The following is a 72089-nucleotide window of genomic DNA, read 5'->3' on the forward strand; positions in this document are numbered from 1 at the left end:
AATAGCCTCCTCTTCGTAGGCCATGCCTAACTGGTAGCCAACTTTCATACTTGGCGGTGCGCCTTTGCCGGCCATTACAAGTGTGAAAATGTGGGCTCAAGGTGAAGGGGGAAGGGTGGAAGAAAGATTGGTGAGCGGGTTGTTGTTGCCCGAGGACGTGGATTTTTGGTCTAGAGGCTCTGAGGACTTCATTATACGGTGGTTACAGTGGCATTCCATCACGGTAAGCATTTTTGCTTCGCTTTTCATTTATCTCCTCCTCACACTTAGCTAACTTGGATTTGGTGATGTTGCTAGGCCACGCAACTTACCCATATACTCGGTGAGAGGGCTGGTGAGAGGGCTAGTGGGCTTGTCGAAGATGCCGAGCGGGAGAGGGCGCTCAAGGAAGTTGCTATCGACATGGCCTGGGATAAGGTTAAGGAGGTTGAGGCAGCCGGACAGAAGGCACAATCTTCGGAGATTGCGCGGCAGCATGCTGAACAAAGGCTGGCTGAGATGGAAGGGAGATTGAGGGAGGCCAAACTGAAATTGGCTACGACCGAGAGTTTGAACTCGGTTCGTGATAAAGAAGTTACTGAACTTAAGACTGCCTTGGAGGCCTGTGAGACCAAATGGTATGACGAGGGGTTTGCGGACTCGGAGAACTCTGTGGAGCCTGTCGTTCTTCAAGCTCGGGCTCAGGGGTTTGAGGAGGGCTGGTTAGCTGCTCTTCAAGTAGTGAGGATTCCCGGGGACTCGCAATTGTGGAATCTAGAAAAGATCCCCCACCCCATTGTTGCTTTCCCGGTCCAGAGTCAGGCTGAGGCTGCCGATGATGAGGATACTCCCAGCATGAGGGCATTGGTAGAAGCCATTGATACTCATGTAGAGAACCCTGATATGGAGGCCACGAGCAACCTCAATGCCCAGGCGATGTTGAGAACCGAAGGCCAACCACTGAGGATGCTGCGGGACAAGTCTCAGATGACATAATTCAGATTTTTTAAACTAACCTGGCCATTTGATACCTGTTAAACTTAGTTTTTCTTCTACATTTAACTTTTATTTTCTTGGTATTGCCTAGTCACCGGGTTGTGGTAACCAAACATCTTTTATTTTCCTGTTGTCTTTTATCTTCTTGGTGTTGCTTTGTTACCGGATCATAGTGACTGAACAATTTACAGTTTGTCTTATGACTTTGACGTTAAGTTTATCTTCCCTGAAGTTACCGAGTTATGGTAACGAGGAAAAATATATATTCTTTTGGTTATCCGTCCTTTATTTGTTTTAAATGCTTTATTATCTGGTTAGGAGAGCCAAGCATCCCATGGCTTACTATTTTATTAATATAATTGTTTTTGCTTGCCCCTTACTCATTATTAAATTGGCCGGTTATCCATAGCGGCCGTGATTTTTACCTAACGTAGTGGTCGGTAAGGGTTCGAGGAAATTTTTGGAATGTGAAAGAAACTCCTTAGAATAATTTTTTTAGTCGAAGGTTTCTACCTGTCCGGTGACGAAGGTCGGACCAGGGATGTGTTTCTGTCCTTAGGAAATTTAGGCTAAGGTTTCTTCCTGCCCGGTGATGGATGTCAAACCAGGGACAGGTTTCCGTCCTTAGGAAATTTAGGCTAAGGTTTCTTCCTGCCCGGTGATGGATGTTGAACTGGGGACCAGTTTCTATCCTTAGGAAACTTAGGCTAAGGTTTCTTCCTGCCCGTTGATGGATGACGAACTGGGGACAGGTTTCCGTCCTTAGAATAATCCTTTTTTTTTTTTTTTTAATAAGATTTCCACCTGCTCGGTGATAGGGATTGAACTGAGGGTCAGTAGTGGATCAATACAAATCTGTAAGAGTAAATGTCACTATTCTTATTAGCAAAACATATACAAGATATCACATTTAGTTTACAGTCCGGCGTAATGCCGATTAGTGATAGAACTTCTTTAGGTTATGGACGTTCCACGGTCGAGGCAACGATTTCTCGTCCAGGTCTTCCAAGTAATAAGCCCCCGTACCATCCATAGCAGTGACCCTGTAAGGTCCTTCCCATGTCTGTGCCAATTTCTCGTCATTCGTGTCTCGCATATTCCCCACGGCCTTTCTCAGGACCAAATCTCTGGCGCCAAACTCTCTTGTTTTTACGTCTCGGCTATGTCTCCGGGCAAGTTTTTGCTGATACTCCATTAACCGTATAGTCGCCGCTTCATGGCACTCTTCCAACATATCCAAGCATCCAACCATCATCCCATCGTTCTGGGGGGGATCAAATCCCATGACTCACGCACTGTATAGACTCACCTCGATTGGTATCACGGCTTCGGCTCCGTATGTGAGAGAAAATGGGGTCTCCCCTGTGGACCTCCTAGGGGTTGTCCGGTATGCCCATAAGACGTTGGGTAGCTCCTCGGCCCAGTTTCCTTTTGCACCCTCCAACCTCCTCTTCAGTCCATTCACAATTACCTTATTTACGGCCTCGGCCTGGCCATTACTCTGGGGATATGCGGGAGTAGAATACCTATTTTTGATGCCGAGGTCTCCGCAAAATTCACGGAAGGCCCGGCTGTCGAATTGCAGTCCATTGTCTGATATAAGGGAGTTCGGCACCCCAAACCTTGTGATTATATTCTTCCACATGAACTTCTTCATGTCCATATCCCTAATATTGGCCAAAGCTTCTGCCTATGCCCATTTGGTAAAATAGTCGACAGCCACCAAAACGAATCTTCGATTACCTGTTACCCGAGGAAATGGGCCGAGTATATCCAGTCCCCACTGTGCAAAAGGCCAGGGACTGCTGATTGGGTTCAAATGGCCTACCGGCTGATGGATTAAGGGGGCATGTTTCTGACACTACTCACACTTACGCACATACTCGGCAGCATTTTTTGCATTTGAGGCCACTAAAATCCTTGAGTCATTGCTTGGTGCGCCAATGAACGTCCCCCTACATGACTGCCGCACACTCTATCATGAAGCTCAGCCAAGATTTCGCCCACCTTCTTAGGATGTAAGCACAAAAGGTACGGCTCTCCAAAGGATCTCTGATATAGCTTTCGATCTTTTGATAACCAATACCGAGGAGCCATTCTGCGGATCTTGCTGCCTTCCTTTTCATCTAGTGGGACTCGGTCCTCAGCTAAGAAGTCAATGATGGAGTCCATCCAGCATGGCCCAAGTGTTGTAATTGCTGCGACACTGATCTCCGCGGCTCCCAGATCACTTGTTACCCTGATGCTTGGCTCTGGGATGAGCTCCACCTTAATTAGCCGAGGAATCTCCTCGGTTACTAATGATGCTAGCATGGCGAGGGAGTCGGTGTGTCTATTTTGGGTCCGAGCAACATGGATCACTTTCACTGTACTAAATCTAGTTATAGCTTGCTTCACCTATTCCAAATATGCCTTCATCCGGGGGTCTCGGGCTTCAAAATTGCCCTGCACTTGATTAACGACTAGACGCGAATTCGAATACACTTCAACGTCTCAGGCCCCCAAAACTGAAACCGTCTTTAGTCTGGCTAGTAATGCTTCGTACTCCATGTCGTTGTTGGAGGCTTTGAAACCCAATCTATATGAGTGCTCTAACCGGATTCCCTCCACGGTGATAATGACAATCCCCGCACCGGCTCCCGTGGAGCTCGAAGCTTCGTCCTCGAATACCTTCCATGGACGAGTCTCCACATGGCAAACTATCTCTCTATTTTTTTTCGGTGAAAACTTGGCAACAAAATCCGCAAGGACTTGGCCCTTTATCGAAATTCGCAGTTTGTACCGTATGTCAAAAGAACCAAGCCGAGTCCCCTACTTTGTTATTTGGCCCGTGAAGTCTGATCTCTTCAACAGTTACTGTAAGGGATACTCGGTTAAGACGTAAACCGTATGAGCTTGAAAGTAGTGCGGCAGCTTTCTCATAGCATGTATTAGGGCCAATACTAGCTTCTCCAGCGGTAAGTACCTTGTTTCAGCATCAACCAGAGTCATGCTGGTGTAATACATAGGTTGCTAGATTCCTTGGTCCCTCAGTAGCACGGCACTCACGGCATGCTCAGACACGGCTAGGTACATGAATAAATCCTCACCCGGTTTTGGTGCCGTTAGCATAGGCGCCTGCACTAAATAATCCTTCAAATCCTGAAAAGCTTTGTCACATTCTTCATTCCACTGGAACCCTGTCCACTTCTTTAGGAGTTGGTAAAATGGTCGACAACGATCTGCGAATTTAGAGATAAACCGATTAAGGGCGGCTAATATCCCGGTTAACACTTGCACTTCTTTCGGATTGCTCGGTGGCTTCAGTTTTTTTAGAGCCTCAATTTGGTCGGGGTTGACCTCTATTCCCTGGTTGGTGATCAGGTACCCCAGGAATTTTCCAGTCCCCACACCAAATAAGCATTTCTCGGCGTTAAGACGTAACTTGTATTGCCGAAGAACCTGGAACACCGCTTGAAGATCCTCCATATGCCACGCTACCTGTTTGCTTTTCACCACCATGTCATCGATATACACTTCAACTGTACGCCCGATCTTGTCCCGAAATATCCTCGTCATCATTCGTTGGTATATGGCCCCAGCGTTCTTTAATCCAAAAGGCATCACCGTGTAATGGTAATTAGCCTCCGGGGTGATGAATGCTGTTTTTTCTTGGTCTTCAAGAGCTAAAGCGATCTGGTGATACCCCTGAAAAGTGTCCAGAAAGCTCATCCTCGGATGCCCGTACGTTGCATTTACCAGCTGATCGACTTTTGGCACGGGGAATGGGTCTTTTGGGCATGCTCAGTTTAGATCCGTGAAGTCCACGCAAACCCTCCACTTGCTGTTCTTCTTCTTTACTACAACGGTATTCGCCAACCACTCTGGGGAGAAGATTTCTCTTATTGCCCCAGCATCCTTCAACTTTTGGACTTCGGCTCTTACTGCCTCCATGTGCTCCTTGGCTGATCTCCTCGACTTTTGCTTCTTAAGAGGGAACGAGGGGTCAACTCTAAGTCTGTGGACGATGAACTCGGGGTCCACCCCGGGCACCTCGTATGGGTTCTATGTAAACACATCCACATTCTGTATCAAGAGTAACAACATTTCTATTTTATCCTATTCGTCCATGCTCTTCCCTATGTGGAAACACTTTTCAACATCTGGCAGTATCTTCACTTTCATCATTTCCTTGGCACAGCTACCCACTTCTCCCCCTAGGAATCTTGTAATTACTATAACGGGACACCCGATGGCGAGTCCTTTTGTTTGGCATGATCCCCCTATTCGGCTATCTCCTTCTTCTAGTTAACTATGGCGACTAAACACTGTCTCGCTGTCTGCTGGCTTCCCTTTACCACAGTAATACCGTGCTCGGTAGGAAACTTCACTTTTACATGCAAGGTGGACGGGACGGCCCCCATTGCATGGATCCACGGTCTTCCTAGTATCGCAGTGTACGGGGAGAAAGAGGCCACCACTATAAATGTTACCACCACCTCCTTACCTTCCATATTCACGGGCAGAGTGATTTGCCCCTTAGGCATTACGACCTTGTCGTCGAACCCAACCAAGGGTGTATTGTATATAGAGAGGTCCCCACTCCTTAATCCGAGCTCCCGGAACAGGTCCAGATACATCACGTCGGCCCCGCTTCCCTGGTCCACTATCACCCTTTTTACCAAGAAGCTGCCTATCCAAGCAGTAACTACCAACGTGTCGTCATGCGGTTGGACTGTTCCTTTTAGATTGTTATCATTGAAAGCGATAGGTTCTTGGGTAAGTTTCACCTTCTTCCCTGGTGGTTGTGCACCTGAACTACCCTCTACTGGGACTACAATTAACACCTATTTCTTCCTTGCCGCAGCAATGCTCCTCGGAGGTGCGTGAATGACCTCAATTATCCCGAGTGGGGGTGGAAGGGGGTTACCCCTCTGCGGGGCGCCTTGCCCCGTTCCTCAGTCCTCCGTTTCTACTACAAACTCCTTTAGATACCCCGCCTTGGCTAGCTGGCCGAGATGGTCTTTCAACACTTGGCACTGCTCAGTGGTATGACCCTTATCTTTGTGATAAGTGCAGTATAAATTCTGATTCCTCCTAGAGGGGGCCACCCATCCTGTTCGGCCACCAGAAATATGGTTCGTGTTTAATCTTGTCTACAATCCTGTGTACCGACTCCTTGAATGTCACGTTCACCTCCCCTGCTGGCGCTTCTTGCTCCTAAATCCTCAGATTCCCCTAGGTTCTTGGCTGAAAGCCATTTTGCCGAGGACGATTCATCATTGGTGCTTTGCCTCTACTTTGATGCCAATCATCTTCCAGCCGTTTATATTCTTCAATGCGCCTCATCAGCTGCCTCATATCCCCGTGAGGCCTCTTAGTTAGCGATCCCCTCGGCCCAGAATCCTCTGGCAATCCTATTGTAAAAGTGCTTGTGGCAATCTTCTCGTTCCCTCCGCCGATCTCGTTGTAAAGCTCCCAGTACTGGCTAGCATAACTACAAAGGGTTTCCCCCACCCTCATTTTCCTGGACAACAATGCATCTATCGGTTGTGGCACCCAGCTACAAGTTACGAACCGGATTCCGAACTCCTGCATCAGCTTGACAAAACTGTGGATGGAGCCTTTCCGTAACCCATTAAACCATCTCAAAGCGGTGGGGCTAAGGCTTAAGGGAAAAAGCTTACACATCAGCGCGTCGTTGTGGGTATGGAGAGACATCATCTGGATATAATAGCTTACGTGCTTTACCGGGTCCCTTTTTACATCGTATGAGTTTAACGGAGGGCGCGTGAATCTATTCGGCATAGGGGCCCGTTCGATGTCAGCTGGAAATGGAGATCGAGCAGCTCTGCGTAATGCACGACTCATTGCATCCATGGCCGCATTATGGGGCTATTGTTCTTCGGGGGAATTCGAACCTCGGTCTGCATATTCCTGTGACCACGAATGGTCTCGGTGTTAATGTGATTCCCGTGAATTAGAACGATCCCTTCACCGACGAGATTCTCGTGAATGGGAACGTTCTTAGCGGTGGTGGAATCTAGATTGATTGGATCCCGTCTCATGGTGGTCGTCCCCAGTGCCGGGCCTTCTTTCTCGGTTTTCTCTATCCCTTCTGCGGTTCTTGTTCCCTGCCTCCAACTCTAGGTCCTTCACCAGCCTGTGCAACCGTTCTAGCTCTTCATCCCTCTCGTCAAACTGCCTATGCCCTGAAACACTAGATACTGTGTGTTAGGTTTAGTACGACCCCTCTCCAAGGCCTAACCGTTCATCCTTCAGCTCACGGTCCCTATCCTCGTGCCTTTTTTGCCTTCTTTCACCCTAGAAGGATCCCCGAGAAGATCCCAATGAACCACTTTCAGCGTCACTCCCCGAACGTCTCCCAGACATCCTTCCGGGGTCGAGTCTCAGTGGAACCATGGCGTTGTAGGAGATTCCCAAAGACGGCGCCAATTGTACGGGCTGAAAAGGAGACTATCGGGCTGCAATCTCACTTGGGCTCATAATTTATTTGTATGGTGGGTTTGGATTTCCTACTTTGGGTCGTTCTTGACACAGAGACTCAATGAGATCACTTTTCTCTCTCTTTCTCTGTTGCTTCCCTCTTCCTTCACTCTCTTCTACTCTTTGTTTCCTTCTCTCAATTCTCCAAACCTTCCAATCCCATTTTCTCTTCCATTTCTCATATTTATACCCCCCAATTAGTGGAGAGGCTATGATTACCTCCATGGTTAGTGCAATGGGAGGTCCAATATTATTGACCATAAGTGGATGGTTAGGTGGGAGTGGGATATGGTGAGAGTGGCCTTGGAACTTGATTCCCACTCTAGAAATCATGCCCGGTGACGGTGCTTCTGGGCACTTTCGGGTATGCAAATGATGATATGTTCGGACGTTATTCCTGTTTCATTGCTCGGCAAAGGTCCCCGAGTAAGGATTAGGTGAAAACGCCCGGACCTGCAGTTCACGTGGGCGTAGACCGAGGCCGTAGGCCGCCCTGTTGTGTCAAAACTTTAGGCCCAAATGTGCTTGTGCTCCACGGGACTGTACCTTACCCCTTTGATTCGTGCCCGACTAATCTGGTGGCCCCTGGGCCCAGCTCCTGATGAGGGAGTCAGCAACCATGGGCCTATTTGCGCAGTTTGGGCCCAATGTCCAGATGGTCCAAGGGGAGGTGCACCATACAACTTCAATTTATGTTACAATTTGATGAAAAAGCCATTGCTTGAACGTGCAATAACTTACAAAAAATTTGTCAGACAGTTTTAGATACTGCAAAAAAAAAAACTCAAAATTTAGATATTAAAACTTCTGAAAGACCAAAAAATATTATAGAATTAGATGATTCATTGCTTAGAAATTATTGAAACAAAACAAAATATATATGACTAAATAATAGAAAAATATAAGAAAAAGATAGATTACAATCAAAATAATAACTTCAGTTATTACAAACTTTTTTATCTTGTAAAAAATGGTTAAAGAGAATTTGGTGGTTCATATACGAAAACTACTTTTTAAAAAATACATGAAAAACCATAAAATAAATTTTTTATTTATTTTTTTTTTTTTTACAAAGTAGGGGAGAAGAAAATAATATAAGAAGAGTTCATACCTCTACTCGACTTTAAAAAAAATATTGGGGTTTGTTTTACTTTTATAGTGTTCATGATTAACCTCGCAAATTTGGAAATACATTATCAATATTTGAGTTTGAATTTAAGTTGGACTTTATAGAGAGATAGAGTTTCACTCCTTATTAAGTTTGGATTAAATAAAAATAATATTGTTTTTAAAAAAATGATAATGATAAGTTTGAGTTAAGTTAGATTTATTAGAGAAATAAAGTTTCACTTCTTATTAAGTTTGGACTTAACAAAAATAATTTTATTTAAATAACATGATAATTTTATTTAAATATTGTATTAAAGTGGAAAATTGTGAGAGTTTCAGAGGTTTCGGTTATATATATATATATATATTGTAAGGACTCAATTTGGATTGACCCTGAGTGATGGGTTTTCAGCCCAATAAGCCCAAACAATAAAATTATAGAGAGTGGGTTGAAAGGTTTAGGTGCTGGCCGTCGATCACCATGCATGAACTTTTCTTATAAAAAATGCTAAGAGTTTCTTTACAAATGGGGGGATGATCCTCGGCCACAGGCCGAGGAGGCCTTATTGTTCTCTTTCTTTTCCTTTCTTTTTCCCCCCCTCCTTTTTTACTTTACTAGCTTTTCTTTTATAGTTTTCATCTTCCTATCCCCTCCTTCCATCTGTTGATCATCTATTTGCCTTTTTTTTGGCCATCCGTCCCATCAGAGGCCTTATCGGTACTCAAGTGGTTCACTCTGATCAACGTTATCCTGCCAAGGGGTTACCTCCCCATTAATGCGGCCAGGGGGGTTAGTTGAATGCATTAAATGTGAGAGTGACAGCTTACTTTGGGGTTAGTCTCTCCCCAAAATCACCTTTGTCAGGCCGAGGATAAGGTGGTCCTCGGTGTGGATTGGGAAAAAAAGCTTTCCCTTACCTTAGCCCTGAATAGCCTGTGCTCCTCGGCCTGGGCCTCGGGCCTGCTACATGACGGGCCGAGGCTATCAGGCCCATGGGCCCCACAATAGCCCCTCAAAACTCTGCTGCACGTTCCCTCGGACGGGGAGGAGGGTTTTGATACCTGCGGATCCATTGGACGAATTGCCCCGCTTCGGTTTGTACTGATGCTGGCGGCTTTTTGACTGCCCGATGCGCGTTTTTAGCGTTTCAAGACTTAATGGGCGCCCACATTAAATTTTGGCGGCACCACGTTTCCCACTTTCAATGGCATGATCTTTTGCTTTTATGAGCAAGCGGTTACATTTGGGGAACCTAAGGGGGAGTATAAATACCTGTTTGAACCGCCTGGTTTCATCATTTTCGCGCTTACAATTATTGATGCATATAGTTTGAATCTGGTTCGACTTGCACACTATCTGAAGAGTATCAAAGCTTTAAGAACCACCGTGTGTTTTGGCTTTTAATCATTTTATAGCTTTAACAAAAAACCAATATAAGTTGTACTTGATAAGAACATAAAATCATTTCATGATAATTTTTAAGTACAATATTTTTGTTTCTCAAAAAAAAAGGTAAAATATTTTTGATAATGAGACCTTTTAACATGATTTATTCATGTATAATAATCCCAACGATTCTGTCATTGTAAATAAAACACATTTTTCTAGGGTGGGCTAGGCAAGTATTGGCTAACCTTCTCGTTTATGTCGAAACTAAGAAAATCTCTGTTTTATTAAGAATATACATTTTAAAATAGGCTACGTACATGAGAGGGGTAGCCCTCCCTTCCATGGATTGAATAACCCTGAATTGCACCATATAAATAGAAAGATTTACCATTCAACTTTTTTTTTTTTCTTTATGAACGGATTTACCATTCAACTGTAAATCTAAGAGTTAGACCTTTTGAATATATATCACTGTCAATTTTTTAAAATCTTCTTCCATCTCCCTGAGTGCGTTAAAATAGTTAGTATTCAAAAAAAAAAAAAAAAAAGATTTACCACTCAACTATAAGGTCGGTGGTATTGAACTTTTATTTTATTTTCAGAACATAAGATGGTATTATTACAAGCAAATATTAAAGGAAGCAACTAATAGATCCTCTCGTAGCTCTATCTACAAGTCTCCATAGAGTCCTTCACTTCATCAATATGTGTTAGCTTGCCCACAAAGTACAAACATGCCAGAAGATTCTCAAAAGAGAAACAGTTCATACTTCATACATTATATACAATAAATAATTTTAAGTCTCTTAAACCAACCACTTCCTTCATCCAATTATTAGCATCAAATATATTCAAAAGGGAACTGTAGGGACTCAATTTGGATTGACCCTGAATATGAATGGGTTTTCAGCCCAATCCAGCCCAAACAATAAATTTATAGAGAGTGGGTTAAAGGTTTAAGCGCTGGCCTTCATTCACCAAGCATGAACTTTCATTTATAAAAAGATACTTGAGTTTCTATACAACTGGGAGGATGCTCCTCGGCCATGGGCCGAGGAAGCCTTTTTATTCTCTTTTTTCCTCCTCCCCTTTTTACTTTACTTGCTTTCCTTTTATAGTCTTCATCTTCCTATCTCCTTATTCCATCTGTTGATCATTCATTTGCCTCTCTTCTGGCCGTCTGTCCCATCAGAGGCCTTATCAGTACTCGAGTGGTTTACTTTGATCAACGTTGCCCTGCTAAGGGGTTATATCCCCATTAATGCAGCCAGGGGGGTTAGGTGAACGCATTAAATGCGAGGGTGACAGCTTGCTTTGGGCCTGATCTTTCCCGAAAGTCACCCTTGTCAGGCCGAGGATGAGGTGGTCCTCAGCGTGGATTGGGAAAAGAGGCTTTCCCCAATTTAGCCTTGAATAGTCAGTGTTCCTCGGCATGGGCCTTAGGCCTGTTATCCGATGGGCCGAGGCTATCAGGCCCACGGGCCCCACAATAGCCCCTCAAAACCCTGCTGCACGTTCCCTCGGACGGGGAGGAGGGTTTTGATACCTGCGGGCCCTCCAAACGAGTCACCCCACTTCAGTTCGTGTTAATGCTGGCGGCTTTTTGACTGCCCGATGCGCGTTTTTAGCGTTTCAAAACTTAATGGGTGCCCACATTAAATTTTGGCGGCACCACGTTTCCCACTTTTAACGGTATGATCTCTTGCTTTTATGAACAAGCGGTTACATTTGGGGAACCTAAAGGGGAGTATAAGTACCTGTTTGAACCGCCTGGTTTCATCATTTTCGCGCTTACAACCATTGATGCGTATGACTTAAGTCTAGTTCAACTTACACTCTTCCTGAAGAGAATCGCCATACTTCTGTAAGTTTTCTTTTTCTATCGACCCCCAAATTTCCTTGATTTTACTCCTCCTTTTCTTCTTTTAGAACTTTTAGTTGTCTTTGGGGAATGGGTAAGTTTAAGAAGTTGGTCGAGTCCGACGAGATGATGAACAAATTCATTGTCGACTATGGAATACCCAATAATGTGAGTTTGAAGTACTGTGAAGAAGGGGAGTGGTACCTTAAGAGGAGAGAGGGTGAAGTCGTGATCCCTATAGTCGCTTTTGTAGAGGGAGGGATGAGAATCCCTATGAGGCCGGTGACCCTCAATTACCTTAGGCATTTTCACCTGGCTCCTACTCAGTGTGCCGTGAATGTCTTTAAGATATTAGGGTGTGTAGATACCCTGAATGAGAAAATAGGGCTGAGACTGACTCACCACGATATGAATTGGTGTTACAACCTTCATCACCTGAGGGGTAAGACGTACTATATGAAGACAAGGGACGATAGGGTTCGTCTCATCCAGTGTCTTCCTGATTCCAATAAGGGGTGACCCAGGACTTCCTCATAGTGTCGGGAGAGTGGCACAACGGTTTTCACTGCCCAACAGTAGAGGGGAGCCAGGTAGGGCATCCGAAGTAAAAGACAATCTAGGTTTCAGTATTTTCAAGTTTTATAACTGTATATCCGATCTGGTTGATTAACCATAGGGATTTCGCTTTTCTTTTTGCAGATCTGCACGCCTTTGCACGTCATTTCCACTTGGTTAATAAAGCGGATTTGGAAACCGTTCTTAGGTCGGAACTTTTCTTAAACGAACCTGATAACCAGGTCAGAGCTGCTCATCAAATCCTCGGATGCGACCCAGCTCAGAAATCATTCCCAGTCCCGAAGCACGTAATTAGAGCTCGTGACCCCCGGCTTACGCAGATTACCATGGTGGAGGACGGTTTTGCATTTACTGAAGGGTCTTATATACCTAAAGGCATTCCGCTATCAGGTCCCTCTCCATCCCAGCAAGTAACGGTGGCCGAGGAAGGACCATCTAAGAAGGCAAGGGAGGTGGTTGACCTGAGTTCCTCCGAGGACGAATATAGTGTGTTTAACCTAGCTGATCAGTCCGAGGATCCCCCGGGTGACCTAGGAGATCCCCATTTGTCCGAAGCCGATCTTCAGTCCTTAAGAGTTGGTACTCAGGCTGAGATGGGTCTAAAAAGACAGCCCCAAACCAATCTTCTTGACTTGCTCGAAGGCGGTTCCCAGAAGGGTGCACTAGAGGAGTCGTAGCCCCAGCCCCCAACACCTCAGCCCCAGATTCTAACCGTGCAAACCAGGTCATCTTCTGTCCCCATAGTATCAGACCCTCAGACCGAGTCTCATGACCCGAAGAGGAAAAGACTTTCCAAGGGTAAGGAGCCAATGGATGGGAGCAAATCCCATTCCCCGCCCGAGGGGGGTAGGTTTCGCAGGCCTCCAAAGCAACTGAAACTTGGTGGTCAACAGAAGGGTAAGAAGGCCACCCAACAGTCCGAGGCTCAAGCCTGGCTGCCCGCTGCCATGCTCCATGATCAGCCGCTGATGGATAACGCGTCGATGCGGGAGTCTCAAGGAGATGAGGGGGCTCTCGTAGCCGAGGCCCTGGAGAAATCTCTTCTTCTTCCCACTGACATGGCCGAGTTAGAGAAAATGAGTGGGTCAGAGGTTGTCCTCGACCTTAAGAAGTATCTAGGCATGGTGGGTCCTTTAACACCTATTTACTTTATTCAAAGTTTGCCACTTAGTATCTTTCTTTCTCTTTACGGAGTTACTTGTTTTTATTGGCAGGCTATCCAGGCCCTTCTCAGGTTAGGCGAGGAGGTCGATGACCATAGCAATGCCTTAGCTAGGGCTGTAATCGGTTCGGTTCAGTCGGTTTTTTTTAATCCGACCAACCGAAACCGAAATTTTCGGTTTTTGAAAATCTCAACCGAAACCAACCGAAATAGTTGAAAAACCGTCGGTTTCGGTTTGTTTCGGTTTCGGTCGGTTTTTCGGTCGGTTTCGGTTTTTGGGCCTACAGTTTGGGCCAGTTGGGCCTTCGATTTTTTTTTTCTATAACTTCTCTGTTTGGGCTTTTTTTAAAAAAAAATGCAGTATTCAAAAGTCTCTTTTTTTATGGTCTTTTATGCTCTAATTAAGTCTTATTTAAAAACCTGTTTTGGGCCTTTGTTAGGAACCATTAAGTCTTTTTCAAAAACCTGTTTTGGGCCTTTGTTAGGAACCAGTTGTGGCCCAGATTCAGGCATTCTCTATTTTGGCAATGGCCATCTTTGGGCCTTTTTTAGCTTTCTGTTTTGGCCCTTATAGCCCAGATTCGGGCCTTTATTATTTTGGCCATTTTTGGGCCTTTTTACACATCCATAAAACATTTTACAAACAAAAAAAAAATTACAACCTGCTTTTACTCAAACATAAATCCAGAAATACACAATCACAACCTGCTGCTTTTACTCAAACATAAATTCAGAAATACACAATCACAACCTGCTACTTTTACTCAACATAAATCCAGAAATACACATAATCACAACCTGCTGCTTTCACTCAACATAAATCCATAAATCTAGAAATACACAATCACAACCTGCTGCTTTTACTCAAACATAAATTCAGAAATACACATAATCACAACCTGCTGCTTTTACTCAACATAAATCCAGAAATACACATAATAGCAAATTCTTCCACAAAAAAATAAAAATAAAAATAACCTGTTACAGATTCATAAATCCAAAAATACAACACATATATAGCAAATTCATAAATCACAACCTATCATAAATTAATAACTTGTCCAAAATACATTTGCACAAACACAACCTGTCAACACAGATTCATAAATTCAGAAATAATCTAGAGCAAAAAATTGCTCTAGTGCTCAAAGCCTCAAAACTAAGCTGTAACTTGTTACAAACACCCATCAAATACAAACAAGATTAAAAAAATAAATTGTACAAGTCAAAATAAAATAACTAGTACATATTTAGTTACTTCATTAGTAATATATCAATGTCCACATTGTCCATATGTCAATACCTACATAGCATTATAGCCAAAGACTCAAAATAAATTGGCTATATGTCAATGTCATCATATACAGTCCATATACCTCTGATCTTAGAAGGGAGGACAGGGTGTACTACCCTACCGCCATTCGCGAGATTGTACCTGCTGCTCCTGAGGATGGATCCTCATTACCATCAGTTAAAGGTCAAGATATGACCGCCGAGGATACGCCGTTAACTGATCAACCATCCGAGGAAGTTGAGCCCCAGATAGCGTTGGGGGATGTGGTAACCGAGGGTCACGAAGTACCATAAGACGTGGCAAGTCCTCCGACGGACCTTCCAAGATCTAGCCCTTAAGCTTTGGCCCAAGCTTTCTGATTTACTTACTGACTTGATTTGCCTACTGAGTTGAGGAGACTAGTATACGGCATATGATAGCTTTGTTTATTTTCTCTTTGATATTATTTTGTTTCTTACCTCAGCGGCATTTTAAGGGAATTGTATACTTTCCATTTGAACTGAATATATAATACTTTGTTTCCATCTAATGATATTTTCTTTTGTTTGCTTTACTATTGTATTCTGCTCAATATTCGTATTCTATTCCGGAGTTAGCCTCATGAAACCGTCTGTTACCCTTCGAATATAAATCTAGAGATCGTGGTATAGCTTGATTCTAAGTAACGCTTTGGTTTTTCTCTAGATAGTTATTTTCTCTACGGGTTTGAGTCCGATGACCATGCAATACCCTGGTTCTGCCCAGTATTCAGGTATAATGGTGCGTGTAGTTTTACCATAGGTTTGGGTCCGAGGACCATGCAATACCTTGGCTCTGTCTACCACTTCTATTTTTCCTGTAAGTATCTAGCTTCCCCATAGGTTTGGGTCCGAGGACCATGCAATACCTCGGTTCTGTCTAGTACCCAGGTATAATGGTGTGTAGTTTTACCATAGGTTTGGGTCCGAGGACCATGCAATACCTTGGCTCTGTCTACCACTTCTATTTTTCTTGTAAGTATCTAGCTTCCCCATAGGTTTGGGTCCGAGGACCATGCAATACCTTGGCTCTGTCTACCACTTCTATTTTTCCTGTAAGTATTAGATATAATGGTGTGTGTAGTTTTACCATAGGCTTGGGTCCGAGGACCATGCAATACCTTGACTCTGTCTACCACTTCTATTTTTCCTGTAAGTATTAGATATAATGGTGTGTGTAGTTTTACCATAGGTTTGGGTCCGAGGACCATGCAATACCTTGGTTCTGTCTACCACTTCAATTTTTCCTGTAAGTATCTAGCTTCCCCATAGGTTTGGGTCCGAGGACCATGCAATACCTTGGCTCTGTCTAGTACCCAGGTACAATGGTGTGTGTAGTTTTACCATAGGTTTGGGTCCGAGGACCATGCAATACCTTGGCTCTGTCTACCACTTCTATTTTTCCTGTAAGTATCTAGCTTCCCCATAGGTTTAGGTCCGAGGACCATGCAATACCTTGGTTCTGTCTAGTACCCAGGTACAATGGTGTGTGTAGTTTTACCATAGGTTTGGGTCCGAGGACCATGCAATACCTTGGCTCTGTCTACCACTTCTATTTTTCCTGTAAGTATTAGATATAATGGTGTGTGCAGTTTTATCATAGGCTTGGGTCCGAGGACCATGCAATACCTTGGCTCTGTCTACCACTTCTATTTTTCCTGTAAGTATTAGATATAATAGTGTGTGTAGTTTTACCATAGGCTTGGGTCCAAGGACCATGCAATACCTTGGCTCTGTCTACCACTTCAATTTTCTGTAAGCAGAGGTTTGTCCTCAGATCGCTTTACTGGAGATGATTCCTCTTTGTGTCAGATTATGATCTTTACACGTGGCATTGATCTCACCTCCAACTCGAGGCCCCATCTTTTTTATTTATGAAACGCCCTTTGTCTGTTCGTGTTCCGCGCTTGACGCTCCGGTGCGCGAAACGCGCCTTCATTAATGTCCTCGTAAATTAACACGAGTCCAACCGTCCGTGGCCTCCTTGGAAATTGGTGACTTCATTACTAACCCAGCTGATAATACTCTTTTCGAACTCTGCATTAATTAATTCTCACCAACCCCCATCCCCTATATAAATTAAGGAGATGGTTTCTCCACAACCCATGGACCTCTCAACACAAACAGAACAAAACATATTCTTCCAACCTCCCATGCCCTTTTAATAACCCCGCCGGAATTGTTACCGGGATTGACAGAAACCGGTATGGCCGCGGCCCCCACCGGGCTTTCGGTGCGGCAGAATCTAGGCGTAACCCTGATGGCGCCCTTCGAGGTGTCCCAGAGGGGTGTTGTTAGAGAACCTAACGTCTTTCCCCGGATCACACCCCCGACGAGGAAGACGTGCGAATTCACCTCATGGGCGGTGCTCGAGTGTTGCCGTTTCCAACGGCCAACACTCGAGAGGGCCGGAGAGAATCGAGGGAACATCATGGGGGAGGGTATCCCGGAGCCCCTGCATCTGCTCCTCTCTTTGTTCCAGCTCCGCCTAGCCGAGGAGGGAGTTGTTGGGGGCCTGGGGGCATGATTGCCCTTCACCTCCTCCGCCGTGTGTCAAGCTCTCCCATTCTCTTGGTGCCAAATAAAAGCACGAGTTGACACTTCCCTCCGGCTAGCTTTTCCACAGGGCGGCACCACCTGGGCCTCTGATTGTAGAAATAGCTGGTGGTATTAGCTTGTAAATTTGCTTGTAAAACAGGCCTACCTGAGCCTTTGATTGTAATCTGTAACCTTTCTTTTCATGAAATAATAATAATAATATCGAGATCTTTCGTTTTTTTTTTTTTGTTGTCGAACCTTCTATATATTTTTTTTTCAACCTACTGTAAAACGAACACTTAGAACTTAGAACACTTGCCTGGTGCGCCGGCCAGCACCCTCATCCTTCCCACAGACGGCGCCAATTGTAAGGATTCAATTTGGATTGACCCTGAGTGATGGGTTTTCAGCCCAATAAGCCCAAACAATAAAATTATAGAGAGTGGGTTGAAAGGTTTAGGTGCTGGCCGTCGATCACCATGCATGAAATTTTCTTATAAAAAATGCTAAGAGTTTCTTTACAAATGGGGGGATGATCCTCGGCCACAGGCCGAGGAGGCCTTATTGTTCTCTTTCTTTTCCTTTCTTTTCCCCCCCCCCTCCTTTTTTACTTTACTAGCTTTTCTTTTATAGTTTTCATCTTCCTATCCTCTCCTTCCATCTGTTGATCATCTATTTGCCTTTTTTTTGGCCATCCGTCCCATCAGAGGCCTTATCGGTACTCAAGTGGTTCACTCTGATCAACGTTATCCTGCCAAGGAGTTACCTCCCCATTAATGCGGCCAGGGGGGTTAGTTGAATGCATTAAATGTGAGAGTGACAGCTTACTTTGGGGTTAGTCTCTCCCCAAAATCACCCTTGTCAGGCCGAGGATAAGGTGGTCCTCGGTGTGGATTGGGAAAAAAAGCTTTCCCTCACCTTAGCCCTGAATAGCCTGTGCTCCTCGGCCTGGGCCTCGGGCCTGCTACATGACGGGCCGAGGCTATCAGGCCCATGGGCCCCACATATATAATAAAAGAAGGCAGGACCACTATGTATGCAATTATGCGATGTCCTAGTTTGACATACCTGGATTCATATCATTTCAAGCAATCATAAGAAATTGAGAACATTCTAACGTTTACATTATGATTAATGTTTTAAAAGCCAGAATATTGAGAGAATCAAGAAAAGCGATAGTTAAGGATTAAAAATCAATTCATTTGTTGTCGTATATAGATTTAAAAATTTAAAAAAAAAAAAAAATCATTTGTAGTGGGTGAATTTTTAAGAATAGAAATCACAAGGACCCAAATAAAGAACCATTTGTTAAATGGGCCAGAGACAAATTACTAGGGATAGTCAAAAAGCGATGGCCCAAAGGTGGATTGAGATCAGGTTCAATATCTTTCTGTCACAATTTTTTTTTTTTTTTTACATTTTTTTAACTCTCTTTTAATATATTTTATTTAATGGTTGAGATTGAAAATTTCTTTTTCAACTTCTAATCTCAGCCATTGATCACAATTGCATCAATTGCAATACCTAGGATATTGCACCCAAAGACCAATTAATTGGGATTCCTTTGCTAATGGCATAGAGGAGATGCTCATATGTTTTGTGAGTGAGACTAGGTCAATAATTTTTCACATAAAAGTGATAAAACTAGGAAAAGGATCCCAACATCACATCATGCCCTCTAGGTTGGCTGATGGAACATGCAACTAGTTTGGCGAACCAAAGTTCATTAAGTGATGTATCATGTCTTGTAATAATAAATGTGAATGATAGTAGTTGAGAGCATTAAATATAAATATAACAACGTATTGTCTTTTGACATAATTTTTATCTCAGGCTTTGTTTTTGTTTGGTTGGAGAATTGAAAAATGGGAGATAGAAAAAATTTAATTTTATCTCATGTGTTTGGTTAGGAGGATGGAAAAGTGGATAGATGTGTAAAACTCTTTTATTTGGTTGAGAAAAATAAAAATAAAAAATAAGATTATAAAAAATGTAATTTGTATAAATTTACTCTCTTAATTTTATGTTCTTATTACATAAAGAAAAAATTAATAGAAAAAAACTCCACACCGTACACAAGTGGGAGGAGATAGAGGTAGATGGGTAATTTCCAAGCCCCTCCGCCCTCTACATTTTCTTCCTAAAATGGGGAAAATAAAATAAAATCACTTCAAATTGTGGGCCTAGGTAGAGAACTTATGGGCTCCACCCAAATCTCCATAATTTTTCTCCTCCCAACCAAAACAACCCAAAAACCATTTCCTCCTCATTTTTCGTCCCCCAATAATCACTCCAACTGAAGGGGTCCTAAGTTAGATGACATGAGCCAATCTATCCTCAATCCAATTGCTTGGTAATTCCTAGATATTGTTTGACTTCCTGAAGCTGTGTAGTTAACATGGACTCAGTTCAACAGAACTCCCCAAGATTGTTATGCTAGGCTGTAAGCTATTGGGCTAGGCCCAATGGTACTGCAATGATGAGTTTCTCCCCTGCATCATTGATTAATTGCTTCAAGATGGGACCGTGACTTCTTTAATAACACGATTAATAACTAATAAAGAAAGAAAGAAATAATAAATATAATTCAAGTATAATATTTTACAAATTTGAAAAAAGAAAAAAGAAAAAAAGGAAACCCAAGAAAACTTAGGAGGATGGAAAAGTAGATAGATGTGTAAAACTCTTTTATTTGGTTGAGAAAAATAAAAATAAAAAATAAGATTATAAAAAATGTAATTTGTATAAATTTACTCTCTTAATTTTATGTTCTTATTACATAAGGAAAAAATTAATAGAAAAAAACTCCACACCGTACACAAGTGGGAGGAGATAGAGGTAGATGGGTAATTTCCAAGCCCCTCTGCCCTCTACATTTTCTTCCTAAAATGGGGAAAATAAAATAAAATCACTCCAAATTGTGGGCCTAGGTAGAGAACTTATGGGCTCCACCCAAATCTCCATAATTTTTCTCCTCCCAACCAAAACAACCCAAAAACCATTTCCTCCTCATTTTTCGTCCCCCAATAATCACTCCAACTGAAGGGGTCCTAAGTTAGATGACATGAGCCAATCTATCCTCAATCCAATTGCTTGGTAATTCCTAGATATTGTTTGACCTCCTGAAGCTGTGTAGTTAACATGGACTCAGTTCAACAGAACTCCCCAAGATTGTTATGCTAGGCTGTAAGCTATTGGGCTAGGCCCAATGGTACTGCAATGATGAGTTTCTCCCCTGCATCATTGATTAATTGCTTCAAGATGGGACCGTGACTTCTTTAATAACACGATTAATAACTAATAAAGAAAGAAAGAAATAATAAATATAATTCAAGTATAATATTTTACAAATTTGAAAAAAGAAAAAAGAAAAAAAGGAAACCCAAGAAAACTTAGGGACTGAAATGGACATGCTTGACAATTCTTGTGAACAAGAAAATAAAATATAAATTGCATTTGGGATGCATAAAGGAAGTTGCATGGAAGCCTCAAAAGTTAGGGGCTGAAATGATTCGTAGCGGGGACTATTTTGACATTATTTTTATCTTTCTTTTCTTTCACCCCATTTATGTTAGCTCTTTTCATCCACCACTTAATAGCAAAAAATATTTTAACATAATACCAAAAGGTATCATTTTAAAACATTAGGAATCATTTTATTAGATAGGACAAATATCACGGACAAAAATGATAATTAAACATTCCCTTAATTGTAGGTGTGTTTAGTTCTTCTTAATATAGTTTTTTTTTTTTTTAAATAAAAAATTCTACTGTATCAATTAGAATCCATTTGAGAATATTTTTACTTGGAAGATAAGTTTTCTAAAATTTCAAATAGGCTTGAGTCTGTAAAATAAAAATAAAAGTCTTGTAATACTATAATTTTAGTCAATTCATTAGCAGATTCTAGAGAGGTTTTTTTTTTTTTTTTTATCCTGAAGCTGTGTAGTTAACATGGACTCAGTTCAACAGAACTCCCCAAGATTGTTATGCTAGGCTGTAAGCTATTGGGCTAGGCCCAATGGTACTGCAATGATGAGTTTCTCCCCTGCATCATTGATTAATTGCTTCAAGATGGGACCGTGACTTCTTTAATAACACGATTAATAACTAATAAAGAAAGAAAGAAATAATAAATATAATTCAAGTATAATATTTTACAAATTTGAAAAAAGAAAAAAGAAAAAAAGGAAACCCAAGAAAACTTAGGGACTGAAATGGACATGCTTGACAATTCTTGTGAACAAGAAAATAAAATATAAATTGCATTTGGGATGCATAAAGGAAGTTGCATGGAAGCCTCAAAAGTTAGGGGCTGAAATGATTCGTAGCGGGGACTATTTTGACATTATTTTTATCTTTCTTTTCTTTCACCCCATTTATGTTAGCTCTTTTCATCCACCACTTAATAGCAAAAAATATTTTAACATAATACCAAAAGGTATCATTTTAAAACATTAGGAATCATTTTATTAGATAGGACAAATATCACGGACAAAAATGATAATTAAACATTCCCTTAATTGTAGGTGTGTTTAGTTCTTCTTAATATAGTTTTTTTTTTTTTTAAATAAAAAATTCTACTGTATCAATTAGAATCCATTTGAGAATATTTTTACTTGGAAGATAAGTTTTCTAAAATTTCAAATAGGCTTGAGTCTGTAAAATAAAAATAAAAGTCTTGTAATACTATAATTTTAGTCAATTCATTAGCAGATTCTAGAGAGGTTTTTTTTTTTTTTTTTGGTATGTTCTGGAGTTTGTCTAATTAGTGGATTCAAAGAACCTTTTATAAATTTAAGAGTTTTATGTTCTGCATAACTTAAGGCCCAAGTGTATTAAGGTAACTTGTCCAGAGGAAAAGCATAGAGTGAAGTAGAGAACTATAACAGGATATTTTAGGCCTTGTAGTTCTTAGGTTTAATAACCATTTGAAGTTAATTATACATGGAAATTCTACATTATATTTATTTATTATTATAAACAGTGCAATTCTACATACTTAAGTGTTAAGATTTATAAGATTAACTGGGACTGCTGCTATTGAGATGAGATGCATAAAGTCCATGACAATTACAATAGAAGTCTTTCCAAAGGAATCATATTTGGTCTTTCACCAATATTTATTAAAAAAAAAAAAATCATAGTTTGTGAATGGCATCTTACACACGTGTTTCTCAATGAGTTGGGCTTTAGGAAACGTTCCGAATTAAGTAGACTTTGGGTCTGGGAGATCTGGTCAGCACAAGTAAAACTATATTGGATTTATCATTTATTCATGTACAAGTAAAATCATAGGGTCGTGCTAACAAATGCCCTTAGAGCACTTATTAATAATCAATTTTAGGAAAGTTTTGATACCACTTTTATGGGAAATGAAAAAAAAAAAGTAATTAATATTTTGATAGCTTTTTTCATTTTCCTTAAAAACTTTCTTTAAATAGATTATTAACCAGTGCCATAAAGGCACTCGTTTGCATTTCTCAAAATCATATTTTTTGAGTCTTTCATTTTGCTTTGCTTTACTCTTGTCTGGGCAATGGGTTTGGCAGACCCCTTTGTATACAAATTCTTTGGTTTTTTTATTAATACAATTTCTATTTGTTATCTCAAAAATAATATTTAATTGTAAAAGTAGTGAGGCAGATGCATAAGTAAAACAAAATAGTATTTTTTTGGTTAGTTTAACTAAAAATTTGAGGAGACTAATGTGAATGCTCTTACACATGATATATATATATATATATATATATATTTGTTGAGAAATGTGGTTTCTAAGTTTGGATGCAACTGTCCATTGAAAGGTTATTTGTTTATTGTAGAAACTTATTTACTAAAATTTAGTTGTAAGTATAACGAGAAGTGATACGTTCATAGCATTTTTACAATAAATTGCAAATAGTAAGTTGTTATTTGTGCAAATTTAAATTCGCTATTGAAATTACTTTTTTGCTCACCAGTAACAACCTACAACTTAAAATTTGTTGTAAAAATATTGTGGATATAGCATTTTTTAAGTATAATTGTACCTGAAAAAAGATAAAGCTTTAAAAGATTATACATAAAGGTACAATTGTTAAAAATCTTCTTTTTTTAGAGGGGAATAAAAGAGTATGCCTTAAAAAGTTCCATCCATCTGGTCCTCAATTTGGGACGAATTGAATCTAGAATTTGCCAGGATCGGGAATGAACCCGCTAGCAACAAAAAAGAATATGAATAAACATTATATATGTTTGTTTCTCAATTCAGCATAAGTTTTATTTTTGGTATAATAGTAAGATATAGCAAATTATTAATGGCATGTTTGGTCTAACTTATTTTTAATTCATTTTTTTTTTTAAATAATGTTATTTGAAAAAGTGCACTTACACCAAAAAAAAAAAAAAAAATGATAAGGGTTTTATAATTTAATTGCCATGTTTAGTGTTTCTAACAGAAATATCGAGAGTTCAAATCTATCCATCATATCGTAACTATTAAAAATATATATTTTTAAAAATTGTTCTTTAAAAAAAGTGAATTTTCAAATTGAAGGGTATTGTCATCAATTTCATACCGTAGGAGCCTATACGACTAGAATTTACTGTACTAAAATAACTGTGAATCTTCCCACCTCAAATACTGGGTTGTATTGGTTTGTTTTGGCCATTTCGGGACATTCTAGGCATTTTGGTTGCAAAATACGTTTCGGTACAAATAAGAGAGAGAAAAAAAAAAAAAAAAAAAAAAAAAAAAAAAAAAAAAAAAAAAAAGAAGATTAGAAGAATGGGTTAGCGACTCATTGCCTTGCCTAATTCGTGGGTTCTGATTTGTGCTCCAAAACTTTCATTTTTCATTTTCTAATTAAAATGCACCTATATTAATCTATGTAGCAATCCACAAAAATATATTTGTGCAACAATAATGGTGAAAATTTACATAATTATTGTAGCTGTACAAATGAATATTTTAGTAATTCTTTAGATTGAGGGTAGTGGTTTTTTGTTAAGGAATAGAGAGATATGATTTAAAATGAAAATAAAAATTGATAAGGTAATAGATTTTTAATGAAATATAGTGTAAAATAGATAATTTGATTTGAGGTGTTTTGAAAAGTAAGTATATAAAATAGAAAAAAAATGTAAGTTTTTATGCTAAAATAAATATAAATTTTTGCATAAACTGATGCGAATGCTATAATGTAGTAAGAAATAATGGTATTTTGTGTCTTTATCTTTGTTAATAGTTTATTAATACTAATTGGATTCTTATTTGGAATTTCACGATTTTTTTTTTTGTTTTTTACTTATACTCTGGTTTCCCTAACTCAAAATCCAAGCCCATCTCTGGTTTTAAAAGCCAGAATATTGAGAGAATCAAGAAAAGCAATAATTTAAGGATTAAAAATATATTCATTTGTTCTCATATAAAAAAAATTAAAGAAAAATCTATTCATTTTGGCGAAGGAAGGAAATTATGCTTCTGATTTTGTTATGTTATATTCTAATCCTCCTTGTATTTTGTCTCGGCTGTTAGGTGATGCTTTAGGAGTTACGTAACTTCAACTTTGTATTTGTACTACTTAATTCTCCTCAAAAAAAAAAAAAAAAAAAAATAGAGGAGGCTTGATAATTAGGATTCCCAGATAGTGTTTAACTTTGACTTTGACCTACTTAAGTAATGTACTAGTTAACAACTTAATATGGACTCAGCCCGACCAAACTCCGAAGATTGTTATGGAGTCGCAATGTAAAACTAGGCCCTAAGAAATTGGGTCTACTTGGGCTAGGCCTAATGGTACTGGAATGACGAGTGTTCCTCCAATAAAGAAAGAAATAAGTATAATTCAAAGTTGTCAAAATTTATAAATTTGAAAAAAAAAAAAAACACGAAATCCAATAAAACTTCAATAATTTTGGGCGTAAATACATTTTTTGTCCTTACGGAGTCATTTTTATTTTGGTTCCTATATTTTCATTTTATTACTTTTAGTCCATAAACCAATTAGCGCGTGTCATATCAGTTCTTGCCGTCATCTAACTAACAGAAAAAACTAATGTAACTGAGTTACTGAAGGCACGAAGGCACTATTAAAATAATAAAAAAAAAAATTTATTTTGACATTAAAAAATCCACATCATCATTTAAATTAATTTTAATTAAATAAAAAAATTAAAAACAAAAAATTACATGAAATAAGATCTAAGAACATGAGATCATAAGAGAACATGAGAACTTGTTCTTCAATGTTCTTCTTACATCAAGAAATAAACCCAGCAACAACATCAAATCCAGAATCAAAGAGCAAACCCAGAATAAAAGAACATGAACATCAAACCTACAGGAAAAAAACAAAAAAACATGAACATCACCAAATCAAAGAGCATGAACAAAAGCAACCACAGGAAAATGAAGATTGACACAAACTCGAGAAGAACATAGAAATCCAGCCCTAAAGAACATAGAAATCAAAACCCAGGCACGAGAAGTCAACTTAGAGAAAATCAAAAACCCAAAGCACTGAAACCACAATCCAAACCTACAGAAAATCAAATAGCAAAAATGAGTCCACAAACCCTAGATCCTACGAAACTGAACTACAGAAAATCAAAGAGCAAAAATGGGTCCACAAACCCCAGATCTAGGGGATCATGAAGCCTGCGATTCGTCGTTTGGCTCGCAAGGGTGGAGTGAAGCGTATCAGCGGTCTGATCTACGAGGAGACACGTGGCAACCAGTTACAGATTTGAGAAGGGATTGGACCGGAGATGGAGTTGTTGGAGAGATATAGGGTTTGGAGGCTTCGGCAATACTTCAGACTCTCTGGAACCTTGCCAGAAAGCTGCATCGTCGGAAGTTGAAGGCTGATGAGCCGGTTCTTCTTCTCGTTCCAGCACACAACTCCTTGGAGCTTGCAGATTGAAGCGACGGACGAGTTCGTGAACGTCCATGAACTCAGTTTGTTGGCCGGGTCGGAGAGAGAGTTCTTCACGCCTTGCAAGCACATCACATCGTCTTCAATGGAATTGCTTAGAGAAAAGCAGAAGATTGAAGCTAATGAGAGAATCAGAAAAATCTTCATAGTGTTTTAGAGTTAGCGTTTTGATTTAGATTTTTATGTTTTGTTTTTGTTGTTTTTAGTTTGGGTTTTTGAGAGTGAGGTGGGTTTGCCGGGTTAAAATTACTTGAGATGGGTTTTTCTTGAGGTTTTTTTGTTTGGATGGGTTGTGTTGTATTTTTTGGATTGATTTGGTACTTTGGGATTTGATGATTTTGTTGGGTTTGAGAAAATTATGATTTTGAGATTTTTTTAATTTTTGAATTTTAATTTCTGAGTGTGTGCTCTTATATCTGAATTTGTTCTTGCTTAATCTTGTGTTTGTTTTCTAAGAAGAAAAAGAAAAAAAAGAAAAAAAATGTCAAATAAAGGAAAATTTTCCTCTTCTTCTTAAATCTAGATTTGTGTTTTTATTGTCCTTATTCTAGACACTCTTATATCTCAATTCATGTTATTTTTTATTTTTAATTCTGTTTTTATTTTTTTTATTTAGTTAAAATTAATTTTTAATTTAAATGCTAATGTGGCATTTTTTAATGTCAAAATAAATTTTATTATTATTATTTTAATAGTGCCGTCAGCCACGTCAGCTTTTTTTGTTAGTTGGCTGACGGCAAAGACTAATATGACACACGTTAATTGGTTTAAGGACTAAAAATGATAAAATAAAAATGTATAGACTAAAATAGAAATGACCCCAAAATATAGGTACTAAAAGTGCATTTACGCCATAATTTTGTAGGAGAATTTTACAGCATATATATATATATATAAGGAAAACGTAGCCTAGCAGTTAACAGTTTTTTTTATTTTATATTAAACCCTTCGTGATCCCCTCCTCTAACTGTACATAAATAGCTAATAGATTATGTTATTCTAGGCATTATTACTTAAGCAATTACCAACATTACTCGCTCTCTGTTGCACCATTTTGCCTTCACTCTTAACTTTTGTGATTGGAACTTGGACGAAATGGCCAAATAACCATAAAATCCTAACAATATAATTAGTTGTCAACGTTTTCAAACTATTTTTTTTTTTGCACCTCGAGTCTCAGAAAATCGAGATATGCGCTCATACCTCGAGTCTTTGATGCTCGATTTTTATAGTTTGACCTGGCCTAGTTCCACGTGGCATCCCACGTGGAACTCGAGTCTCAGATACTCGAGGTCCAAATCAAAAAAATTTCAAAATATTTTCAGCATCCAACTCTCTCATCCACAAACCAAAATACCAAAAAAAAAAAAAAAATCAGATCACAGAGACAGAGAAAGAATCAGATCACAGAGTCGCCATCCACAAACCAAAATACCAAAAAAAAAAAAAAAAATCAGATCACAGAGAGAGAGAAAGAATCAGATCACAGAGTCGCAGGCCGCATCCACAAACCAAAATACCAAAAAAAAAAAAAAAAAAATCAGATCACAGAGAGAGGGAAAGAATCAGATCACAGAGTCGCGCAGAGCCGCGGGGCCCCTGGGTCGCGCAGGCCGCGCGGCCCTGGGTCGCGCAGGCGCGCGGCCCCTGGGTCGCGCAGGCCGCGCGGCCCCTGGGTCGCTCAGGCCGCGCGAGCCCCTGGGTCGCTCAGGCGCGCGCGGAGCGCCATGGGTCGCGCCTGTTTCTGGGTTTTTTTTTTTTTTTTTTTTTTTTTCTTCTGGCTTTCGGCTTCTTGCTTCTTCTTCAGGTTTTTTTTTTTTGCTTCATGCTCTGATTTCTTTCTGGGGGCTGGGGGGTAAATATTGCCTTAGACCTCGAGTCTCTGAGACTCGAGTTCCACGTGGGATGCCACGTGGGACTAGGCCAGGTCAAGGGCTATAAAAATCGAGCATCAAAGACTCGAGGTATGAGCGCATATCTCGATTTTCTGAGACTCGAGGTGCTAAAAAAAAAATAGTTTGAAAACGTTGACAACTAATTATATTGTTAGGATTTTATGGTTATTTGGCCATTTCGTCCTTGGAACTTGACATTGACCACTCTCCTTTGATCCATCCTGAAAATATAAATATATATATTATATACTACACACATAGGAAATAAAAATGAATATGATAATATATGATTTGGATTACAAAAGTGTCACTTTTTTATTTAATTTTTTTGGGATAAAAACTAAAGTTTCAACATGCAGGAATGGAGACAAGACTTTGAGTTAAGATGGGCCGAAATATGAAAAAAAAAAAAAAAATTATGAAATTTCAAATAAGCATCTATTTAGTATTTATAAACTCTCAACAAAGACCAAGATGTAAAATCATTGTTCCTTAATATGTTACAGTGCAATCATTTATGAAAAGGAAACTTGACTTTTTTTAAATCTTAGAAATTATTTGTCATAGAATTCGTACTAAATGTTATAGCTTTGTCCCTTTTGATGTAAAACATCAAAGCGTTGCTAGAATTTGATGGGGTGACCAAATACTTTAGTTCATAGATTAGTTTTGATTCAAATTCTTTTAAGGGCTGGGCTTTTTTTTTTTTTTTTTTTTGGGTAAAATTGGTTGATTGGGTTAAATTTTCTTTAGTTTTTCTATTAGTGAATTTGTTATTGGGATAATATTTTTGGGCAGCACAGCAGAGCCACAACCAACGAATCCAAACCAATCAACAACAACCACTGCCTAGGGTTCACAACTCCACAACCACCAATCTTAGAGAAAACCCGCTATCATCAACCCAAGCCAAAATCATCAACAGACCCAACCGACCAAAGGAAGACCAAAAACAAACAAACCAATCGACCTACACCAACAACAAACCTACCGCAACCAACGAAACCAAACCAATCCACAACCACCACCGCTTGGAGTTCACAACACCACAGCCACCAACCACCGATCCGTTTTTCACAACACCCACCAGCAAGACTCCAAAATTTTCCCATTATTTTCTCCGCATCAAGACCCCATGGTCGCCATAATCAAAACCTCGAAGATCAGCCCTTGATCTGTTCGCTGTTGGTTGAGATTGGGTGTAAGGTTTTGAGCAGAGATGAGATTTTTAGACTAGAGAAAGCTAAGGTCAAATCGGCGGTGCATGATGGAGAAGAAGGCCGACCTTATGAGCTCCGGCCATAGAGCTACAGTGGAGAGAATTCTGAGATCAGAGGGAGATTCCGTCCATGGAGGCCGAAGAGAGAAAGGGAGAGGGAGAGAGAAAGAATTAGAGATAGTTAAAGTTGTTAGGGTTTTTAAAAAAATCTGATGACTGACACGTTAAAGAAAAAAAAAAGAATAAGAATTAAAAAGATAATGATTTTTGTTATTTAAGAAATAATTTTAATTAAATTGTATTTTAGGTTTTTATATTATTATTTTAATAGTGCCATCAGCCACGTCAGCTTTTTCTGTTAGTTGGCTGATGGCAAGAATTGATATAACACGCGCTAATTGGTTTAGGGACTAAAAGTGGTAAAATTAAAATATAGGGACCAAAATGGAAAAAAATGTCAAAATGTAGAGACTAAAAGTGCATTTACGACTTTTTTTTTCTTCTTTCTTTTTTTATCATCTTGTTAACTATGTTAGCTTTTTTCATTCACCTCTTAATAGAAAGAATGATTTTAACGTAATACCAAAAGGTTAGAAACTAAACTGGCACATTTGATATGTTAGGGACCATTTCAACAAATAGGAATTGTAGGTGTGTTTATCCAATTATAGTTTTTTTTTTTAATTTTTTTTATTAAATAACATTGTATCAATTAAAATCTGTTTAAGAATATTTTTACTTAGAAATAAGTTTTCTAAAATTTTAAATAGGCTTGCCGTCTATAAAATAAAAATAAAAGTCTAGTATTACTTTAATTTTAGTAAATTTATTGGTAGATTCTGGATTTCTTTTTTTTAAAAAAAAAATTTTGTTGAGAAAGGTATATTCTAGAGTTTGTTTTGGTGGATTCAAGGAACTTTAAATAAATTGAAGTGTTTATGTTCTACACTTTTTATTCCCTTTTTACAAAGATTGCAATTCTACATTCTTAATAAGTGTTAAAGATTTGTAAGAGTAACTGGACAGCATGTTAGCTAGATGAGACCCATAAAGTTCGATGATAAATAATTGATAATTACAATGGAAGTCTTTGATTTCCAAAGGAATCATATTTGGTCTTTCACCAATTTAAAAAAAAAAAAAAATCATATTTTGTCAATGGCATCCTACACACGTGTTTCTCTATGAGATGGGCATTAGTAATTGACAAATTGAGCACTGTATGCCTGGTTTATCCATTGGAGTAACATTGTTCATAGCTGCAGAAGAAGAACTGGATGTACACTAGCAATAGTAGAAACTTGATTAGCAGAAATGGTAGACATGCCCTTGTCTTTACAATTATTGCCTCTATTTGCAGAATTGAACCTAGAACCACCATTGGAATTAGAATTTAAGTAACTCCCATTACAACCAAAATTTAAGTATAGTGCAGTCGCCTCAATCTAAACATTGTTAGAACCAGAACTAGCACCAGCATTGTTGATACTCTTTTGTCTTTGTTCTTGAATCACAAGTGAATTGATCTAGTTGATGTCAGGGATGGGATTACTCATCAAAACCTGACTACGGATTGTACTGTAATTCTCATTCAGTCCCATGAGGAACCTCATCACATAATCACAATCATTTTTCTTGTCAAGGATCTTCATTGCTCCACATGAATATTCAGGATATGGATCATAATTCACCAATTCATTACAGAGACATTTGAAATCAATGAAGTAATCAGTGATTGAAAGATGATTTTGAGAAACATGTGAAATTTCAAATTTGTTTCTGCAACTCATACTTTACACTCTTTCTGCATACATTGGTGGCGCCCTTCTTGCCTTTTTTTTTTTTTTTTTTAAATGAATTTTTACTTATAAAAGAAGAAGCTTCAATGGAAAAATAGAAGTTAAAAGTATACCTGAGTCTCACACCTTAGAACCTCAACTACAATGTTCGTTGAATTATTCACAAACGTATTGTTATTCAAATTGAAATTCTTTCATTCATATTTATAGGTGGCTGACCTCTATATCTAGTAGAATTTGAATTTCTTGAAACCATAACATTCTGGGTTTTTACTACTTATTAGCAGTTAAATTCAAATAAAACCCAAAATAAGACCCAATGGGTCACTAGTACAGCCTATGTCCAGCTTTGGTTATTTTCAGATTATATATGGAGAGATCAGGGGCAGAGTTTATTTTTGAAACCTGTATTATGTTGTGAAGGAATTTGTAGTATAGGTTGTTGCATTATTATTGAATGTATGGGGCAGCTTAGAGTGTGGTCTTCAGAATTAGGAGGCCTACTATTTCCCAGGAAATTGAGTAGGACCAAGAACATTCCTTTCTTAGAAAGTATGTAAATTGAAAACTAGGTGCCTGAACCAACCACAGGTGTAAATGGAGCTGCTCTTTGGACTGCAAGTTGATATTTTTGGAGCAAATTTGTCACCAAAATTTGGATTGATGAAATTGAGAACACACATATGGAAGAGTTCAGGTCTAATTTATTATTAACAGGCTTCAGGCCCATGATGCACTTGCATGAACCTAATTGTTTCCCAAAAAGATGGAATAGCTAAATAATTTAGATCCTCATTATTTTAGCTTCATCTATAAGGTGCACTTGCATGAACTTGAATTTAAGCAGATAGCTGAATGGATGGATACATGCTAACACCATTAGATTATATTCAGTTTATGTCACTAAGCTATCTTCTTTTAATTTGATGCTGTAAATTGCAAAACTAAATAATAATAATAAATAAAATAAAAATGGAAATTTTCAAACATGTACATTTACATAGCCACTCCAAGGCACTCTACCTCTATGAATATTTTGGAGATTGATGCTCTTGCTCCATGAACCACTTAGCTAGGTTTCAGTGATGACAACTAAGACGCCATTTTATCTTCCATTCAAACACCACAGGCCAAAAAAGCATGTTTATCTTCCAGGAGTTTTGTCACATCTTTATTTTTATTCTTCCTGCAATTTTGTATGGTGGACAGACAATAACATGCTGTGCCTAAATGGAAATCAACAACCTGAGTTTCATAGATATACGATAGTTGAAGGTTTCTCTTCGTAGGTAAACGTTCTACATCAATAGGTGCTTCCAAGAATAAATTGGGTTTCCAAGACAAGTTAGAAAGCAAGGAACTCTATCCAGATGCTAAGCCCCAACTCTATCCCAGACAAGTTAGAAAGCAATGGAATGTTTCAGTATGAATGTGGTGCTGCAGTTATATAGGAAACAAGTTTGAAGTTTGAAAAGTATTTCCTCCATATTTGGAGTTGCTGTACACTAGAAATTGATTGTTGAGTGGAAGCCCAAATGTAATTATATATGTCTTCACACACATACAGCCTTGATGCAAATCTCTGCCTTATTCGTCTTTATCAAGTTCTCTTCTCCTTCTTCTATTTTATTTTATTCATAATTGTTTTGTTCCGTGTGTAACTGTGTTTGTAATAGACATTTTACATAGGTGCAAATAGGGGTGAATTGGATGGGTTGGGTTATAAATGTGTTGGATAATAAGTTATTCATTTAACCATTTATTATTATCTAAATATAAATTAAATACCCATTATCCACCTAACCTATTTAATTCTCAACCTAGCAATTTAACCCATTATAAAATTAAAACAATTTTAAACAAACAATAAATTAAATCTCATGAATTAAATCATAGCCGACTAAAATCCAACTCACCAAAAAATAAAATATTGATAATCTTTAATTGGTTGAACAAAAAATCAATTTAGGAGCAATGATCTGGTTCTTTATTCATCAATAAAAGAATATGATAAATCAGGAAAAGAAAATCAACTGAGTTTTCACCAAAATTTCACATTCAATACCAACTAAAAATTTAGTTCTCTTTCCTCTATTTCCTTCAAATTTTCTCGACAACCAAATAACACACACACACACCTTCAAATTATATAAAACTGGATTAGAAAAAAAAAAAATTGCCATCATAAGATTTTGTTAGACAAAGCTAAAAACTCAAACCACTGTTGGTGAAGAAATCAGTGCTAGCACTAGAGACGAAAGTAGTTGGAGAGAATCGGTTGGTGGCGAGCAACGGTAGTCTTTGGCCATGGAGGCCTTGATGTGAGAGAGGGTGAGAGGGATTAGACCATATAGGATATGTTTGGTAGCTAGGAAAATGAAAAAGAAAACCAACGAAAAAAAATAAAAAGGAGGAGAGTAGTTTGGTAGCTGAATAGAGAATTAAGGTTTTGGGTTGATTTTTTTCTTTTAATCTATTAAGCATTTAAATTTCAAAAATGGTGAATATATATATATTTTTTTTAAAAGATGGGAGTCACTACATACTCAGTAGTGTTAGGTTCATATTTTTATATAATTGTCATATCTTATGACAAAATGCACTTTACTTGTATTTTGATAAATCTAAGTAGGTTTAAGATGATCATTACAAGTGGTTACATTGAAGACATGAAGATTACTCAAGAACTGCTCAAGAAAAGCTAAATCTACAGGTCTTAATACCACTTCGATACTTGTCGATCTATCGAGATTTATTAAAGCTCGATACCTGTCCTAAAGGCTATTTGTTTATGAGTTTGTATAATCCTTATAGGACTAGGAAAGCTTAAGGTTTGTGTAAACCTATTGGAATAGGAGAAACTATTTAAAAGGCCCATTAAGCTCCTATTTAAATAAAGAAGTGGAGAAGGAAAACCCTAACCCTAGAAAGCTTCATAAGGTTTTCTTTTTGAAACCTTAGCCTCCACCTACAGAAGAAAGAGTTCTTGCTGTAGTTCTTGTATGCCTTTGGATTTTGTAACCAAGCAAATTCTTTAGCACCAACATTGAAAATCTGATTGGTGTTTCTATGTGAAGCTATTGCAAATCAACTGCAATAATCAAAGGGTTGCTGTGGAGTTAGTCACTTACTAGGATCCGTGCAAATGAGTTAATCATAAATTGGAGATTTGTGCAATAAAGGAAAGAATGCTACTACAAGATCAAGTCCAATTGGGTATTGAAGTGAAGGTTCAACTGTAGGTTCGTATTTTGGGATAGGTCAGGGTAGTGGTAAGATTCCTTATACTTGTAACTGCTTGATTATTGATTAGTTGATTTTTGGAAGTGGTGACCTTAAAATCACCTTGTGGGGTTTTTGCCTTACAACTTACAAGAGGTTATCCCCATTTGTCAAAAAATCACCGTGTCAATTTAATTTTCACTGCATTTAGTTTATTTGGTGATTTGTTGGTGCCTCCATGATTTGCATGTAATTTGACCTAATTAATCAACTTGGGTAATTGAATTAATTAACCGGGGTCAAGCTATCTTAACCTAACAAGTAGGTTTACCCATTAAGACTCATTAAATGAATTACCCAATAATTCTTTTATACATTTAACCTAAATTTTTAATCGGGTTGTGTGAATGCAGCAGCTTCCTCCTTAAGAAAGGGGGAGTACGCCTCGGCTAAGTAGACCAGGGTGGAGAAAAAGATGGAGTCGCCACCTAGATTAGGTCTAGGAACCATAAATATAGCGCCTTTATGTGGAAGGACTAATCTTACTATCAGAATATGGGTTCGGAGTTTAGGTATAGGGATGAGAAGGTGTTAAGCGCCCAACCTTACTCGACCCGTGGGTCGGCTTCCAGTCATTATGTCTTATGTCTTAATCTCATTAAAGACTCATTCAATATTGTTATCTATACTCACATATACACTAGCATACATCTAGCAATCAACATGGCATCAATCATCCCAAAATCCTAACATACATCTATCATGGCAACTCATATGAAACCTAGCATACATTTATCATGCATTATCATATCATTTCATCCAAGGTAGCCAACGAAAAAGATATCACAAGGGCAAAAATATAGACATGGTAGCAAGGTATTAAAATCAAATATAACTCAAACATCTAAACATGGGGTGTGTTTGGATTGAACTTATTGTTGCTGAAACTGAAAACTGAAAACTGAAAACTGAAAACACTGTAGCAAAATAATTTTTAAATGTGTAAATAGTACTATGGGACCCACTTTTAATATTTTTTATTATATGAACAGTGCATGAACAGTGCGTGAACAGTGCACGCACTGTTCATGCACAGCTTTTTTGTCTCCCAAAAGTAAAAAAATGCGGCTTTTTTTTTTTTTTTTTTTTTTTAAGGGGAGGAAAACGCGTTTGCTGAAACGCAAACGCGGAATCCAAACCCCCCCATGGTATCCAAGCATCAAACAAACATATTCATTGTGTTCATCATCCAAAATGCATGTTCATGTGAATGCATGACTTACCTCACTTAGCTTATTGCATCACAGCACCTATACATCAATGGATGGACATGGGAATGCATGTTTATGGAAAAACAAAGAAAACATTAAAGGGTAAACCCTAATCTAACATATGAAGAACAAACAACAAGTAAACAGAGAGACAAAGACCCAAAAACATAAGAAAATGGTCAAAACAGAGGCATATTATATGAAAGAAATAAAGAAACAGAAGCAAAAAAACTCAAATTAGGGTTTCTGGGTAGGAGTGTGCATGCGCATACATAAGCCTGCGTGCACGGGCTAGTTGTATGCGTACGCATACGTAAGCATGCATAGCATACACGCCTTAAACCCTAACCCAAAAACTAAAATGCAGAAAAATAGAGTAGAAACTTAAAACAAAGAAACTAACAACCTAAACATGCTTCTAATATAAACATAAACAACCTAAACTAACAACTAAGATATCCAAAACAAAATCTATTCCTAAACACGCATTGGATCTAATAACAAATAAGAACAACACTTAACACATCAAAACATGTTCATCAATATTTTCAATCATTCAACTCACCAATCAAAACATAATGAGACATAATAAAACAAAAATAAACAAAGCAAAACATATCTCTAAGCATATATAACATGCAAATAAAATTAAGAACAAAAGGAACACAAGTTATAAAACCCAAATTAAGGAAGAGCCATGAAGAGAGACTCACCTTGCTTATTGGAACACAACTTGGTTGATGTTTAACTGGCCCCTCAATGCCCACACAACAAGATCATGGGATAAACAAAGGAATCAAAGTATTCAATAGTTCATTGGTAATCACAACTCAAAAATAAAAAGATTTTGAAAAGGTTTTGAGAAATCCCTTAAAAGGCCAGTTTCTGCCTTAGTTTTTGTCCTAGAAAAAGGTTTCGAATCTTTGTAAAAAAACATGGTGGCTGCTGCCCTAGGGTTTTTGAGAGAGAAAATAGGATCTAAAAATCAAAGTGACACTTTTTCTTTATAGAATTTTGATTGAAGACATAAAATGAGTATTATATGTTCAAACTAGGGTTTTCAGACTCATTTAAAGGGTTTTGAATGTTCCAAAGGGTCTAAGGGTTGGGGCCCATAAAAAAAGAAGTTCAAGACTTCTGGAAATTGGCCTGCTTATGCAGGTTCATGCATGCATACACAAGTAAGCTTCATGCGTACGCATGCATCCCCGAAAACCCTAATTTTGACTACTGGGTTGGCCCAACTTCAAATGGTCATAACTCACTCAATATGAGTCCAAATTAGGAAAAAATTGTGTTCAAATTGAAACCCAAGATGTCTACTTTTCAATGAAATAAACCTTACTAAAAAATTATTTGTGGAGCAAAAGTTATGGTCAAAAGAGTGAGAAATGCTCACTTTTCAGCATCGTTTTCAAAGCGATTTGAGCACTTTTGAGTTGTGATTACTTCCAAACTCTCAAAATAACTTCATTTACCTTTTGTATACATGTGAGGCCATCATTGGGACTGGGGATTAAAATTTATTAAAGGGTACAAAATGCGATGTCTACAGGTTGGGTCAAGACTCACATAAATTAAGTGGGGTCATTGGTGGGATCATGGTTTTGGGTACAAATTGCCACCCCTAGGTACAATTCATTGGTGAGTTTGAGTTGTTTGTGTTTGTAATTGTTAGGCTTATTAGTACTAAATGTGTTAGTGGAACTTGTGGGTGTGTGTGATCATTTGTTTATTGTTTGCAATTTGAACTAGTGCAAATGAGTTCCTAAAAAGTGGCCCACATCTTGGTTAAAGGCTTAATTTTTTTTTTTTAATTTTTACATTTTAATATTTATTTCCCAATAACTACATATTGACGATTATATTGTCAAAAAAAGAAGAAGAAAGGAATTAAGAGGGTATTTTGTAAAAACTGAAGCATTTCTGTTTTTATTTGTTTCTTATTTTTTTTTTTAATTACTTTGAAATATGGTATGTATAGCCTTTAGTGGGAGGTCCAAGTGTATATTGGTAATTTTGAGGTGCAAGGGGGTATTTTAGTCAATTTGTCAATTTAAGTGGGTACTGTTGTAATTTTGGTATTTCTAGGGGGTGTTTGGGTCATTTTGGATTAAATGGGCGGGTTACAAAATTAAATAGGTTATGTGGGTAATATAGTTTTTAAGTTTATATGTAAATGGGTAATTGAGTACCCTTTTATGACCAAGGTTTTGAAACCCAGATCGAACCGTACGGTCCGACTGGAAAAACTGCGAAACTCTCAGTTTTGCGATTTTTTTTAGCTTCAAGAACCGCTCAATGGGAAAAAAGCAGGGACCCGTGTGAACCGTGGTCGAACCGTACGGTTCTGAGAACCGTGATCGGTTTTTGAGGTTCTGACGGTTTCTTTTTGTTTCAGTTTTCCAGTGAATTTTGGCCAATACACCAGTATGAAGTTATGATTAGATCTAGAAGAAATGAAAGAACGTGAAGAAGAACAAAGATCGGAAGGAGATCTGATAATTTCAGATCTTGAACAAAGGGATTTGTAAGGAAAAAAAAGAAAAGAAAAGAGAAGAACACAATGAAGCAGGGTTTGCACCAAAACAAACTCCACACTTGCTCAGAAAATAAACAGTAAACACAAACTACATCAGATCAAAAAAATAAAAACACAAATTACAGCAACACGTATCTTTGTCTTCTGCTGCTGCTTCTTCTTCTTCTTCTTCTTCTTTCTCCTTTTTTTTTTTTCATTGATGGAGCTCTATAATTTCCTCTTTTTCTCTGAGTTATGTGTTTCTCTTTCTTTTTTTAGACTTTTGTTGCTTTTTTACTCCTTTTGAATTCTTAAGTCCCTGTCCCTCACGTGGCTAACTTAGAAATGATGAAAGGTTTTAATTTTTTAATAAAAGCAAAAAAATTTCAGCCATTAGATTTAGATATTTTTTTCAGCTTCCCAACGTGATGTAACATGCATTGATAGGTGCATTAAATATTTTAAGTATTTTTGAGAGTAAGAGAGGTGTTAGGTCTACAACAATTTTACAATAAATCATAAGTGGTTAGTTGTTATTGATTCAAATTTGAACCTAACACTAAGATTACTTTTTTGCCCTAATAATAATAATCAGTGACAACCTGCCACTTAGGATTTGTTGTAAAATGTTGTGAAAATGGTGTGGACATATCATTTCTCTAAAAATAATGTAGTACCACTATATTTTTCACAATTTTTTTCTATAATTTGACACATGGCAAAGTGTGAGTAATGAAAAAAAAATTATGGGTTTACATCTCTGCCACTTACATCTTGTCACGTGGCAAATTGTGGCAAAATTTGTATAAAATATTATGGTACTATTATTGCTCTAATTTTAATTAATATTTACAGTTAAATATATAATAATTGTTAAATAATTATTTCAATTTAAAATTATTAAATAATTTAAATAATTTATTTTATTTTATTTGAGTGTCTTTCTAATTCTTATATAATAATAATAATAATAATAATAATAATAATAATAATAATAATTATTATAATAATTATTATTATTATTATTATTATAAGTTTAACTAATCAATATATAAATAAATAAATAGATATTATATTTAAATTTGCTTAGGATTTGATATTTCTTATTTGTCTTGTAAAAGTTATGATATGAAAATATATATTTGAAATATAGATATTTATATTTAATTGGATTATTTTAGTTAATTTAATATTTTTTATTAATTTAATATTTTTATATATAAAAAAAAATTATTAAATTAATTATGACGTCATTACGGTTCAACCCCAGTTCGACCTCGGTTCGACCTCAAAAACCTTGAACCTCTTTCTTTTACGGTTCAATGAATGGTCTGAGTTTCAAAACCTTGTTTATGACCCACCCATTTACCATCCCTAAACTTCGGGTTATTGAAAGGGATTTTTGAAATCAGTAAATACATGAAAGAAGCCTTACTCTCAAGTAACCAATGAAAAGTAAAAATTAGAAACACTTTTGCGTAGCTTTCGCCTTTGGTCCTGCCATATCCAAAACAATGCAAAACCCTACTGACTTCAATGTAGCTGATATTTACGATTTTACTAGTAGTTTTGACGAGTCAGATAGACTTGGAGCACTTGGTAGTTTTGACAGAGTGTATCGAGGTTTATTTCCTCTCAAGAACAATATGTTGTAGTTAAGATGTCACACAATTTACGTCAGTCTCATGAATTTGAAGTAAGTAGAATTACTATCATTGAGTTTTGCTTTATGCGGTTTCACAATATATTCTGTATATATATATATATATATACAGGGCTGGCCCTAGACATTTTGGGGCCTAAGGCGAGAACTAAAATGGGGTCTTTTTTTATACTTATGTATTAATTAAATTAATATTTATTTAATATTTTTATATTATAATATATTTCATTTAAAATCTATTTTTGTTGAATTTCTTGCTCATTTGTGATATTTTCATCTAAATTTTGTGTTATATTTTGTTTATTACTAATAACAAATTTATCAATTGATCCTTTTTGAGACTCAACTAGTTTTTCTTCTTTTTTTCTTTTTCTTTTTTTTTTTTTTTTAGTTTTTTATATCCAGATGCATATTTTCTAGTAGACATTTCTAATCAAATAATATATTTATAAAGACTAAAATAAAAAATAACTTTTAAGTGTAGAGCAAATGAGAAATAGAACCTGATTTATAAAAACAATATTTTTTTACTGAACAATAACAAGTTTTTAGCAATCTCAACTTGCATAAATAAAGATTTATTCATTATATTACCAATAACTAAATATATATATATATATATATATATATATATATTTATATATAAACACAAGATTAAAATTAAAGAAAAAAAATTAAGTACAGCCATAACAAAAGTACAAGCCTAGCCCAACGAAGAAGATGCCAAGATGGCCGCACAAGTCTTATTAATAAGACCCACCCACAAAAAACACAAAACAAATCCTATTACACCTATAACCAAAGAAAAAAAAAAAAAACATAGGCTTAACCAAAAAAAATCCTTGAAGGCCCATACATCTAGCCATAACTCAATATAAACAGGCCCAAGCTTAACAAATAAAAAGTAGAGAAAGCCAAGCCTTATACTTCAAAAGTCAAAACTCATCCATCTGCAGAATCAAAACGCAGCAACGAAAAAAAAAAAAAAAAGTTAGTTGGCAATCCTCACTCCTCAGTCAGTTCAAAGTTTTTAGATTAGATGTGATCAGATGATTTAGATCGGAGGAAGCTTGAGCCAAGTAGCCAGCAACAGTGGAGAGAAAGAATGAGGGAGGTGGAGAGCAAGAGTTGAGAGAAAGAAGCTGAGCAAGAATGAGAAAGAGAAACGGTAAAAATTTTAGGGATTTGAGGTTTTTTATTTGTTTTGATTTGTAATTGTTTTGTGGTTAATTTCTTAAATTGGATTTGTAGTTTATCTTGTTGAATTTTGGTTTGTCTAGAGGATAATGATATTATTTTGGGGACAATTGATTTTGTTTAGATCAAAAAAAAAAAAAAAAAAATTTGTGCTACCAATGTTTAACTGGATATAACAAATTTTTTTTTTTTTTTTGGTCAAAAGGATGTGCCGAATTTTTTTTAGATTCATCTGAAACCCTTTTTGTTTTTGTTTTGTTTTTGTTTTTTTTTTTTTTCCTTCTACCCCTTTTTTTCTAAAATTTTGGAGCCTCCCTTCCACTTGGGGACCTTAGGCAATTGTCTGATTGGACTAGTGGAAGGGCCGACCCTCTATATATATATATATATATTCCAGGCTAAAGTCCAATGGTTGACTCCATTCAAACACCCTAATATCATCTCTTTAATAGGCTATTGCCAAAGTCCTTCAAACTTTTTCTTGATTTACAAGTTGGCCAAATAAGCACATGTAGTATAAAATACATGTTACAATGGAGTTCTCTTAAGAAAGAGCATATGTCGAAACTCAATACATAGTATAGATCTTAGTCTAGTCGCTACCAAAATAACTAACTCGAGTCTTCTATCAACCTGCTAACCCATAGCAGCCAAGAGGTCTCACATCTGGCTTGTCTAATCTACATGATCATGAGAAAAAAATCATGCATGGTCTCATTTCCATGTCTCATCTCTGCTTACAACTCAAGCATCAGAGGTGGTTGCTCATATGAGTGAGCCAACCAAAAGCCTGAAGACATACCTTTACACCATTGCTCCCAGCCACATGGTGTACGTGTGTGCTATTGAGTTGTCTACTAATGAAAGCTCGAAAATGTGTTGAAAACACAAGAGCTGTTTGGACCCCTAATAAAAGGTTACGACTTGATTGATTTTACACTAACTTAATACTAAGTGCAGAATAATGTAAAAGCGAGCGAATAAACAAACAAACTACTCTAATCCATAATTAAGGCAACATAGCAGTAAAATGGAAAAATAAAAGAGTTGGGAAGAAAGATGCAAACACAAGATAATACGCCAATGTGTTATTGAAGAGGAAACCGAAGAACTCGGTGAAAAACCTCTCCATCGCCCTCCAAGTGGTAATCGATCCACTAGACAATCAGTTGGGATATATGGGTTAGCAAGAGACCCTCAAAGCCTAATCTACCCGATGTACCTAAGCCCTTCAAGCTCCTACTCTAACAGGGCTTCTTAAAACCGTGTCTTGTCTAGCTCTCTGGATCCTGCAACAAGCTCCATGTTGCATCTGCCATCCTTGGCTTCTTCCAATGCTTCCCAGTAGTACCAAAACTTCACTTGACACTCTAAAAGGGTGTGGTAAGTGTTTGGGCTATCAACCTCTCAATGGTATGGAAATGGAGAGGTAGGAGTTCAGAAAATTCCACAAGCAAATGTGTAGAGAATTGTGGGTATAACAATCTCTAACTCTCAAGGTGCTTGGCTAGAATTTTCTCTTAGAAGCACTCCTTACATTTGTGGGTAATGTGGGTATAAATAGTGTAGGCACAGAAAGTGTGTATCAGACTGGACAGGCTGGCAGAACAGAATGTCTCGCGGGTCTCTCACGGGAAGGCCTTACCCGCGGGATACTCGCGAGACACAGCTATCTTCATCTGGCCTGACTCTTCACTTTCCAGCATGTGCAAGGCATATGAGTTACTTCGTGAGATGCTAAGTCGCAAGCTACTTGCGAAAACTCTTCAGTCTTCAATTGCTTGAGTCTTCACACACTCTCTGTCTAACACACAATCCTTACAATGAAATCCCACAATAAATACAGGGTACAAAAGATTGAATAAAATTACAATCAAATTTGGCACGAAATATAAGCCAACAAAAACACATAGTTGTAAATAACAACTTTACAACTAATACTCATCTCATGCCACAATGACATACCCAACATCAAATGCATGAGTAAGGACAACTATTTACATCAATGGTCAACAATATAACACATAGAACTCAAACATGCATACCAAGACCATGTATGTGTACAATATCTTAGCCAATAAAGGATGCATGTCTTTACCACCGCACACCCTTGGTGCGATGGTGATTCCACAAGTATAAGTGCTTATGAGGTGTAGGGGGCAAGAGTTGGGGCTCATCTCTAGAAATGAGGTTAACACTGATATACACTTAGATTATGCTAGAGTAAATTTTTATCTTGTATTAAAAATAAAAATAAAAGATTCTAAATTTCACAATAAAACCGCCATATTATCTCATAATTAGAGCATTCTCATCAAAGGTTTCAAATGCTAAATATGCTATTTTTAAAAATTTGATTCTAAAAAAGCACACTATATTAAGGGTGCTATACTTAAAAGTTTCAACATAGTTGCTACAATAGTATGTCATCTTTGACATCCTATTGTAGGATGTCAAAGATGACATACTACTGTAGCTGAAATCTTAAAAAAAAAATAAAAAAAAATTTATTATCACTGCAATTAAAATAAGAATTTCTCTCTCATACTCTTTCTCTTTCCTTCAATTAAAATAATAATAAAAAAGAATATTTAAATGAAGTGGTAAAAAAATAAAAATTTTGATGTTGGATGTATTGTAAAGTGATGTGTTAAATGTTATAAAGTGGTTTTTTTAGTTGCTACATGCTAAAATTTTTGAAACTCTTGATGGGAATGCTCTTAGTCAACAGCCTTGTTTTGACTCAAAGGCGCTACAAGAATCCTATCTCTCACTTGTTTACCAAAAAAGAATATGCATACCAAAATTGATCATATCACCATCGAGAATTAAGCAATTTCATCCCCCTCTCACTAAGCTTGGCCAAGCCAATTGTTGTGTATGGATTAGGTTCCACATAAACCTAAATTGCTTATTCCAATAATCTACACTGTTTATTTTTAAGAAAATATATACATGCTCAAACTTAGCGAAGAACACGGTGAGCATTCTTAAGATGGTTTTACTGGTTTCTTATATTAACTCCCATAAGCAATTCCCAAAAGTGAACACTTTTCTTGGCTATATATGAAGCCCATTTTTTTTTTTAATTTTATAAAAAAGGAATTTTTATTTTAATATTTCAAAACAATTAAACAGACTACAAAAATCCGCACCACTGTAAGTCTGAAAACTAGTCCTTGGCAGTGTGCATTAGTTTCGGTTATGGGAAAATTGATTTCTATCAGTTCAATGATAAATTTAGAAAAGAAACAGTCCCGATTGAACTATGCACATCCCTAATGTGATCAATTAAAGTCTTAAATTAAGTTTTCTTAATCTAAAATTATACAAAATATAATTTTATAAATTGAATAATAAATTACATTTGGTTGGTATAAAATTTGACATATATATTAAGAATATAAAAAATATATAATTTAATAATTAAATTTAAAAATATATAACCATGTTAATTATTTTAGTGCGAATTGTAACCTTTGACTATAATTAAGTTTATAGCTAAACTTTGCCCATTAATTTATAAAATAAAAATCATATTTTAATCATTCTCGAAGAATTTTTCCCCGTTAACGATAAGTATTATATTATTAATATATTACTCATATATCTGTCAATGACGTTTCCGTGAAATGATATCAACTCATATGTTCTCAAATGGAATATCTTCTTTCACTTGAGTTAATAATTTTTTACTGATCAACATTATTATTATTTTAATCAAAATAATAACTTCCAGTCTTGGCAGTTGTGAAATTTTTGTTTGTTTTCCTCATCTTAGATTTGATTTTATTAAATAGTAATATTCTATTAACATGGACGGTGGGATACAAAGCAAGAGGGAGGACTGAGCCATCAGTGGGCTCCAATTCTTACCCACTTTTGTTTAGAAGGTTGGAATCTGCTGGCTGCTGTAGGTTAATAGTTCAAAAGTCTTAAAAGTTGATTAATTAGGGAAGATAGACAGGGAGAAATGTTTGGATTTCTTTAATGAAAAATAAAACGAAATAGTTAAAGAAGATTACGATGTTTGACTTTGGTTCTGTTAACATCATTTTCAACCAATCCTATCAATTTTGATGTTTCCAAATATGATTAACGTTTTAGTAAAATCCAGACGATTAAGATTTAAAGATTTAGGGTCCGTTTGGTACATGTATTTAAAAACTGAAAATTATTGTTTAAAAACTTTTGTAGAAATACGTATAGGTGAAAAAGTGTATGAAAATGCGTGAAATATTGTTTGAAAACTGAAAATTATTGTTTAGAAACATTCACCAAACACCCCCTAATTGTCGGCTAAAAATAATTTAATTAATAATTGATTTAATTATAAATACATATAGTGTGGGTTTGAATCCACGCTTGAGTTTTGCTTTTGCCTTTTTTTTTGGCCTTTTTTTTTTTTTTTTACGCGTTTCAGGGGACAAGTGCAACAGTAAAGTACTGTTTGGCCATTTTTTTTTGACATTTTTGTCAATTAGTGGGTCCCATGCATTGTTCAGGAAACCCACAAACTTCACTTTTTAGCTTTTTTTTATAAAAAATGGGTCTCACGGTACTATTCACACATTTAAAAATTATTTTGCTACAGTGTTTTCAATTTTCAGTTTTAGCAAAATAAGTTCTATCCAAACGGACTTATAATCTATCTAACAAATTTTGATGAAAAGAAGTTCAAGAAAAATTTATTAATTAAATACATAAAATAAGGAGATAAAAGTAGTTAAATGAGTATTTATTAAAGATTTTGTATCAATGCTCTAATTAAATATACATGATTACTATCATAAGTATGATATAATTACTATATTGTGACCACCGCATACCCTTGGTGTGATGTTCACTCTACAAGTATAAATGCTTATAGGTGTAGGGGAGAAGGGTCGGGGTTCAAGTCTCCAGGAGGGAGTTTCATACATATATACACTTAAATTAGGTTAGAGTAGAATTTTTATCTTGTATTAATATATATATATACATATATTGTGTAATAGATGCATATGATGTGTATCACCCTCTTACATAGGGGTGAGTTTTATGTTTTCGGGATCCTTATTTCATATGGTGATTTTATGATATATAATATCATTTTCCTCAAAAAAGAAAAAAAAAAACATAATATCATTTTTCTACAATTGCCAACTAAATTATGTAATTCTAGGCTTTATAATTGATCTGGGAAGTTACCGACATTCATAAATTATACCATGCTATTGTAGTATCATACACCTGAGCAAAGCATTGCTAGTGGCGGCACAACAATGTCAAACATATAAATATTAATTGACAAAAAATGTATAGGCATAGCCATTTGTGGGATGTTCTCTCTTTAAAATATATATATATATATATATAAAATTCACTTGGAGGGAGCATAATCTTTTTTTTTTTTTTTTTAATATAGAATCTATTTAAGAAGTTTTTTTTTTTTTTTTTTTTTGGGAAGTCCAAAGGATGTAAATTACTTTATCTTAACAAAACCAATATGCCCATTGTGGGGCCGGTTATCCAAAAAGGTAATGTTGAAATCATAGGAAATGGGCTTCTAGCCCAACGGCCCAGTCCGAGGACGTTCATCTGTCCGAGGATGGTTAAAGAAAGATATTGTGGGAACAGTACAAGAAGAAGAGATGGAAATCATATGTAATGGCCCAAAACGCGTTCGAGGATGAGACCCATCTCGGAGTTATATTAGAACTGAAAAGTGAATACTGAGTAAAGGAGGAGCAGGGAGAGATAACAAATATCTTCTAAGGCTGCTACCTCCACATTAAATGCTTCCCAACTAACTCTCTGGCCGCATTAATGTGGAGGTGATACCTGAACAGTAATCAAGCAGCCTTATGGTTGCTGATTGAAGGTTCTAGGAGGTGTTGGATGGGACAGGAAGGAGTTCCTTGAAGTTCGCTTACACGTGTATGGTGAAATGGAGATGAGGGTTATGATATATAACGGGGGGAAGTGGCCTAAAGAAGGTGGTCGAAAAACAGAAAAGGAAAGAAAGAAAGATTAAAACATTAGAACCTTAAGTAATAAAAGAGAAATCACAGAAACTCCTAAAAGAAGAGGCCGAGGATAATATTTTCTCGGCTGGTTGACCTTGAATCTCCTAGGCTTCGTTACTATGATACTTTTTCCTACGTAATAGAACTAGTTCTTACACCTACGCTCTACAAATTTATTGTTTGGGCTTGTTAGGTTAGAAACCCATCCCTATTCTGGGTCTAATCCAATTTGAGTCCCTACAATTGGCGCCGTCTGTGGGAAGAACTTGATCTATTTGTAGGGAAAGGCAAGTGCAGCGGTTGTGATGGAAGGGGGAGCACTACAGCAGCCAGTAGTGGGCCCACAGCAGATGGATGTTAATCCACATCAGGCAGATTGTAGGGGGTCTCAGCATGGTAATCCGTTGGTGATCCTTGAACGAAGAGGGGGTCGTGAGGGAAGTGTGCAAACAACCCACACTGGTAGAAGTCATTCTCGAGGGAAAAACCACATGCAACACGAGATTAACAGGTTGAAAAGAGGATTGAGGCACGAGCGACGAAGGCGCATGTCTCACAACTCCAGGCAGTCCTCTGAGGAGTCAGATGACACCCGTTATAGACAAAGGTCAAGAACTCCACCCAGTGAATCCTTTTCCTATGATGAGAAGTACCACCGTAGACGAGAATATTAGAGTCCGCCACGCAAGGGCTTAGGGAATGACGCCCTGAACAGAGCATTGAGTCAAGTTTCTAAATCGCATTTCACGCGACGCATTGAGGATGCAAATCTTTCTCGGCGATTCCATCAACCCACGTTCACGATTTATAATGGTCGAACAGATCCAATGGAACATGTTAGCCATTTCAGTCAAAGAATGGCCGTTCACGCTAAGGATGAGGCCTTGATGTGTAAGGTTTTCCCATATAGCCTAGGTCCAGTGGCGATAAGATGGTTTAATGGTCTGAAAGCGAATTCCATTGACTCCTTCAAGAAGCTCACCTTAGCTTTTAGCGCCCGCTTTATCACTTGCAGGAGGGTTCCTCAGCCTTTGGGATCGTTATTATCCATGTCTATGCAGGAGGGGGAAACCCTGAAGGCCTATTCTAATAGATACTGGGAAATGTTCAACGAAGTAGATGGAGCCTATGACGACGTGGCTATTAATACTTTTAAGGTTGGCCTTCCATCCGAGCATGATCTGAGGAAAATCTTTGACTGGTAAACCTGTTACCAACGTGCGTCACCTGTTGGATCGGATTGATAAGTATAGAAGGGTAGAGGAGGATCAGATACAGGCAGAGGAAAGGCCAAGGTAATCCCTCAGGAGAGGAGGGATTTCAGGTCGGACCGGTACAATAATAATCGACCTCGAAAGGACTTCGGAGGGCAACTAGGATCTGCTAACTCCCAGGTGGTTAATGCTGTGTTCCGAGAACCAGTACAACGGGTTCTGGAGAAGATAAAAAATGAGCCATTCTTCAGATGGCCTAATAAGATGGTAGGGGATCCTGCGAAACATAACCAAAGCCTCTACTGCCAATATCACCAGGATCATGGACATACCACCGAAGATTGCAGAAATTTGTGGGACCATTTGGATCAACTGGTCCGAGAAGGGAGATTAGCCCAGCTCTTACATCATTCCAGTGGCTGAGGAAGCCAGGCAGGTTCGACATATCTGGAAGATGCTTCTTTAGGACTCCCCTTAGGCACGATAAACGTTATATTTGTAGCCCTAGGAAGAACCGGGTCATGCCCCTCCAGGGTAATGTCTGTGTCCCATTGCATGGATGAGGGCTCCAGTTCGATGTCGAAGAAGGTCAAAATAGGCACTCCGTTGGTGTTGGGATTTTCAGATGAAGATAAGGCAGGAACCATTCAACCGCATGATGACGCTTTGATAGTTACACTCAGGATCGGGGGGTATGATGTGAGAAGAGTGATGGTTGACGAAGGAAGCGCAGTCGAGGTTATGTACCCTGATCTTTATAAGGGGCTAAATTTGACACTTCAGGATCTGACAGCCTACAATTCCCCTTTAGTGAGCTTTGAAGGTAGATCAGTCATTCCGATGGGCCTAATAAGATTACCCGTCTAGGTTGGCTCGGAAGTAGTGGAGGTGGACTTCATCGTGGTGGATGCTTTCTCTCCATATACAGCTATTTTAGGCAGGCCCTGGCTGCATACCTTGGGAGCCGTCTCTTCCACACTTTATTAGAAGGTGAAATATCCCTCAGGAGGCTAGGTATCATAAATATTAGGAAACTAATCTATGGCTAGGCAGTGCTCGATAACAGCCATTTAACGTCGGCCAGAGACGGATACTTCGGCCACCACTGAGAATGATTTATAGCAATCAAAGACTCCGGCGACCCTCTTCAGCACACTGACCAGTGAGGCGGAGTGTGAGAATTTGGAAAGGGTGAGTGTTGGGGATGATCTGGATAAATTCTTTCAGGTTGGGGCACAGTTGCCTTTGTTGGAGAAGGAGCAATTGATTGAGATCCTTAGAAGAAACATTGATGTGTTTGCATGGAATGCTTACGAAGCCTAGGGGTGGATCTAAACTTCATTTGTCATCATTTGAATGTTAACCCCTCTGTTACTCTGAAGAAACAGCCACCTTGGGGCCCATCCAGAGTGCACGTCGAGGCTATCAGGGATGAGGTAGCAAAGCTTAAGCAGGCAGGGGCTATCAAGGAGATGTTTTATTCCCATGCCTCGTATTAGAGTAACATACACGTCGTGTATGTGTAGACTTCACCGATCTTAGTAAAGCTTGCCCGAAAGATCCTTTCCCCATGCCTCGTATTGACCAGTTGGTGGAAGCGACGGTAGGCCATCCTCGGATGAGCTTCCTAGACGCCTTTCAAGGCTATCATCAGATCCCACTGGTATTGGATAATCAGGAAAAAATAGCTTTCCTCACTCCTACGAGAAATTATCACTACAAAGTAATGCCCTTTGGCTTGAAGAATGCGGGGTCTACTTATCAACGGATGACGACGAAGATGTTCGAGCCACAGTTGGGCAGGAGTGTCGAGATTTATATTGATGATATGGTTGTGAAGAGTAAGATGGTGTCCGAGCATGTGACAGACCTCACAAGCGTTTTTGAGATCTTGAGGAAGCATAAGCTGCGACTAAATCCATCCAGATGTTCATTTGGAGTAGGTTCAGGGAAGTTTCTGGGCTACATGGTGACTCACCGAGGAATTGAAGTAAACCCCGATCATATTAGAGCCATACATAGCTTGCAATTGCCTCGGAATTCCAAGGAGGTCCAGAGGTTGATTGGGATGACTGTTGCTTTGAATAGATTCATATCCAGGTCGGCGGATAGGTGCAGACCTTTTTTTCCTTTTGCTCCATAAGTGGAAAGGATTTGAATGGACCGAGGAGTGTGCCCTGGCATTTCAACAGCTTAAAGAGTATCTATCTCGGCCACCGATTATGTCTAGTCCCGAGGTGGATGAGGTCCTTTTTTCCTACCTGGCGATAGCCACTTACGCGATCAGTTTCGTTCTGATACGAGTAGATAATGGCATACAATAGCCAATCTACTACGTGAGCAAGTCGTTTCATGAGGCCGAAGTGTGTTATTTGCCGTTAGAAAAAGCCATTTTGGCAGTGGTGCATGCTACAAGGAAACTTCCTTATTATTTCCAGGCACACACTGTGGTCGTCCTAACTCAGTATCTACTCAAATCAGTACTTCGGAGTGCAGACTGCACTGGCCGGATTGCCAAGTGGGGCAAAATTTTAGGGGCTTTTGATATTAAGTATATGCCTCGTACCTCCGTGAAGGGTCAGATTCTCGCTGACCTAGTGGCCGAATTTGCTGAAGGCCTTGAAGAAATAGAAGCAAGTCAACATGGCATGGATGAAAAATCAGTTGGCCTTATCTCCGCGTAACATGCCTCACCCTGGAAAGTATATGTGGATGGAGCAGTAAACCAGCAGGGGTTAGGAGTGGGCCTGGTTGTGGTATCTCCTAAAGAGGTCATTATCGAGAAGTCTATAAGGTTGGGATTCTCAGCTACTAACAACGAGGCAGAGTATGAAGCGTTATTAATGGGGATGGCGATGGTCAAGAAACTGGGTGGAAAAACAGTGGAGATGTTCTTGGATTCAAGATTGGTCGTGGGCCAGGTTAGAGGGGAGTCGGAAGCTCGGGACACCAGAATGCAGGAGTACTTAAGCCAGGTTAGGCGTATCAAGTAAATTTTGAGTTTTTTGAATTATCCCATGTCCCTAGAAGTGGAAATGTCCATGCAGACTCTTTGGCTACCCTTGCTACCTCCTCGGCGCAAAGCTTACCCCGAGTGATAATGGTTGAAGACTTAAACGCACCTTCTCCAATGACGAAGGACTTGCTTCAGGTCCATCAAGTCAATTTGGCGCATAGTTGGATGGATCTTATCTGTTGTTCCTTGAGAAGGATATACTGCTTGAGGACAAGTCAGAAGCTGAAAAGATACGAAGAAAAGCTCCTTGGTTTTGGCTGTCCGAGGACAAAAAGTTGTACAAACGTTCTTTCTCGAGGCCATACCTGCTTTGTGTACATCCTGAAGCATCAGAGGCACTTCTAGAAGAACTACATGAAGGGATTTGTGGGAGTCACACTGGAGGAAGATCTTTATCTCACCGGGCAATTACTCAGGGGTATTAGTGGTCGAGCATGCAAAAAGAAGCACAAGAGTATGTTAGAAAATGTGATCAATGTCAAAGGTTCGCACCAAGCATCCATCAGCCAGGAGGAGTTCTTAATCCTCTTTCTAGTCCTTGGCCTTTTGCTCAGTGGGGCTTAGATATCGTTAGCCCTTTCCCAAAAGCGGTAGGAAATAAAAAGTATCTGCTGGTTGTTATAGACTATTTTACGAAGTGGGTCGAAGCTAAGCCTCTGGCCAATATCAGGGATGTGGATGTCAAGAGGTTTGTCTAGAAAAATATCATTACTTGGTTCGGGGTTCCTTAAGCTCTCATCTCGCATAATGATCTTCAATTTGATAGCAAGGCTTTTAGAAAGTATTGTTCTGATCTGGGGATAAAGAATAGATATTCAACTTCGGCCTATCCATAGGGAAACGGGCAAGCCGAGGCTGTCAACAAGGTCATAGTGGGTGGGCTTAAAAAAAGGTTGGATGATGCAAAGGAAAAGTGAGTGGAGGAGCTGCCACATGTCCTTTGGACGTATCAAACAATGCCTCGACAGTCAACGGGGGAGACCCTATTTTCAATGACGTATGGGGCTGAGGCTGTGATTCCTCTTGAAATGGGTTTCCTACATTAAGAACTAGTGCTTTCACCTCGGATAGAAATGATGAACTATTGAAAAAGAATCTAAACTTGATAGACGAACGACGAGAGAATGCGACGGTTCAATTGGCCTACTACCAACACAAGCTAAAACAAGGTTATGATGCAAATGTAAAACTAAGGTCGTTAGCCCCAGGAGATCTGGTATTAAGAAAAGTCTTGGGAACTACCAAAAATCCAACCTGGGGAAAATTAGGGCCTAATTGGGAAGGACCGTATCGTATCACGTCTGTAGCAGGAATAGGTGCTTACTACATGGAGGATTTAGATGAAAAAATTGTACTCCATCCCTGGAATGTAAGCAACCTAAAGAGGTATTACTATTAATAAGAACAATTTTGTTTTACTTCCTTTTACAATTTATCCTAATTTTGCAACTTGTGTTTCTCAGTCTATTGAAGTATTAAACAGAAACTAAGTTATGTCAAGTCCTTGGATCACAAACTTAGTGGAAATTAATACCCCTTGACATCTATTGAAGTATTAAACAGAAACTAAGTCATGTCAGGTCCTCGGACCACAAACTTAGTGAAAATTAATATACGTTGACATCTATTGAAGTATTAAACAGAAACTAAGTTATGTCAGGTCCTCGGACCACAAACTTAGTGAAAATTAATACCCCTTAACATCTGTTGAAGTATTAAACAGAAACTAAGTTATGTCAGGTCCTCGGACCACAAACTTAGTGAAAATTAATACCCCTTGACATCTATTGAAGTATTAAACAGAAACTAAGTTATGTCAAGTCCTCGGACCACAATCTTAGTGAAAATTAATACCCCTTGACATCTATTGAAGTATTAAAACAGAAACTAAGTTATGTCAGGTCCTCGGACCATAAACTTAGTGAAAATTAATACCCCTTGACATCTATTCAAGTATTAAACTGAAACTAAGTTATGTCAGGTCCTTGGACCACAAACTTAGTGAAAATTAATACACCTTGACATCTATTGAAGTATTAAACAGAAACTAAGTTATGTCAGGTCCTCGGACCACAAACTTAGTGAAAATTAATACACCTTGACATCTATTGAAGTATTAAATAGAAACTAAGTTATGTTAGGTCCTCGGACCACAAACTTAGTGAAAATTAATACCCCTTGACATCTATTGAAGTATTAAACAGAAACTAAGTTATGTCAGGTCCTCGAACCACAAACTTAGTGAAAATTAATACCCCTTGACATCTATTGAAGTATTAAATAGAAACTAAGTTATGTCAGGTCCTCGGACCACAAACTTAGTGAAAACATTGAAGTATTAAATAGAAACTAAGTTATGTGAGGTCCTTGGACCACAAACTTAGTGAAAATTAATACCCTTTGGCATCTATTAAAGTACTAAACAGAAACTAAGGCATGACATGTTGTTTGGACAACAAACTTAGTAGAAATCAATGCTACTTAAATGGGGTTCGTACAACCAAAATTGTATATCAAAGCAAACTCCATGAGCATCACTTAAAGCATTTTAAGGTGTTCAATACCTCCCTGGTTTAAACATTTAGAATGTTTTCTCAAATTTGGACACTTTTTAATGAATTAAAAGCAAGCCTTTGTAGTGTTGTGGAGTTCACGATTATAGTTTACTCTGGTTTCTAATTAGCACACATAAAGTGAAGTTTTTCCCTTATATTATCAGATTTTGCTCTTTTGTAACATAAGATCATGTAAAACCAAAGAATATTCGTGCAGAAAATTGTGCAAGTGATAGATAAAGCAATAAGATCTCATGTAAATGTAGAAAAGGAAAATATACATCACATTAAAAATGTCCTCAAAAGAGAAATGAAATGGAAGATAAAGGGAATTTAACTAAGTTAACTATGGTTTTAATTTTATTTGGAGCTTGGGCTGGGGAGCTTTGCTAACTGCCTCAGGAGGAACTTCTTTCTCTTTTCCCTTTGGAACTTCCCCAGTAGGTAAGATGGTTGAAGTTAAAGCATGCTCAAAGCTTTGAGAAGCTGCTCCCTCTTTAGGCACCTCTGCTGCTTTGTCCGAAGAAATATCTTTTGGAACTTCAGGCACTTTAGATTGCTCCTGTTGATTGAGAAGGGGAGGATCCTGAGTTTGGGCTTCTTTGGCGAAATCAACAACTGTGGAGGATGCCTCCTTTTGTTGAGTGGAGGGGCTTGAGGCTCGTATAGCGGGAGGGAAGTAAACATTTTTTGGCCTTCTCAATTCAGAAGAAGACTCCACCCCAGCTCGGTTGAGAGCTTCTGCCCAAGTCTGGGCACAGTATGTTCGACATACGAGGGGCACCTCAGCCCGAAGGGTATCCTCCGTCTCAGCAATGCCAACGTCATATCCATGCTGTTTGGCTTGGTCTCTTTCTTGTTCAGCCTCTGCCTTTGCTTTCTCCGCCTCAGCCTTTGCTTTTTCAGCTTGGTCTCTAAGCCTCTGGGCTTCCTCCAGTTGTTTCTTCAGAGTTGATATCTGTTCCTTGGAAGTTGTCAGCTGGTCATTGGCCTCGCGCAGACGTTTCCTCTGTTTCTCGGCTTGTCTATGGGTGTTCTCCAAAGCTGAGTCAGCACTCTTCCGAGCATGTTCTTCCTTAGCTAACTTTTTCTTCAGTTGTGCGTTGCTTTGTTCAGCAATGGTGAGTGTTTGCACAGCTGTTGCTCGCTTCTTCCTCTCATCGTCCAGTTGCTGGCAGCAAGAATTGGTTATCTCCTCTAGCCTGAAAGTGGCTTGAACAGCCTAGAGGAAAAAGAGTTAAAGATGCAACAAATAAAGCTGTGTGTATGACATCTATAATTAAAGAAACAAAGCAGGAAGGGTGTCATACCATACCCAAGTATCTTTTAGCATCCAAGAAAACCTCGGTCCTCTTTAAGCCTCTGAGCTCGGTCATATCCTTTGGAAGTAGGAGAGTTTCTTCTAAGGCTGAGGCGACATGGCACCCAATGCCACCGTTGAAGTCCTTAACCGATGCATCTACCCTCAAGGGCTCACCACCGAGCATGGGTGCAGGGAGCCAAGCCTCGGGGTCCGAAGGCTGAGTGGTTGTCCTTTCCATGGCTCGTTGAGGCCCATGGCTAACCTTTTGCTGCTTTGCAGCTTGTTGAGCCTCGTCTTCACATGTAGGACGATGCCCCCCAGTCTCCATCACTTCCTTATCTTTTGGCTCTCTCCTCCTCTTCGGATCATTAGGTTCGATCCTGGATTGTTGGGATGGCTGAGGAAGAGGAAGAGGGGATTTGGGGGGAGGGGGGAGTTTAGGTTGCATTGATTTCCTCGGCGCACCCCTTCCAGGATGGTCTTTGATCAGTTCCATCAAACTCCTCTGACTCTTTCTCTGGATGCCATTTTGTCGAAAATCACCTCGGGAGATGGGGATTGATTGAATACTTCAAATTCGTCTGCAGAATCCAACAATTCTACAACTCCCTCTGAAGTTTGTTCTTCTTCTTCTTCTTCTTCTTCTCCTTCTTCTTCCTCCTTCCCTTCCTAAGGAATGGGGTACGACGAAGAGGCTCCTATAGAAGGAGTGGCCACAAATAGAGGTTGAGTAAGAGGTGTACCTTCAGGAATCGGAACGCCTTCGGGAACAATAAATCCTTCAAAAGCTACACTGATGCGGTGAAGCCGAGGATCTTTGGCCCTTATCACACACTTGGGGGCTTGGAATGCTGTGGAAATGGGTTTGTACCCAAGGATTTGTGCGCCGCTCACAACTGACCGTCGGACTCGTTTACGTACACCTCGGATTGAAGAATTTTATCTAGACTTGTTCAGTTTACGAGTCTGAATTGGGGTCTGGTAGAATGCCTATCTGTAAAACCATTAAACCAAAAGAAGAATCTTGTTAGGAACAGGAATAACATAAGGCAAAAGAAAATGCAATCTAAGTCGTGTAGATTTACAGCTGAGCCCACACCTGGTTTCCCCTCCCTAAGTCGGGCAGGGTAGGCCATCATGCCACTCCCTGGAAAGGATTAAAAAATCGTCCTTTAAGCCCTTGTTTGATGTAGGGAGACACTGGATGAGCCTCACCTCGGGATGCCTAGACTTAAGATAGTATCCCTGGCCCTTCAGATGATGAAGACTGTACATCCAGTTCATATCGTGATGGGTCAGGGCTAAGTTCATCCTCTCATTTAAGGTTTCTATACTCCCTAACACCCTGAACATATTTGGGGCACATTGCGTAGGAGATAACCTAAAGAATCTAAGGTAACTTCTAGTGAGATTACCCATAGGAATGGTCATCCCTCCCTCTATAAAGGCGATCATAGGGATGACCACTTCTCCTGTTTTCCTATCGTTTACCGACATTTCGAGGGAAGCATATCTCATACCCACTGTTGGGGGAATCCTATACTTAGTTCTAAATGTCTCTATATCCTCTTCGGATTCAACTAGGCACTTAAACATACCCATTCTCTAAAAGTTATGAAGAAAAGTTAATAAAACGGAATGAGAGCTAAGAAGGTTTAAGGAGACATACAGGTTTAAAAAAAGGAAGTCCTCGGACAGAGTTTTGGTATTTATGAACACACGGAGAAGTAAAAGAGAATGACAGGTTCAATGTATGAGCGTTCAGATTGAGTGATTGTGGTAATTGAAAAGAGAGGTGATTTGAAATACTATTTATAATGGCTCAGAAATTGTAAGCGGGAAAAATCCCGCTCATAAATAATGAAAATCCTCCCCCGTTCGATTTGCATCTTGCTATTGAACGTGGGGGACAAAGAGGTCGTCATAATTTAATGATGGTGTGCTCCTGATGCCGAAACATCAGGAGTGTGCCTTGGATAGGTAGAAAGGTGTTCTGGAGATTAGGAAAATCCACGAAAGGCGTGAGGGCAAGATATCAAAATCTCCATTTTTCCGAGGTCACAAAAAGCGAGATTTTGAGGGGTTATTGTGGGGCCGGTTATCCAAAAAGGTAATGTTGAAATCATAGGAAATGGGCTTTTGGCCCAACGGCCCAGTCCGAGGGCGTTCATCTGTCCGAGAATGGTTAAAGAAAGATATTGTGGGAACAGTACAAGAAGAAGAGATGGAAATCATATGTAATGGCCCAAAATGCGTTCAAGGATGAGATCCATCTCGGATACGATGATCTGAGGCAGATGTAACTATCTTACTATTTAGGGTACTCCGCAAAGTTATATTAGAACTGAAAAATGAATACTGAGTAAATGAGGAGCAGGGAGAGATAACAAATATCTTCTAAGGCTGCTACCTCCACATTAAATGCTTCCCAACTAACTCTCTGGCCGCATTAATGTGAAGGTGATACTTGAACAGTAATCAAGCAGCCTTATGGTTGCTGATTGAAGGTTTTAGGAGATGTTGGATGGGACAGGAAGGAGTTCCTTGAAGTTCGCTTACACGTGTATGGTGAAAAGGAGATGAGGGTTGTGATATATAACGGGGGGAAGTGGCCTAAAGAAGGTGGTCGAAAAACAGAAAAGGAAAGAAAGAAAGGTTAAAACAATAGAACCTTAAGCAATAAAAGAGAAATCACAAAAACTCCTAAAAGAAGAGGCCGAGGATAATATTTTCCCGGCTGGTTGACCTTGAATCTCCTAGGCTTCGTTACTATGATACTTTTTCCTACGTAATAGAACTAGTTCTTGCACCTACGCTCTACAAATTTATTGTTTGGGCTTGTTAGGTTAGAAACTCATCCTTATTCTGGGTCCAATCTAATTTGAGTCCCTATACCCATTAAATAAAATCAATATGAAATATCTCATAGAATTTTGCTCCCATTAATGATAAGTACTATTTTAATATCTTACTCATATATCAGTCAATAATTTTTGGGTAAAAATGATATTTTTAATATTTTATTCTTTTCAATGAAAATGTTAACAAATTGAATCTCCTTCTTTTAATTAAATGTAAATAAAAAAAATAATTGTAGATCCATTAATTTTCAATCATTTTACATAATTAAGGAGAGATTAACATTTGGCCTTTTGTTTCAAATTTTAAAATAAATTTTTATAAAAATTAACCATTTTTTAAAATTTTAATTTTAATTTTTAGTCACATATTTAATATAAAATTAAAAGTTTTTAATAAAATAAAATTAAAACAATATTGTTTTCTCATATTTAACAAAATAAAGTTTATAAACTACCGAATCAACTATGGGATTTTAAAGAGATAAGTCAGATTAGGATTCGATTGATTGTACAAAATATCATATTCTATCGTATCAGTAGTGGCTGGAGTGAGTGAACATGGACGGTGAGACAGAAAGCCATGCGGGAGAAGTCATCACTCAACTGGGCCCCTTCACTTCCCTTTCTCTAGAACGTTACACACACACAACTAGATTCGTTGCTCAAAGTGTCAACCATTGTACTTAATATTTGAACATTTTTTATTAAATTATTGTGCCGAAGGGGAAAACGTGAGTATAATTTATTACACTATCGTCCTAAAATCCATACAAATAATTATGTGGAAATTTTCTTCACCAATTATACGTAACATTAGTATGCGTTTGATTCTGTCATATAAGTTTTTATGTACAGTTTTTCAAATTTTATTTTTTTATAAATTTTTTTTAAAGTACAAATGTACCTTAACATACTTTTAGCAAAAAAAATTTATAAAAAAATAAAATAGATTGTTCTCAAAGGAACACTTTATCTAATGTTTTTTTTTTTAAGGGGCATTTGTTGGTTTGTCTTGGATTGGTAGAAATGAATACAATTTCAAAGACTTCAAACTAGGCAATGACAAAATTCATTCATGAATCATGACCACGAATTAATTAAAAAATGTTTGCAATTGAATTTTCTCCTTTGATTATGATCTCATATTGTCATTTCCAAAGGATGATTACTGGTTGAAATAGTTTATACTTGATAAATTATATTAATGAATTTTACATTTAACCACCAAGAGAAGATATAGGGATCAACAATATAGAGTCAAGTTTTGAAGAAAATAATGAAGTGGTTGAAGAAGATTGAGTTTTACAGCAAGTTGATCAAAGGAATGTTGAAAAGATAATATTTTCAACAAATTGACAAATAGATGATAGAGAAGGAGATTATGTTGCTTAAGAGAAATGATGTAGAATATGTTGAGGGTAAAATTTGAATGGAAAAGTCACTAACTTTGATAGGCCTATATATAATATAATAAGAGATTAAATTCTATAGGGACTTAGTGTAAGTCCTTTTGTTTACACTCTCCAATAAGGACATGCTATATCATCATATTACTAAAATATAAATATATCTTATTGCAAAGGATAATATTTCAATAAATGCCATATTTTAGGTTTGAACTAAAAGACTGATGTGGTGTTATTAGGTGTGGTAGAATGTATTGAGTTTTAAGTAAAAAATTGACGTGACAATCTTTTATTGGATAATATAAAATATGAGTTTTACACCTCATCCTTTTCAAATTCGGACTCATTTAATAAGCCTAAAGATCCTATTGGTTTTAGGGAGAATGATGCATTACAATACATTACTATATTGGGTTTGAAATCTTTTGGTTGGATTATTTATTAAGCCTAATTTGATTTAATCTTGTGAACCAATTGAAGATTGGTGTGGCTAAAATTTTGGATCATCAATTCAGGGTAATCTACTTTGGATAATGAATTAAGAAATGAAGACATTCAAAACATCTATTTATTTGGAGCAGATAATTTCAATTTTTAAACAAAAACTCATGGAAAAAGTTCATTTAAGTGGGGCTTTAAATGTAAGACACAATATAGGGTTATTTATTTATTTATTTTTATCATTTGTTAATTTAAAATTTTTTTAATGCAATTTTTCGTAATTTTTAAGAGATAGGATTTTATGTTTTTATTTTAGGAATTTTAAAGATTTTTCTAGTCAAATTTAGAGTCTTTCTATGATATCGTATCGATATATAGCATATGTTTAAGAATATTGTGACTCAGAAAATATGTTTTCTAAAACCTACATCTACTGTCTATAAAACGAAAATAAAAGCCTGTGATCGATAAAATTTTAGTCAATTTGTTTTCGTTCATTTGGTAATTTTTTTAAATTTCCTCTTAAAGGATTCAAGAAACCCTTTATAATTTAAGAGTTTGTGTTTAACTATGACCGCATTCTTCAAGCTTGAGATTTAAAAGTACCAAGACAACATATTATTTAGAGCGGAGATTTGACCGGCCTTCTAGTGCTCTTGTGCAATCTACTTTCTTATCTTGCCTAGTGCATCAATCATTGAGCACTCGACGAGCCTTACCCTATGGAGGGAGGAAATGCATTAAGTCATTGAAATAATTTATTCCTTAAGTCAATGGCCAATACAATGGAAGTTTTACCAAGGCAGTCATAGTTTGTCAATGGCATGGCTTCTCTTCACCAGAAGTATTAGCAGATCAAGGCATTTGTGCTTATTTACACATTATATATGTTTTTTTTTTTTTTTTTTTTTTTTTTTTTTTTTTTTTTTTAAATTTAAAAAAAAAAAAAAAAAAACATAGCTACACGTTATTCCCTGTTTGCTGTGACAACTACTAGTTCATAGGATTTTTGTGAGACACCATTAAAGCTGGGCAGTAGGCTACACGTTANGTCCAAATTTTATAATGAATAGAATATGTGCCTATAATTTCTTTGACTAGGACTCCGACTAATAACATTACTATTTTTTTTACTAGATGGATTTGAATGATGAAGTACTTAAGACCATAATTTTTTTCGGAATATATGCGGAAACTAGCCTTGGTTCATGCTTCATGCCATTATTTGTGCTACATTATTCATCGAAGGCAACGTTTGAAAAGACGTGTTCCCCACATTCCTACACAATCAACCATAGAAAGACAATTAGTTTGTGATGAAATAATGCATCAACTTAGATCTAGTGAAAAATGCTATGATGTAATATGCATGGGTCCACAAGCTTTTCAAGGTTTGTGTGACATTTTGCAAAGAGACGGTGATCTTCAAGACAAACAATGTGCCACAGTTGAAGAGCAAGTTGCCAAGTCTATTCACAGTCTATCACATAATGTGAAGATCCTTACAATGCCCTTCTTTTTTTGTCGTTCCGGTGAGACCATTAGTCGCCATTTTCATAATGTGTTAAGATCAATAATTATGTTAGAGGATTAGTTCCTTCAACAACCTGATGGAACCCAAGTGCCAGTTGAAATATTACAAAGTAGTAGGTTTAATCCATATTTTAAGGTAAATATATCATGTATATATTATATATTTGATAGTAGTTTAGTATAAGTATATTTTAAGGTTAACATCTTTGAGAGATATTTTTAATTTCAGGATTGTATTGGGGCACTTGATGGAACACATATTCATGTCAAAGTGTCTAATGAGGATGCACCAAGATATCGGGGTAGGAAGGGTTATCCAACACCAAATGTGTTGGCGGCATGCTCATTTGATTTGAAATTTACATACGTATTACCGGGTTGGGAAGGAATTGCTTCAAATTCAAGAATAATAAAGAGTGCTTTAACTAGAAATGATAATTTGAAAATCCCATAAGGTAAATTGAATTCAAATACATATTAGGATGTATTCTTTATAATTAAAAAAATTTATAGTATATAATTAATAATTGTTAATGTTTATTAGGTAAATATTATCTTGTTGATGCGGGATACATGAATAGAAGTCATTTGATTGCACCTTATAGGGGAGTGCGTTATCATTTAGAAGAGTACTCTGTTCGTTCCCTTGAAAATGCTAAAGAATTGTTTAATTTGTGACATGCATCATTGCGCAATGCTATTGAAAGAGCATTTGGTGTACTTAAAAAGAGATTTCCTATCATAGCAAGTACTACAGAGCCTAGTTATTGTGTCGACACACAAAATGAAATCATTTTAGCATGTTGCATACTTCATAATTATATAATGGGTGTCAATCCTAATGAAAGTCTTATTGCTAAAGTTGATGAAGAGGTTTTACATTCTCATCATGAACGTGTGGCCCCTACTTCAAGAGAAGATGATGAGGAAACTAGGCAATGAGGTATTATAAGAGATTCTATAGCATTAGCCATGTGGCAAAACTATGTCCAAATGTGATAGCTTTTGTGTTTATTGTTGTCATGTCATTTAAGATTATGTTATGTTTCAATTACTTAGACTTAAATGTTATGCAAATTTCTCTTTTCATTTTGATATTGCTCTCTATCTTTTGATAATTAATATTAATATTTACACAATATTTTATGTGTTCTTTGTCCTATTAATTATAGCATGGGTAAGATATCAAAGAAAAATGGTGGAGATCCAAGCAAAGAAGTACAATAGAGTAGTGTTATGGATGATGTTTTAGTGAATGCTTTTTTACATCAGGTGATCATAGGTGGTAGAGTTAATGGAACTTTTACCTTTAAGGCATATGATGACATAGTGAAAGAGTTGGTTGAAAATTTTCACATGGAGATTAACAAGGATAAGGTGAAAAATCGACAAAAGACACTGAAAAAGAATTTTCATAAATGCTATGACATATTTAAAGATGGATTGAGTGGTTTTGGATGAAATGATTCTTTAAATATATGGATAGCTGAACCAGAAGTTTGGGAGCCACTCATAGCGATAAATTATCATTTTTTGTGAGTTTAATTTTGTATTACATAATTATACCTGTTGTTTAACCATTTTGCTTGGTTTGTAATAGTCTAAACCTGCAGCCAAGAAGTGGATGACAACACCTATGTCCAACTACTCTAAGATGGCACAACTTTGGGGTAAAGATAGAGCAAAAGGTGATCATGCTAAAACTGCAAAGAAGAAACGTGCTAGGTATGCTGCATCAACCACTATTGATGAGATTGATAATTTGATATCTCAAAATGAAGTTTCTTTGGAGAACTTTGAAGTGGAAGATGATCAGAGGTCACTAGAAATTAATGTTGTACGTTCTCGAGTGTCATCACAAGATGCAATGTCTTCTAAAAGCAAGAAAAGACGACTAGCAAAAGATGATGAACTCAAGAATGTAATTTCCCAGTCATTTGATAATATATCAATGGCAATTGATAGGGCGACTGAGGTTATGGCAAAGTGCTTTTCAAAGTCATATGGAGCAGAAGTTCATGCACCTTTGGGCGTATTGGACTTAGATACAATATCAAAGACTGAGGCTTACATATTTTTTATGGAAAATCCAACATATAAGGAGATGTTCTTTGGTTGCCCAGATCATGTGCGCAAATGTGTCCTATTGACATTGATGTCTAGGCCTAAAAATAAAAAATGTGTGGGATTTTTTGGTCAACCTTAGTTTTGGAATGGATTATGTTATTTTGTTTTGTTTTGGCAGGACTCATTACAGGAGGTTTTTTAAAAAAGATATTTGTTTGCATTTTTAGAAAATATTTATTTTGTTGGGAATAAATATGTGATGCGTGAATTGCTTTACAACATAGAAATATGCATAACTTGTTTTTTAGCTACAATAAAATTTTCATTTTCCTTAAACTATAATTATTTTAGTTTTATATCTGGAAATTGATATGTTAATAGTTCTATCACCGCTGGTTTTAGAGGGATGTTGCTCACTGGGAGATAGAGATATATTAAATTATCAAATCCATTGTAAAGCCCACTAGTAAAAAAAGATCCAATCTAAAACTAGTTGCCCCTAAAAAATTTTATAAATTGAAATAAAGAAATTGTACTATTGTCAATTTTTCATGCCATTATCTTCATCTATTAAATTATTGATTAGCGTGATGCAATCTATTTACCTTGACAAAACTATATTGTAATTCAATAATCTAACACAAACCCAATTGTGGCTAACTAGTTTCACATCATCCACTAAATACTAAACATTTCAAAGCAATTATAAATTCTCATTGATTATTTTTTATGTTATTTAAAATGAAGGGTATAATAGTAATGTTATTATAAAATAATTTCATTTCATTCCCTCCGATGTCACTTCCAAACGATGTTACTTATATTTCATTTCATTTCATTTTTTATTTTATAACATCCAAATAATATTTTTAAATTCTATTCCTTTTCCTACTAAATCCATTCCATTCATTTAATGATCATTCCATTCCATTCCATTTCTTTATAAACTTCCAAACGGACCCTAGGCCAAAAAAGAGAAAATCAACATCAGTAATTATAAATTAAAAAATAGAAAGCACAATTACTTTACAGCAAAATGCCAATGCGCAAGCGACTTGAAACTTCACCTTTTAAAAGAACTTTTTGTTTTGGTTTTTTTTTTTTTTTTTTTTTTTTACTGTTTTTGTAAGTGCAGTTTTACTTTACATATAACGTCATTTTAAATAATAATAATAATAATCAAATTTAATATAAGTTAGACCAACCAATGCTCTATCTTACTAAAATATCAAAAACAAGAGTTATGCTGAATTGAGAAACAAACATATATAATGTGTGCGGGTTTCAGTTAGCTAAACTCGTAAAGTCTCTGATAGTTGTATAAGAGATCTAGAGTTCTATCCCCGTCTACACAAAAAACTGATTGGTGTCTTGGTCTGATGATAAAGATTTATCATTAGGGGCAGACACCATAAGTTAAAACTTTCCACACACAATTTAATTAATTTATTAATTAATTAATTTATTTATTTAATTTTTTACAGTTGATTGAGAAAAGAATGGCTGATATTAAAGGGGTATTTTAGGGGTTTTAACAAAAATTTCATTAAACCTAAACCATTCCTCCCAATTTTGAGGGGAACAAAAATTTGGGGTTTTGAGGGAAAAGGGAGGAATGAGCATTCCCTCCTAGCCATTCCATTCCCTCCCACTTAAACTCCCAAACAAGAGGAGGAAAGAATATTCTAAAAATATTCATTTTATTCCATTCCATTCCATTCCTATTGTTTTGCTAATTAATCTCTCAAGGCTTCGTTTGGGAGGAGGGAATGGAATTGAATAAAAGAAATATTTTTAGAATATTCTTCTCTCCTCTTGTTTGGGAGTTTTAACAAAGGGAATGGAAGGTCCATTTCCTTGTTTGGGAGTTTAAGTGGGAGGGAATGAAATGGCTAGGAGGAAACACTCATTCCTCCATTTTCCCTTAAAATCTCAAATTTTTGTTCACCTCAAAATTGGGAGGAATGGGAGGAAATGGATTTAGGTTTAATGAAATTTTTGTTAAAACCCCTAAAATACCTCTTTAATATCAGCCATAAAAAAAATTAAAAAAAAAAATAGCTACACGTTATTGCCTGTTTGCTACAAAGTGAAGCTACTGTTGATCTTGGGATTTTCATGAGACACCATTGAAGCTACTATTGTTCATCAACATAGCTCCACGTTTTTCTTTGACTGTTGCAAGTTTTGGTTACAGCTCACAAGTAAGTCTTTCTTTTTGTTTGTACCCTGAAGTCTTATAAATAATAGCTATAGGGTCCACGAATGAAAGAGTGACATATAACTAATAGTTGTTGTTGTACAGCCAGATTCTTTGGTTTGCTTACATCTTTCTTTAATAATGTTTTGTCATAAAATTGTAGTTGTTTTGCTAATTAATCACTTCCTGAGATTCTGTGTGAATTGTGTAGCGAAATATAGTATATTACTTTATGTGGTATAAACATGGTGTTGTAGGTTACAAAAATTACACTAAATTGAAGCAAAACCTTGTTCTTATGGATAATTTCATAATTATATTGGTTATTCATCATACAATGTCATCACCAATGTTTTTTATTTATTTTAACGAAAAGTAGGATATTAGTGTTTTTTATCTGATATGAGGAATAGGACATGGCAATCTATATGCTATTAAATTCTAAAAATAAGATTTGGAACCATGAAATTGACATAATGGACATATTTTGAAATGGAAAATCAAAATTCAGTATTGTGAGTGCTAGTTGAATGGTGGCCTTTGGCTTTGTTTCATTTAAAATGAATATATTTAAAATATATTCATTTCAATGTATTCAAGTCTTATACTGTTGCTTGTTCATATATTTAATTATATGTTAATATATAAAAAATATTTAATTTACAGTTTAAAAGCTATCAAAAGCATATTGTGAAGTGTCCAAATTTTATAATGAATAGAGTATGTGCCTATAATTTCTTTGACTAGGACTCCAACTAATGACATTACTATTTTTTTTACTAGATGGATTTGAATGATGAGGTACTTAAGACCATACTTTTTTTGGAATATATGCGGAAACTAGCCTTGGTTCATGCTTCATGCCATTATTTGTGCTACATTATTCATCAAAGGCAACGTTTGAAAAGACGTGTTCCCTACAGTCCTACACAATCAACTATAGAAAGACAATTAGTTCGTGATGAAATAATGCATCGACTTAGATCTAGAGAAAAATGCTATGATGTAATATGCATGGGTCCACAAGCTTTTCAAGGTTTGTGTGACATTTTGCTAAAAGACGGTGATCTTCAAGACACACAATGTGCCACGGTTGAAGAGCAAGTTGCCAAGTTTCTTCACACTCTATCACATAATGTGAAGATCCGTACAATGTCCTTCTTTTTTTGTCATTCTGGTGAGACCATTAGTCGCCATTTTCATATTGTGTTAAGATCAATAATTATGTTAGAGGATCAGTTCCTTTGACAACCTGATGGAACCCAAGTGCCAGTTGAAATATTACAGAGTAGTAGGTTCAATCCATATTTTAAGGTAAATATATCATGTATATATTTTATATTTGATAGTAGTTTAGTATAAGTATATTTTAAGGTAAACGTCTTTGAGAGATATTTTTAATTTCAGGATTGTATTGGGGCACCTGATGGAACACATATTCATGTCAAAGTGTCTAATGAGGATGCACCAAGATATCGGGGTAGGAAGGGTTATCCAACACAAAATGTGTTGGCAGCATGCTCATTTGATTTGAAATTCACGTAAGTATTACTGGGTTGGGAAGGAACTGCTTCAGATTCAAGAATAATAAAAAGTGCTTTAACTAGAAACGATAATTTGAAAATCCCACAAGGTAAATTGAATTCAAATACGTATTAGAATGTATTCTTTATAATTAAAAAAATTCATAGTATATAATTAACAATTGTTATTATTTATTAGGTAAATATTATCTTGTTAATGCAAGATACATGAATAGAAGTCGCCTGATTGCACCTTATAGGGGAGTGCATTATCATTTAGAAGAGTACTCTGTTCGTCCCCTTGAAAATGCTAAAGAATTGTTTAATTTGCGACATGCACCATTGCGCAATACTATTGAAAGAGCATTTGGTGTACTTAAAAAGAGATTTCCTATCATAGCAAGTACTACAGAGCCTAGTTATTGTGTTGACACACAAAATGAATTCATTTTAGTATGTTGCATACTTCATAATTATTTAATGGGTGTCGATCCTGATGAAAGTCTTATTGCTAAAGTTGATGAAGAGGTTTTACATTCTCATCGTGAACGTGCGGCCCCTACTCCAAGAGAAGATGATGAGGATGCTAGGCAATGAGATATTATAAGAGATTCTATAGCATTAGCCATGTGGCAAAACTATGTCCAAATGTGGTAGCTTTTGTGTTTATTGTTGTCATGTTGTTTAAGACTATGTTATGTTTCAATTACTTAGACTTAAATGTTATGCAAATTTCTCTTTTCATTTTGATATTTCTCTCTATCTTTTGATAATTAATATTAATATTTACACAATATTTTATGTGTTTTTTGTCCTATTAATTATAGCATGGGTAAGATATCAATGAAGAATGATGGAGATCCAAGCAAAGAAGTACAATGGAGTGGTGTTATGGATGATGCTTTAGTGGATGCTTTTTTACATCAGGATCATAGGTGATAGAGTTAATGAAACTTTTACCTCTAAGGCATATGATGACATAGTGAAAGTTTTAGTTGAGAAATTTCACATGGAGATTAACAAGGATAAGGTGAAAAATCGGCAAAAGACACTGAAAAAGAATTTTCATAAATGCTATAACATATTTAAAGATGGATTGAGTGGTTTTGGATGGAATGATTCTTTAAATATATGGACAGCTAAACCAGAAGTTTGGGAGCCACTCACAGTGATAAATTACCATTTTTTGTGAGTTTAATTTTGTATTACATAATTATATCTGTTGTTTGACCATTTTTCTTGGTATGTAACAGTCTAAACCTGCAGCCCAAAAGTGGATGACAACACCTATGTCCAACTACTCTAAGATGGCACAACTTTGGGGTAAAGATAGAGCAAAATGTGATCATGCTGAAACTGCAAAGGAGAAACGTGCTAGGTATGCTACATCGACCACTATTGATGAGATTGATAATTTGATATCTTAAAATGAAGTTTTTTTAGAGAATTTTGAAGTGGAAGATGATCAGAGGTCACCAGAAATTAATGTTACACGTTCTCGAGTGTCATCACAAGATGCAATGTCTTCTAAAAGCAAGAAAAGACGACTGGCAGAAGATGATGAACTTGGGAATGTAATTTCCTATAAATTTTATAATGTATCAATGGCAATTGATAGGGCGACTGAGGTTATGGCAAAGTGCTTTTCAAAGTCATATGGAGTAGAAGTTCATGCAGCTTTGGGCGTATTGGACTTAGATACAATATCAAAGACTGAGGCCTACATATTTTTGATGGAAAATCCAACATATAAGCAGATGTTCTTTAGTTGCCCAGATCATGAGCGCAAATGTGTCCTATTGACACTGATGTCTAGGCCTAAAAATTAAAATGGTGTTGGATTTTTTGGCCAACCTTAGTTTTTGAATGGATTATGTTATTTTGTTTTTGTTTTGACAGGACTTATTACAGGAGTTTTTTTTAAAAAGATATTTGTTTGCATTTTTAGACAATATTTATTTTGTTGGGAATAAATATGTCATGCGTGAATTGCTTTACAACATAGAAATATGCATTACTTGTTTTTTAGCTACGATAAAATTTTCTTTTTCCTTAAACTAGAATTATTTTAGTTTTATATCAGGAAATTGATATGTTAATAATTCTATCACCGCTGGTCTTAGAGGGATGTTGCTCAGTGTAAGAAATTGGGAGATGGAGATATATTAAATTATCAAATCCATTGTAAAGCCCACCAGTAAAAAAAGATCCAATCTAAAACTAGCAGCTTCTAAAAAAATTTGTAAATTGAAATAAAGAAATTGAGCTTTTGTCAATTTTTCATGTCATTATCTTCATCTGTTAAATTATTGATTAGTGTGATGCAATCTATTCACCTTGACAAAACTATATTGTAATTCAATAATCTAACACAGACCCAATTGTGGCTAACTAGTTTCACATCATCCACTAAATACTAAACATCTCAAAGCAATTATAAGTTCTCATTGATTATTTTTTATGTTCTTTAAAATGAAGGGTATAATAGTAATGTTATTTTAAAATAATGCCATTCCATTCCCTCCAATGTCACTTCCAAACGATGTTACTTACATTCCATTCTATTTCTTTATTTTATAACATCCAAACAAGATTTTTAAATTCCATTCTAGTCCTTTCCCTAATAAATTCATTCCATTCATTTAATGATCATTATATTCCATTTCATTCCTTTGTAAGCTCCCAAACGAACTATTAATAAAAATGGTTCAATATAGTAGAAACTTTGTGGGGGTTGAGAAAAAGTCAAATAATTCATTTATATACAATCACAATTCACATCCATCGGAAGGTACAGAAAATGTCAAATAATTCGTATATTACATTCAGGTAGTTATCCTTTGTACATTCCTTCGCTGATTTGAAAGTTACAATATTCTTCAAAAATGACATAGATGATATGTACAACAATCATGGCGAGTGACAACAAGAAACAGGAACAAAGACAGTAAAATTAACCTATTAAAAACGTCGATAACTTTGTAGCTCAACTGACATTTTTTTATTCTAACGGATACGTCTATCAAATTATATATATAAAAAGCTAGTAAGAACAACTATTATAACCTGAAGATCATGATGAATTAAATGCTTAACTTCCACATTTCATGATCTTCATGAAATTGTGGACAAGGCCTGAGAGAATTTGGCGCTTGATTCGTCCTCTCTTGGGAGGCAGCTGGACTCTCTCTCTGCTGCACCTTTTTGCCTTCACTGTTAACTCTTGTGGATGGAACTCGATAATGGCCACTCTCCTTTGATCCATACTGAAAACACAAGCTGGGCCAAGTGTGCGTATTTGAGAAAGAGAGAACCAGAGAGAAAGAAGTTGGTTATAGATATAGAGCACATATCTCAAAATTTGCTCCCACATATATATATATATATATGCATATTTCGAAGGAAAGAATCATGACTTTTTCTTTTCTTTTTATTTTTTGTTTTTGATTGATGAAAGAATCATCATAAGACAATATATGATTTGGACCTACACAAAAGTGTCTACTTGGTATGGACGTGTTTCGAGGACAAGAAATGAAAACACGTTTTCTCAAAAAAACAAAAGAAATGAAAACACGAATATACATTTAATCATCACAAAGGAAGTTGCATCGAAGTCACAAAGGTCAGTATCTGGGGTCCGGGGACTATTTTCTGATGCAGTTTTAGAGTTCAAAAGTCCCAAGATGATTAATTATATTATTACACAGGAAATATTACTTATATCAGGTGAATGGGTTTGATTTCCATTAAAACTAATGCTACATTTATAATATTTTCACAACAAATCTTGGGCAGTACCGCAATAAGTTATTTATAATTTTAATTTAAACTCGTTAATAACATCATTTTTTTATTCACCAATTACATCTTGTCATCTAAGATCTGTTGTGAAAATGTTATTAACATAACATTATTATTTCAGTTTATAATAAATAAAATAAAGGAAGGCAGGACCACTATGTATGCAATTATGCGATGTCCTAGTTTGAAACACCTGAATTAAATTAATTTCAAGCAATCTTAAGAAATTGAGAACATTCTGACGTTTACATCACAACTAATGTTTTAAAAGCCAAAATATTGAGAGAATCAAGAAAAGCGATAGTTAAGGATTAAAAATCAATTCATTTGTTCTCGTATATAATTTTTTTTTTAAAAAAAAAATTCATTTGTAGTGGGTGAGTTTTTAAGAATAGAAATGACAAGGACCCTATAATAAAGAACCTGTACGTTTTTAGACCCCTTAAAACAAGACGTTTAACCTAATATTAAGCCAAGTTGATTAACAAGTTCATTAATAAGATCTAGGTTAAATACATTCAAATCATATCATGTGAATAGTGTGAAAAAGTAAATAACATAACGATATGGTAACCCATGAAAACCAAACCGGTAAAAACCTTGGGGAGGATTTAACCTAACTTAAGGTAAAATAGATCCACTATGAAAGAATTGAAGTTTTACAATAAGATTTAGACTGCTAACATCCTATTGCTACCTCGAGTAGAAAACTTACTACCACGACCACGTGACAGCTCCAAGTCCACGGACAACTTCTTTACTTGATCCACAACAACCACAAGTTCTCCTACTTGTGTTTTTCTTTAAGCTCTTGAAACAGCAGCCAAAGAGATCACCAAGTTCTTGACATCAATCTCGATCTTGATAACCCTAAATGTGTATGAAGGTAAACACCTCTAGATCTCACTAACATCCTATTGTTACCTCGAGTAGAAAACTTACTACCACGACCACGTGACAGCTCCAAGTTCACCGACTATTTCTTTACTTGATCCACAGCAACCACAAGTTCTCCTACTCGTGTTTTACTTAAAGCTCTTGAAACAG

At 36.9% G+C, this 72089-nt stretch overlaps 1 protein-coding gene and 1 long non-coding RNA gene across 2 annotated transcripts; both read right to left on the bottom strand.

Moving 5' to 3' along the window:
• Window positions 1-6192: 6192 nt before the first annotated feature.
• LOC111992659 (uncharacterized) lies at window positions 6193-6834 on the bottom strand. Its single transcript, XM_024024521.1, has one exon. It carries the CDS (start codon window positions 6832-6834, stop codon window positions 6193-6195), a length of 642 nt encoding a protein of 213 aa, XP_023880289.1.
• Window positions 6835-25561: 18727 nt separating this feature from the next.
• Window positions 25562-26867, bottom strand: LOC136066212 (uncharacterized). The gene is made up of 2 exons (XR_010627664.1): window positions 25817-26867; window positions 25562-25727 (listed from the first exon to the last, which is right to left on the bottom strand). It is a non-coding gene; the product is annotated as an uncharacterized LOC136066212 (long non-coding RNA).
• Between the last annotated feature and the right edge of the window lie 45222 nt (window positions 26868-72089).

This window comes from Quercus suber, unplaced genomic scaffold (assembly GCF_002906115.3).
Source record: "Quercus suber isolate HL8 unplaced genomic scaffold, Cork oak 2.0 scaffold_3B, whole genome shotgun sequence".
Lineage (NCBI taxonomy): Eukaryota > Viridiplantae > Streptophyta > Magnoliopsida > Fagales > Fagaceae > Quercus > Quercus suber.

Bases quoted from the DNA above. Each gene is read 5' to 3' on its own strand.
- LOC111992659 (XM_024024521.1), bottom strand. From the start codon at position 6,834: ATGGATGCAATGAGTCGTGCATTACGCAGAGCTGCTCGATCTCCATTT.